This window comes from Heloderma suspectum, chromosome 4, assembly GCF_057233095.1.
Source record: "Heloderma suspectum isolate Gila_16-S chromosome 4, 16-S_ref, whole genome shotgun sequence".
Taxonomy (NCBI): Eukaryota; Metazoa; Chordata; class Lepidosauria; order Squamata; family Helodermatidae; genus Heloderma; species Heloderma suspectum.
In genome coordinates this window covers 203,605,869-203,677,957 of record NC_139461.1, presented here as the reverse complement: position 1 = coordinate 203,677,957, position 72,089 = coordinate 203,605,869, and the positions used below count along the sequence as shown (strand labels likewise).

Genomic DNA, 72,089 nt, shown 5'->3' with positions numbered 1-72,089 from the left:
TGTGCACACGCATATGCATGCATGTGAATAGGTTCATTTTGTTCATAGTAGAATGCAGAGTTACTTTTCTTCATTGTTTTCCAAAAGTTGACCTCTTCGCATTCATTGTTGGGTGGGGGTTATGCAGAGAAAAATATTCCAGTGGGAAATTGTAATGTGGTTGTGTGAGCAGATTTGGATTGCAGAAATGCTGTAAAGTAGACTGAAAGCAGGGATTTTAAAAAATACACACTCTGATTACCCAATGAAGAATGAGTAAGTGAGACAGCAGGTAAGGTATTTAATGGTGCTGCCAAGTTGTCCCAGTGAATGGATTCCTGCTGTGGCAGGTGAGCTCGATGACATCTTATTTTGGCCGCTGATCCCTATGGTACTAGCATGAGTATCCTGAGTTTTCCCTGTATGGTATGTAGTTAGTTAGCCTTGCAGAAGCACAAGGCCTTTTGGTTTTTAGGATCCAGAGGTCTGGAATGAATCATTTTTGTTTAACGTTTCTTGCACTGGAGCTGATTAATTATTCTTTGAACTAGATTGCTGCCATACCCATGCACTGCTTATAATTAATTTACACATAACTGATCAAAATGTATTTAATACAAGCCCGTGTGGTGCTCAACAAACCTTTTGGTGGGATACTACTCCAATAAACCATCTCTCTTCCGGAACTCTTCAAAGCCCAAATAATGGGGAAAATTGTATATAGAAATATTATATTACAGAGGATATATGTCATGGGAAGATAGATTTTTAATGGTGGGGGGGGGGGTTGCAAGGAAAGGGTTTTATTGAGGATATATTTGTGTATAGCAGTTCTTTGCTTCTTAGTAACTCTGGAGGAATTTATTTTTAGCTAATACAGTAGTTGTTTTGTGAATTTTGCAGCCACCACACACATACACACACACACACACACACACACACAGAGGCAAATATTTTATTATTGGGGTAACTGGTAGTGTTTACTACAATATGGTACACAATAGCTGTCTCCAACATGAAGCAGTGCTCTACTAATAAACTACTACAGCAGATTTCAAGCTGTTTTAGTACCTTGTGTGATTGGGCATTGGGATCCTAAATCTCAAAACTTTTGTCTCCTCTATATGTCAAGTCCTATCCTGTGGGCCACAAGCCAGGAACCCTGAAGAATTAGGCACCTATTTCCTACTCCCTACCACCTGTACCTGTATCCTGTTTCCTACTCCCTATACCACCTACCCCTTCATGGATCACTGCCTTGTTGTGGCGAAGGGGCTTGCGTAACTCAGTGAAGCCATAAGGTATGCCGTGCAGGGCCACCCAAGATGGACAGGTCATGGCAGAGAGTTCTGAGAAAATGTGGTCCACTGGAGAAGGAAATGGCAACCCACTCCAGTATTCTTGCTAAGAAAACCCCATGGAACATATCACAAGGCTAAAAGATATGACGCCGGAAGATGAGCCCCTCAGGTCGGAAGGTGTCCAATATACTACTGGGGAAGAGCAGAGGGTATTTCCAAGTAGTGCCAGTAAGAGTGAAGCGGCTGGGCCAAAGCCGAAAGGACACTCAGCTGTGGATGTGTCTGGTGGTGAAAAGAAAATCCGAAGCTGTAAAGAACAATATTGTTTAGGAACCTGGAATGTAAGGTCAATGAATCAAGGTAAGCTGGAGGTGGTCAAACATGAGATGGCAAGATTGAACATTGACATCTTGGGAATCGGCGAATTAAAATGGACAGGCATGGGTGAATTTAATTCAGGTGACCATTATATCAACTACTGTAGGCAAGAATCCCTTAGAAGAACTGGAGTAGCACTCATAGTCAACAAAAGGGTGGGAAAAGCAGTACTGGGGTACAATCTCAAAAACGATAGAATGATCTCAGTACAAATCCAAGGCAAACCATTCAACATCACAGGAATTCAAGTCTCAGCTCCAACCGCTGAGGCCAAAGAAGCTGAGGTTGATGGGTTCTATGAAGACCTACAACACCTTCTAGAACTAACACCAAAAAAAGATGTCCTCTTCATCATAGGGGATTGGAATGCTAAAGTAGGAAGTCAAGAAATCACCAGGATAACAGGCAAGCATGGCCTTGGTGCACACAATGAAGCAGGACAAAGGCTAATAGAGTTTTGCCAAGAGAACACGCTGATCATAGCAAACACTCTTTTCCAACAGCACAAGAGGCGACTCTACACATGGACATCACCAGATGGTCAATATCGAAATCAGATTAATTATGTCCTTTGCAGCCAAAGATGGAGAAGCTCTATACAGTCAGTAAAAACAAGATCTGGAGCTGACTGTGGCTCAGATCATGAGCTTCTTGTTGCAAAATTTTGGCTTAAATTGAAGAACGTAGGGAAAACCACTAAACCATTCAGGTATGACCTAAATCATATCCCTGATGAATATACAGTGGAGGTGAGGAATAGATTTCAGGGATTAGACCTGATAGACAGAGTGCCTGAGGAACTATGGACGGAGGTCCGTAACATTGTTCAGGAGGCAGCAACTCAAACCATCCCAAAGAGAAAGAAATGCAAGAAAGCAAAGTGGCTGTCTGATGAGGCTTTACAAATATCTGAGGAAAGAAGGGAAGCGAAAAGCAAGGGAGAAGGGGGAAGATATATCCAACTGAATGCAGAGTTGCAGAAAATAGCAAGGAGAGACAAGAAGGCCTTCTTAAATGAACAATGCAAAGAAATCGAGGTAAACAACAGAATGGGAAAGACTAGAGATCTCTTCAAGAAAATCGGAGATCTCAAGGGAACGTTTTGTGCAAAGACGGGCATGATAAAGGACAAAGAAGGCAGGGACCTAACAGAAGCAGATGAGATTAAGAAGAGGTGGAAAGAATACACAGAAGAACTATACAGGAAAGATCTTAATGTCCCTGATAGCCATGATAGTGCGGTCACTGAACTTGAGCCAGACATCCTCGAGAGTGAAGTCAAGTGGGCCTTAGGAAGCATTACTAACAACAAAGCTAGCGGAGATGACGGTATTCCAGCTGAGCTATTTAAAATCCTAAAAGATGATGCTGTTAAAGTGCTGCACTCAATATGCCAACAAATTTGGAACACTCAACAGTGGCCACAAGACTGGAAAAGGTCAGTTTACATTCCAATTCCAAAGAAGGGCAACGCCAAAGAGTGTTTGAACTACCGTACAATTGCGCTTATTTCACATGCCAGCAAGGTGATGCTCAAAATCCTACAAGCTAGGCTTCAGCAGTATGTGAACCGAGAACTACTGGAAGTACAAGCTGGGTTCTGAAGAGGCAGAGGAACTAGAGATCAAATCGCCAACATTTGCTGGATCATGGAGAAAGCAAGAGAATTCCAGAAAAACGTCTATTTCTGCTTCATTGACTATGCTAAAGCCTTTGATTGTGTGGATCACAACAAACTCTGGCAAATTCTGAAAGAGATGGGAGTACCAGACCACCTTACCTGTCTCCTGAGAAACCTGTACGAGGGCCAAGAAGCAACAGTAAGAACCAGACATGGAACAACTGATTGGTTCAAAATTGGGAAAGGAGTACGACAAGGCTGCATATTGTCACCCTGCTTATTTAACTTATATGCAGAGTACATCATGAGAAACACCAGGTTGGATGACTCACAGGTCGGAATTAAGATTGCTGGGAGAATTATCAACAACCTCAGATACGCAGACGATACCACCCTAATGGCAGAAAGCGAAGAGGATCTAAAGAGCCTCTTGTTGAGAGTGAAAGAGGAGAGTGCAAAAGCTGGTTTGAAACTCAACATTAAAAAAATGAAGATCATGGCATCTGGCCCCATCACTTCCTGGCATATAGAAGGGGAAGAAATGGAAGCAGTAACAGATTTTATTTTCTTGGGCTCCAAGATCACCGCAGACGGTGACTGTAGCCATGAAATTAAAAGATGCTTGATCCTTGGGAGGAAAGCTATGGCAAACCTAGACAGCATAGTAAGAAGCAGAGACATCACCTTGCCGACAAAGGTCCGTCTAATCAAAGCTATGGTTTCCCCAGTAGTAACGTATGGCTGTGAGAGCTGGACTATAAGGAAGGCTGAGCGCAGAAGAATCGATGCTTTCGAACTGTGGTGCTGGAGAAGACTCTTACGAGTCCCCTGGACTACAAGGAGGTCAAATCAGTCCATCCTAAAGGAAATCAACCCTGAGTGCTCATTGGAAGGACAGATACTGAAGCTGAAGCTCAAATATTTTTGCCACCTAATGCGAAGAGAAAAGTCACTGGAAAAGACCCTGATGCTGGGAAAGACTGAAGGCAAAAGGAGAAGGGGATGGCAGAGGATGAGATGGCTAGATAGCATCACCAATGCAATGAATATGAACTTGAGCACACTCCGGAAGAGAGCGGAGGACAGGAAGGCCTGGCGTGCTATGGTCCATGGGGTCATGAAGAGTCGGACACGACTTAACGACTGAACAACATACCACCTATGCTGTTGATTGGTAGAGGAACTACAGGCAGAGATACAATCAGCACATCCCAGAATCCTTGTGGTTCCAGGAACCAGCTGGTTCTGGAAAGCCAATATTCTGCCACTGCCTACTATATAGCTCCAAGGTCTGCTGTACTCCCTTAGGATAGCAAACTCGTTTTCGAGGGAATGTCACTAGTAGGCTGTTTCCCTGCCATAGAGCCAGTTGGCTCACCTGTTCACCACTCTAGCCAAGGTAACTGCTGCTTTCCCACCAGAGCCTAGGAAGTCTTTTTGTGTGTGTATGTTTGGCTTGTTATGTGGGGCTGCCACATTTCTGGATTTGCCTTCAAATAAATGAAAAGGAAATCAATTATTTTCCTCACAATTAATACGAACTTCTAGCCAGGCTCTCTTGTGTGTGTATTTTAGTGTCGATGAATTGTTAGCACCTCAGATTTATAAGCTGAATAAGAACCGTTATTTTTTATGTTCAGAAAATTAAACCTGCTTATGACAAACACCTTCTGTAACCATATGCAAATAATAACTTCCTTAAATTGTCCCATACCCCATACCCTGATATGCTCATGGTCTCACTAGAATAAAGATTTCCTTGTAACCTGCACAGTAGAGACACAATCCTATGCATGTTTAGACAGAAAAAAGAGCCTACAACTCCCTTTGTAGTTGTAGGCCTTTTTTTCTATCTAAACATGCATAGGATTGTGCCCTAAGCTGTTTTATATCGCCATTAGGCCCCAGCCCCACCCCTTCCTTTCTCAGCCCCTTCTGCCCTCTGTCTCTCAGCATGGGGCCCACCCTCCTAATTCCTTATAACAGTGAGTTTTCCCTTCAGATGCTTCTTAAATGCTTCCCTCTAGTAATGCCTCTTAAAAGAGATTCACTACACAGTGGGTGGAGTTTGAAGCTCTACTGCTTTGGAGACAATAGCCGCCACTGATATTTCTTAATAAGAAATATTCCCATTCTAAAAACAAGCTCGCATTCTTTATATGCCACACATTTTTAAAGCCCATTTTTAAAAACACTATTCTTTAGGTGGTGTGAATCAGTGCTTCCAGCATTTTAGCACTTAAACCCTTTCAAGTGCTGATAATATTCTGCTAACTTTAGGACAGGGGTGGGCAACTTGTGGCCCTCTAGAGGTATGGGCCTACAACTCTCATCAGCCGTCACCACTGGTTACGTTGCCTAAGGCTGATGATAGTTATAGGTTAAAACACCGATTTATGTATTTATTTACAATATTTGTATACCGCTCCATGTCTAGAACAGATTTCGGAGCGGTGAGCAGAAGAGATAAAACAGTAAAAGGATAAAAAGATTAAAACACCAGATTAAAATTATGCTATTTTTAAAAACAGAATACCAATAAAAACCATATAAATAAATAAATACCGATTTAAAAAAAGGTAAAAACCATTAGACCAGCTGGGGGACTTGTTGCCCTCCAGGTGTTGTTGAACTGCAGCTCTCACCATCCCTCACTATTGGCCAGGCTGGCTGAAGCTGATGGGGACTGGAGTCCAGCTATACCTGGAGGGCCACAGTTCCCAAGCTGGGCTTTAGAAGGTGCTGTGGCAAGGGGTGGGGGGTGGTTTGAAAGAAAATGTGGCTGGATGGGAAAAATTAACATCCCTACCCACACATTTTGTTGTTGTTGTTGTTCAGTCGTGTCCGACTCTTCGTGACCCCATGGACCATAGCACACCAGGCCTTCCTGTCCTGCGCTCTCTCCCGGAGCGTGCTCAAGTCCATATTAATTGCATCAGTGATGCTATCTAGCCATCTCATCCTCTGCCGTCCCCTTCTCCTTTTGCCCTCAGTCTTTCCCAGCATCAGGGTCTTTTCCAGAGAGTTTTCTCTTCGCATTAGGTGGCCAAAATATTTGAGCTTCAGCTTCAGTATCTGTCCTTCCAATGAGCAGTCAGGGTTGATTTCCTTTAGGATGGACTGATTTGACCTCCTCGAAAGAATCGATTATTCGGCGCTCAGCCTTCCTTATAGTCCAGCTCTCACAGCAGGTCAGGGCCCTGCACGCTTTCAAGAAATTAAAATTAAAAGTGATGATACACTACACATTTAACACAGTGCATATCTGAACCTTGAATTCTGATGGTGGGAGAGAAAAAAAGGGAAAGGGAGCAGGGGATGGGTTTGAGAGTTAGTGTAGTGTAGTGGTTACAGCAGCCTTCCCCAACCTGGTGCCCTCCAGATGTTTTGGACTTCCATTCCCATCAGCTCTGTTTAGCATGGTCAATGGTCAGGAAAGCTGAGAGTTGTTGTCCAAAACATCTGGAGGGCACCTAAAGCCTAAGGACTTGGAGAAAGCCAAGATCTTAGGCTTTATGTCCATCACAGATGTTAAGCAATGCTTGTCCCCCTAACAAAATGAATGTCATCGACATCTCTCGTCTAGAAGCCAGAGCCCTATTCAGACATTTTACAATGCATCTCGAGTGGTACATTTATCAGATAAAGCACATGGTAGCTATCTGGAAGACTTCTCCTCTCAGCGCTCTTACAATTCCACTCTAGTTCAAGATGATCAGATCCCTCAGTGAATGTACATAGATGGTGGCATACGCAAAACTATATTTGAACTGCACACCTGCCCTTGGGCAACTACCAAATATGACCATACTTTTGAAATTAGGAACAACTGCTTTACAGTGTTTGTGTGAACCCCTTTGAGAAGAACATATTGCTGACAGCTGTGTTATTCTCCAGGAACTGAAACATTAAAAGTTGCTATATTTGGATCTGTCTCTCTCTCTTTTTTAAAGTGTGTGCGTATGGTTGCTGTGTGTGTGTGTTTTTACAGGTCAATGAAATTTTAATCCGTATGAGGTAAATGAAAGTTTGCTATCTTCTCAACATCTGTAGCTGTGGTGTTGGACCTTTTTTGTTCTCCTAATGGATTCTCACACAAATAAGCGGTGCTTATTTTTCCCATGATGAGATCATATACTTGCGTGCATGACTGTGTGGAGAAACTCCAGCACTAGAGGCCAGTGTGAACTAGCCACTTATATATGGCCAGCGGCAGTCATTTTCATGGCTGTAGGTGCCTTTAAAAAAAAAAGCTGTGGTGACAACAGAAACAGCCATGACTGACCCCATGTAAGCGTCTGGTTCCCACTAAAGTTTCTTCATGCCGTCATGTACCCAGGCACGTGATCAAATGGAGAAAATAATCTGTTTGTATGAGTTGCCATTATGACTTTTAATTGCATGTGGGACCAGAGATGTTTTACTTCTGAGGAATTTCAAATGCAAGAAAACCTTAAACCACAGGTCAGGGGTGGCAGTAGAGATTTGAATGCACCCATATGGTTGAAGTGAAGCAGGGCTTCTAATCCATGATGCTATGAGTACATTGTGAGTTTGGGACAGAGAATGTAAGGATGTGATGTGTGTGTTTCTGTGTGTGTGCTTTTGTGTGTGTGTGTGTGTGTGAGAGAGAGAGAGAGAGAGAGGTACAAGAGTTTTCTACATGGGGAATTTCTGTGAGGAATTATTTTTCTTTGAGCACCGAACTCCCATCTTTCTGTTGCTCCTTCTAGCATATATATTTGACTCATGCAATAGTATTTACCATGGACAACTACCAATGATGCTGATAAGAAAAGCAGTAAAAGTAGGTTTACTTCAGACTGCAAAATGTTCGGCAGGAAAAGAATGGGAGGGGTAATATACACTTTCTGTAAAAAATATATATCCTGTGAACAGAATCTCAGGCTCACTTCATAATAACCATCACCACCACCACCATTTATATTCCATCATTCCTCCAAGGAGCTCAGGGCAAGGTACATAGTTAATTCTCTTCCTTTTATCTTCACAACAGCCTTGTGAAGTAGGTTAGGCTGAGACATAGTACTTGGCCAGGTTTCACCCAGTGAGGTTCATGGCTGAATGGGGATTTGAACTTTGGTCTTCCTAGTCATAGAGCCTCATGTGGTGCAGAGTGGTAGGTATTGCAACCGAAACTCTCCCCACAGCCTGAGTTCGATCCCAGTGGAAGCCGGGTCTTGGGTAGCAGGCTCAGGTCAACTCAGCCTTCCATCCTTCCGAGGTCAGTAAAATGAGTACCCAGCTTGCTGGGGGAAAGGTAGTCATGACTGGGGAAGGCAATGGCAAACCACCCCGCTATAGTCTGCCATGAAAATGCCAGCGCAAGCGGCATCCCTCTAGGGGTGCTTGCACAGGAGGAACCTTTCCTTCCTAGTCATTAATCTGACAATCTAACCACTATCCCACATTGGCTTTGTTTACATGGGCAGAGTGATGAAGTCCAATCAACATGGTAAGACGCTTTTGTAAAATGTCACTAATGAGATCCAGGCAGAATTTAACCAATGTCAGAGAAAGCTGATAAAAATGAGGGATTTCCCTGATGTTGCTAAAAGTGTCCACCTGTACTGTGTTGGTGGTGTTTCATACAAGCACATTTTTATTGTAATTTAATTGATTAAATTAAATTGATTTTGTTGTTGTTGTGATCTTCATCAAGGTATTGGTGGGATATAAATAAAGAAGTACATTGACATCACAAGAAAAAAGATTCATGCCACCACCCTGACCAAATGACAGTATCATCATTATTATTATTATTATTATTATTGCCATCTTGGGACCCTAGTGTGTGGGGTAGGGGAGCTTTAACCCTTCCCCTCACCCCCATTAAGGTCCCCATTAATTTGGATTGGAGGCCCTGTGCCTACCCTGGAGTGTGTAAACGTAGCTGCTAGCTACAGATTTAAAGTAATGTCTGTTTTGTCCCTTGCAGGGCCAGTAACCCAAAGGAGGGGTTTTACCAAGGTCAAAGAAGAGAAAGGTACCGTTGGTGCTAGTAGGACTATCTTTTTCCCTTCACACGACTTGGGTGGTCTGCAAAATGGTGGTTCCACATACACATTTTGGGCGGAGGTCTCTAATGTTAATTGGTGCTATAGTGTGTTTACTGCTAGTGGCAACACCCCCTGGTGAAGAGATTTCCCTCACCTGGGCTCTGGATTAGTCAATTCAGGATGTGGCATGGATAGCTTAATTAGATTAGGGACTGGGCAGGAGGGAGGATAGGAGGGAGGAATCTGCATGTATGTGGAGCACTCATGCTTCTATGCATACCTGGTGAGTCTTGCCTACTGATTCATGTTGTTAGAAAGTTCCGCAAGTTCAAGCTACATGTTTCTTGTCCTGGCTGTCTCCAAGAACTTTGGTATACAAGGCATTTATTGTGCACTCGTCATTCCCTACTCAAAGTTGTTTTGGTTTTTTTTTAAACAAAAAGTTGTGACCCTCCAGTTTCACTTCTGTTTGTAAACAGCATTTTCGGCAAAATTGTTTAGAGCAGGGAAAGTAGAGTATTATTTCTGATGGCAAAGGAAAAACTGTTTCCACTTGTGTATTTGGGCTATTCTGCTATACAACAGCCACCTAGAGGTTATGTAGAAGAAAAGCAGGAAACACTCCTTGTGTAGTGCTTGCTTGGATCTCAGTTCTGTGATGTAACCGAAAGTAGATGCACCAGATTAATAGCCTTGTGTAGAAAAGCCCTAAACTTCTGCTTAGTTAGGTCCCTGGACAAAATGGATATCTGGAGTCAAGATGCTAGGTGATACTTTGAAAGACAGCAAGGCTGAACTCCTCAGTAACAGCATGATCACTGGTGTAGAAGATAAGTGTCCCACCATGGTATTGACTGGGGTTGGTGTGAGGATCCACCATAAGGAATAGCTATCAATATGAGATGGAACTGTAAGAATCACTATCCCATTTTATTGAATACTTGGTATATAGCCCCATCTATGTGCCTGGGATTTTATAGAATACCATCTTGACGCTTATGTACCTCTCTTTTACTAGTATCTCTAACCCTATCCTACCACTGCAGAGGTGGAATTGCACGTGCATGAGAAGAACATTTAAGCTTTCCAAATACATGAAATTTCCAGAGAAGGAAAGTGAATGGATTTCTTTTTAATGCGCTCTCCACTCTGGCAACCAAATTGACACACAACACATTTCTATGGCATACTTTTTATAGCTGACCCTACCTGGCTGTGATTTGTATGGTCTTCATTGGTACCAGATGTTTTGAAAGAAATTCTTCATTTGATTCATATCAACACCAAATTCCGCCAGACTTCCTTCACCAATTGTCTGCAATTATAGAAATTGCTGTGTGTCTGTCCCTAAACTCATCTGTACACTTCCAAAAGTCAAACAAAAGTTACAGGGACTGCCAGAAGGTGAACTTGAAGTGATCCATACATCCTCATCAGTATAGAATAGAATTACCAACTCTCCCTATACATCTATTTTTGAGAATATGTGATCAAATACATGTTATTTTCTAAAGTCTAAAACAGGTTCATAATTTCATGTTACTTTTTTTGTAAGTACCTAATTGAAAACTACTTTACTAGATTTAGACCAGCTTTCTCCAACTGGGCACCCTCCCAGTGTGTTGGACTACAACTCCCATAGTCCCCAGCCCACATGCCCACTGCAGATGAATAAACTTCCACTTTCTCTATTGCCCAAGCAGAAGCCACCTACGCACATACCTAAAACAAATCAGACATTCCACACTCAAGCAAAGCTATCCCCCAGCATGAGGGTAGCTAGCCCCAGCCCCTCCCTATTATGTTGGGAGAGAGTTATAACCTCATTCTTGTTGTGTTCTAGACTAGAGGCCTGTTTTGTAGGAAGAAGCATGGGTTTACGGCTGAGAGTACACTTGGCAGGGATAGAGATGTTGGAGAAATCCTCAACAGAACCAAATGAGTTTGGATTTTCATGAATCTGACCTATGGATTCCGCAGTGGACTGACTGTCGGGTCGATTCCTCAAACTTCTGGACCATTTTTCTAACTTTCCTGAATTTTGTGAAAATATCCTTGTAGAAAAATATGCAAAATTTTAAAAAACGGCCCAAAATGCGCATTTCACACTAAAGCATGAAAATGTGTGAATTTATGCAAATGCGGAAGCAAAAAAAAAAAATCAGATTCTGCCAATGCATGGATGATAGAAAGGAGGCACCTGACAATCCATGAAACACAGACTGAATGGCTTTTACACATTCCGTACATCCCTAGGCAGGGAGCTGCAGCCAATCCTGGCACGTAAGTGGATCTGTGTGATAAGCTATGTCCAAAAATAACATTTGTCTAATTCACACATTTTGGTTTTGTTCATGTTCACTACTTCCATATCAACATGCCTGCACTCTAACATAATCTATTGATTCCCTTCTCCAAGCACCTCTTCCAGAACATCTTTGTTTGTGGAGCTCCAATTATGGAGTCTCTCTCCCCAAAGAGACTCACCTGGTGTCAACCTTGTTGCCTTTTAGGCACCAGACAAAACCTTTTTATTCACCCAGGCATTTAAGTACAACTCTTTTCTCTTTTTTTAACCGCAGTTTCTTATTGTTAGTTTATTTTAGTGTACTGTATTTTAACAGAAAATGTTCTATCTGCATTTCGTGGGTTGTCAGGCACCTTTCATTCCATCATCTGCTCATTGACAGAGTCAGATTTTTTCCCAGTTTCACAAATTTGCACAAACTCACATTTGTACAAATTGCACTGGCAAAAATGTGCAAATCCCCCCAATGCACATATCCCCTCAAAATGCATAAATCCCCCCAAATGTGCAATTTTCATGCTTTGGCCAATGGGGAAATGTGCATTTTCAGCTATGATTTTAAATTTTTTTATGTATTCTTCTACGACTACATTTGTGTAAACTTCCAGAAAGTAAAAAAATCCTGTCCACAGTCTGTGTGACTTGCGAAAAGCCGGTCTGCTGTGGAATCTGCAGGTTAGATTTATAGAAATCCAAACTCATTTGATGCCGTTGTGGATTTCTCCATCATTTGTAGCTGTAATGTGTAAAATTGTTCACATAGCTACTATGGGGGAAAGTGATTGTGTGAATCAACCCTTGGCTTACAAACTGGACACAGTTGCAGCCATGATCCAGAGCTTAGACAGAGGGTGTATGTACACCAATAAACTTCCATAGCCTTTTGAAATGACCAAAAGATTTCAAGGGAGGGGTCCTTTATTTCTGCCAAAAATGTGGGGACTGCTTCTGGGTACCAGCTCAGGCAACACTGTTAAACTCAATGGGGGAGGGGGACTGAAGGCGAGTGACCCTATTTCTGTTTATGAGAATTTGCAAGCAGGAAATGTTAAGGAAATGTATAATTTTCTTTAGTGCATTTGTAACACACATTTTTCCTCCTTCGTTCTAAGTGGCTTGCATATAATACTTTATAAGTGCTACTGGAAGAAAAAGAAAAGCTCAGACATGCCTTTCAGACACCAGAAAACTGTTTTCGGGCAAATAATCCCCAGTTTGCTTCTCTTTTGTGGGAAGCAAAAGTGCTAGAAGATTTGTATCCATGTCCCTTCAAGTTTGTCTTTGGCTTTTTATGCAAGAATAGTCAAGGCGTTGCAAAGTACAGGGAGAGAGTTCTCATCAAGACACGCACGTATTTGACAGATGTACAATTCCAACCAAGGAACTGGGTGCAAGACAATTCCTAATGTTAACATGGAGTTATTAGTGCAATAAATATGGTGGTGGTGTGGGGAGGAAGGCAGAAAGGAATGGAAGGAAATTATTGTTAAATGTTTATTCTCCAGGGCCTGACTGGATGCCAAAAAACACAAACTCGGTGCTTCATTGGGGTGGGGGTGGGACACCACACGAAAGAAGGCTGTGGTGCGCAAGTAATGCTGTCTTGGTTCCAGATGTTTGTCTGTTAACTGGAGCCTGAGGCAGAGGAGTGAACACAGACAGCTTCATTACTTTCCCCAGCACACGAAAGGAAGGAAGCAGCTGGGGTTACTCTTCTAGACCAACTTCAATGATCAGGGAGGGATCCATACCAGATACTGATATATGCAGGCAGCATTGCAGGTTCGACTACTTTTTCCTTCATGATAAGGAAAGAGTCATGTAAGGACAGGCGTGCAGTGGTTCCAGCAGAAAATTTGCTCCACGTTGGAATGTGCCTAGCCATCCTAATATTTGAAAGTGTTAGAGGAGCCCAACACATCCTGCACCCATCCACAAGATTTCCATTCATGAAAATCTCAACAAAAGTGAAGACAAAAAATTCATGGATGTCAACACTGAGCTGGCTGAGCCATGCTAGAAGTTGTAGGCCTTTTCTCTGTCTAAACATGCATAGGATTGCACCCTAAGCGAGCTAAATACTTACAGTCTTTATTGTGTTTATCTCCCAGTGTTCATAGGTTGGTAAATAGGTAAGTAGATAATTAATATTTGCATTTTAAAGATGATTTACCAAAGATCACCTATGGTATTACAGAGGGATACTTTAACCATTGACGGACACAGCTCTCATATTTGTAGGACAATGTTTCCTTCCCAATTACCACTGTAAATGTTTAAAAGATTGCTCTTTTATATTTAGGAAAAAGGTATTCCCCAACTAATGAAGTAGTTTCATTTTGGGGGTGGAGGGACCAAGATAATGCTAAGCATAGTAAAAAAACAAAACAAAAAGGACTTCAGTTATAATTTGAATTTACATAAGAAAGGCTTCACGAGTTTATTTAAACTGCATACACTGTGTATATTTTGGCATACCTAAAATTATGAAATGAACATTTGGGGAAGGAAGAGGAGGGGGGAACCTAGATTTATGTGGACTCCATACAGGTTGCAGAAAATACCCTACTGACTTTGGTCTCTCTCACTCCCTGTAAGCATTGTCAGCATAAAGGAATTAAAGATGGACTGGTCAGAACATTGTATAATAAATCACCTACTAAATGGGAGACCACTTGACCCTACTATAACCTCTAAGATCTCCATGAACAGCATGCCTATTCACAGTATCTGGGCAGACCACATGTAATTTCGTAACTAATTCTAAAGGGAAGTGATCACTTTCAATTCCATTAATGATGTCCATATGAAGTAACAATGCTAAAGAAAGCGGCAAGATTAAATAATGATCTATCACTGAGGTTCCTGACTGCCAAAAAAGTATAATTACCTTTGGATTTATCTAAGGAACTGCCATTCAAAGACAGCAAATTATGATAATGCAGAAACTTGGACCCTTTCAAGCCCCCTGTTATTTAAACAGGAATTTTAGAGTTAGAGTAATGACCCAGAGGAAAAAAAATATCCCCTTATTCAAACCCCAGTTTAAAGGAGTTTTTCCTGTTTTTCCCCCCCAACTCTAGCATTGAGATCAACAGCAATTAGTACTTTTTTAACAACTTGAAAGAATGGTCCTAACATTACTCAGTTCCTCCCCAAATTCCTGATCCTTGCCATATACATTCAGACACACAAACTCTACCTCTCTATAGCCAGCCTCCCCGCGCGCCCCCCTCTAATGCACACATGCAAATATATCTCTCTTCCTTGGTTGTCAGGACCATAGGAAGTCGCCTTGTCGGACTACTGGTCTACCTAGCTTGGTATTGTCTACACCAGGGGTCCCCAACTTTTTTTGGGGGGGGGTCGGTGGGCACATTTGTAATTTTGAGAGAAGGTCAAGCTAGTCTGGACCTGTGAGAATATGATGGATGGATACTATATTTCTTGTTGTCTTTTAACATTTTGATATTTTATACAATTTTAATACTATTGATGATTTAATTATATTTTAACTTTTATATACTTCTATTTATAGGTTTTAACTGTACAAATTTTAATGTTGTAAAGCCACCTTGAGTCCCAGTATTGGGGAAAAGGCGGGATATAAATAAATAGATCTAATAATAAGTGCTCTCACAAAATGGTTGCCAGAGAGGGCGTGGCCAGTCACAAAATACTAATTTCCCAGAAGGCATACTGGTGAGACTAAAAAAAAAAGTGGACCCCAGAACCTAAGTACAAAGCAGAGGTAAGGTCTGAGGTCCAAAACACAAAACCACTCTTTTGAACCAGATAGAGATGGTTCTGGAGGGCAGCACCACTTTGCAACATGCCAGTCTCCCCGTTAATAAAAAAAAACCAGCCACCTTAAGAAATAAAATAAAAATCAGGAGGCACAGGAGCCTGGTGGGTGCCAAGAGAGGTATCCATCAGCACATTGGAGCCCATGGGCACCATCTTGGAGACCCCAGGCCTACACTGACTGGCAGCAGCTGTTTTCCCTGGGACTGAACCTGGGACCTTTTGCATGCAAACAAAACACTCAGCCAGAGAGCTACAGCATGTCCCTGCACTTGTCCCTCGATGATTAAACCTCACGAACGCATTTATCTACTACAGTGAAGAAACCGTTCATGATTTGTCAGTGTATCCTATACTGATTTCTCTTATATACAGAATATCCTATAACAACATTTCACATTCTCAGAATAACATAAAAATGCCAACCTAGCGTTTTGCTTCTGTCAAAAACATATTTTTCTGCCCCCGTAAACCATGACTGTAAAATTAAGGCTACTAAAAATACATGTTTACTTTTTGTAGTTTATAATTCACAAAGGCATTTTTTTGGGGTGGGGTTGGTAAATTGGTACGTGGCTTGTCGCCGCAGATAAGCAAGCTGCATCTCTGCAAGGAAGTGCCTCGACCAAGAATAATCTTGTGGTCAGGCGGTGATAATTAAAAAGGCGATCTGGCAGGACTGATGCTTTGGTGGAGAAGGCTTGAACTTGTGCAGGTGGCTGCTGGGTGTCTAAAAACTACTCTAAAAATTAGATGGTATGGATGAGCCATGAAGCATTACAGAGACTGAAACACAAAACAAAATATATGCACTATATGTGCTTCTACAAGAATTTCAGTGTGGTTTGTTTTTTTAGTAGAGCTATTAAAATTACACACCGAATGGCAATTTGTGGCACAGAAGCCATACCTCTTGGGATGCTATAAATAATGGATTGGATCCAGACTTGGCCATAGTCTGAGTAGGCCCATTGAAATCAATTAAACTTAACTTAGTCATGTCTAACTTACATCCCATTGATTTCAATGAATCTACTCAAAGTTTGGCTGGATCCAACCCAATATACATATCAGTCTTTACAATTACATTTGTTCCTTGCCTGTTCTCCAAGGAGTTGATGGCAGTATAGGGAGGGTTTTCCTCATTGTATCTTTCCAAAGATCCTGTAGGACATCACTGGTCAAGCTGAAAGTGTGCAATTAGTATCACGGTGATTTTCATATCTGAGCTGGCATTCAAGCGGGAGGGTGTTGTTGCACTCATGTCCCACTTGTGGCTTTGCCATGTGCATCTGGTTAGCCACAAAGTGGACAGAATGCTAGACTAGATAGGTCTTTGGTCAGTGGTGTAGTAAATTTTGGCCAGTGATCAATTTTGAAGTGCAAGCATTCATTGTGACTGTTCCCATAGCCACACCCCCAATGAGAGTCTAAAATGCAGGCAGCTGTGTAGATCCATACCAACAAACGAGTTCTAGCCCTTTTCATCCTCACCAGGAGCAGGTCTTTTGTAAAGCTAACCTGCCTTAATTGCCCATTCAAGACCAAGCCACCACAAAATACTTTGCATTATAAAAGGGATGGCTCACAACAGTATATTACTGCTGGGATAATCCATACTCCACTCCCCAAGCTAAACTCAGAGGGAACAATCTGAGTGAGGTGGGGGTGGTAGATGAATAATCCCTGCTAATCAAATAATCTTGGCACATCAACTCTGTGAGCCCTGGTCCCACTGCACCACTGCCTTTTGTCTGATCCAACATGGCTCCTTTTCTTAAAGCCATATACTTAAATTAAGGAGATTGTAAACAGGTGGAGTTCACCTTAAGAAGACAGAATCACAGAATACCAATCAGAAGGTTCCTCAAGGCCAGTGCATAGAACCAGTCACTTTTACATACATGCTCCTGCCAGATATCTCTGCTTGTGCATGCTAAGGATATGTCTACATGGTATCTATTCACAGGATTCCAGTCATCACATTTAGCATACTTGATCTCCATAATCCAAGCAGCATCCATGTACAGCCCACAACATCCTTGGTCCACATGTCATTCTGGATCAAAAGGATCAGTGGCAGAGATTTATTTTATTTCTTACATCCAAGGAGCCCAAGGCAGCATATATGATCCTCCTCTCCATCTTATCTTCACAACAACCCTGTGAGGTAGGTTAGGCTGAGAATCAGTGACTGGCTCCAAGTCACTCAGTGAGCTTCATGGCCAAGTGGGGACTTGAACCCAGGTCATCCCAGTCCAGTGTTCCAACGACTACGCCACACTGGCTCTTGGCCAGGTGCTGCAATCACACAGACAGGTGCAAGCCAGCTGAATATTCTATCTTTTAACTTGAGTATTGCTTCCAGTTTGGGGCCCAGAAAATGTTCTGAAGGCACTTGATGCAATTCCATCTCTGAAGCCAAGCATGTTTGGGCCTAGTCGATACCTCAGTGGGAAGCCTCCTGAGAACGCCTGCCCCCCACTACATTACTCCAAACTCTACCATACTGTCATAACGAGAAACTCATATGCAGACTTCCCTCAGGGTGCAACATACAAAAGGCTATCGTCTGTAGGCAAGACTTAAGTTTAGTACAAACCTAGATTAACAGGCCTTGCTTACCTAGCCCAGAACAAATAACTTTCAGCTAATGATAAGTCAGTGTGGCTATGGCCATACTGAGCTGGTGGAAATCCACTGATCACAGACATAATTGTATTTTTAAAAAACTGGTACTGATAAGGTGTTGGAACCCAGTAGGAAAATATGGTTTTGGCTTATTTGCACTCTGGCTGCTTCCTCAGTGATTTTCTATCCCCATGAAGAAATATCTGGCTCTAGTGTCTGTCCACATGACACTTCCCTATAATCTAAACAGTTTCCTCACAACCTCCATGCAACCAAAAGGCTGAGGAAACTTTCTATACAATAGCTAGAGTCATGTGGTAACAACAGCTAGCGGTTACAATGTGGAAATGAAAGTCACCACAAGGAAGTTCACAGGACACAAAAATGGTAACAGGTGGCTAGGAGCTCTGGTTTTCAGCCAAAATTATGGAGAACATCAACTCTGCTATGCAATTGTTCCTTCTCCTTTTAGCATTGTTGTGTCTTGAAAACCAATTATCCAGTACCTCAAGAACCTTTGCTTTCAACGCAGGTTATGTATAGATGTATATTAAAAACCTGGAGTAATCTGATTTTTCTCCCACAGGATCTCGGCTTCCTCCTGCTTTCAAAATGTTAGTGACAGATGTTCATCCCAGTGTACTGTGCTTCAGGTGTTTTGTTTATATTTTTTAAAGCACATGTATGGATATTCATTTAAATCTTCAGTCATCACCTTATTAAAACACAGTTTAAAAAGAATCACAAAACTGTTCCAGGGAGGGAAGTGGCTGGTTTGTGAGGTTATGGACAGCAGCCAATCAGCACTGTGCAAAGCTAGCTTCTGATGAAAACATACAGAACTGTTTTTTTCTTGAGCTTGACCCAGGCGAGAAAATGGTTCCTTTGAACAGAATGTGGCAAGGATGCTTCCACAGTGGTCCCACCACTCAAACAACATTACAACTGCATGCAGCAGAAGTCAAAAACTATCAGGCTTGTTAAAAATGGGTACTGGTTAAGGTCTTGCAGTACATTACAGTTCAAGCTTTTACTTATTTTATTTATACAATTTACTGACCTCTCTATAACCAAAGTTCTCTGGGTGACTTACAGAGATGAAAATAAACAAAGTTACAATAAGACAACAAAATACAGCCAATACAACACCACTATAAAATCCACACACCACTTTGAAACCGAGAGCAGAGTAAAAAGAATGGTGCAGCAGCAAGTCAATTTTAAACTGAGGGCAAAGGGTTAATAGCCCATAGAGCTACAGTAGAAAATCATAACAATTTAAAAGGCCTGGGAATTAAAAAGGCCTGGTGCTGGAAAGATAATAAAGCTGGTTCCAGATGAACCTCTCGGGGCAGGGCATTCCACAACCAAAGGGAAACCACCAAAAAGGCCCTTTCTCTTGTAACACCTGGCATGTCTCAGCTGGCAGGTACAAATGGAGAAGGGCCTCAGATGACAATCTCAGGGTTTGGGTAGCATCAAGGTTTGAGACAGTATTCAGGATTTTACTGGAAAGCTGAAGAAAAAGTTGAATGCCTTCAGCTAATCATCTATGCAAGAGGATCTGAATGCAAGTAACTCAGTATGACATGTAAGAAATGCCTTGAAGCAGCACATTTACGGAGAGAAACCATTAAGTTTCTCTTATCTGGCTGGAATCATTCTTACCATAAGATTTATAGCAGCTTCATGCCATGGATAGGAAGCAGAGATAAAAGTTTCATATCAGTCCTGAAACACTAGTAATAGTCTATTTGGCAGACAGGATTAAAGAGGAGAGGGGCCCCAAGTTTGCCTTAAGAGACTTAGGCTTCTGCTTTAAATTCTGCTTTCCCAGACATTTAACAAATCAAAAGCATATGATCATAGGAGCATTCTTCAGCTTCAAGCTCTCTTCTTCCCAAGCAGAGGGAGAAGCCCTGTGGGATAGTGAACTAACCTTCCCTTCTCCCAGTCCAAAGGGTTCAAATCACTATCTTCCTTTTGGCTTGCTGGATTACAGACAACAGGCCAGAAATCCATAATCCTTCACAATAAACCAGTCAGAGGCAACTGTAATGCAAACCCTGCTGCTGTGTTGTAAAGCATCCCATTGACTGAGTTCACACAGCACACTAATCCACACTCAGTGGTTGAGTGTAGGTTGTTGCTGAACCGTGGTTGTTTGTTGAACTGTGGGTTAGCGTGTTGTTTGAACCCAGGACTTTTTCTGCAGAGAGGCTTGTTAACCATACGGTGTGGCTTATTTTTCTCAAACAAGCCACCTCAAGAACCCATGATGTGTTGTTGGCTTGTTCAGGGTGGTTAACAAGCCACCTTGCGGAAAATGTCCTGGATTCAGACAACACGCTGAGCCATGGTTCAACAAACAGCCCACACTCAACCACCGAGTGTGGGTTAGTGTGTTGTGTGAACAGACCCTTTATGTCAGAGTTGGGCAACCTCAGGGCCAGGGACCAAATCTGGCCCTCTGGGGTTCCCCAGAAGGCCATGCCCCCTTTTCCTGGCCAGAACCACTTTCTCCCAATCACCAATCACTTGGTAGTTTTCCAGGTTTCAGACGGTTTTTGCCCCATTCTAGATCATTGAAATGCCTCTCCCAAGGCTTATTTACAAGCAGTAAGAGCTTTAAGCTAAAAATATGCTGGCATTTTGGCCACACCCCTTTTGCATTTGGACCCACCCACCACTGGAAAGCGGCCTCTGAGAGCTTATCCAAAATTGAAATAGGCTTTCAGACTGAAAAGGTTCCCGACCCCTGCTTTATGTAAAGGGATGTGCCATCGATAGGTGGACTACGGATGTCTGTCACCACTCTGCAGAATGTTAGCAACCCCAATAAGCTGAGGGTTGTTTGTTTGAAATCAGGCTTCTAGCCATTAGGGTTGCTGATGCACACCTTAAAGTGTATAAAGCTAGAAATTTTGGGGAGGTACCCAGCTCAGTTGCAGCGCATGCTTTGTATGCAGAAGATCCCCAATATCATCAGTTTAAAGGACAGGTAGTTGGTTGATGGGAGAGGCCTCTTACGGAGATACTGGAGACTTATGGGGCCTGGGGCAGGTCAGATGGTGGGGGTTCTGTTGTTGCCTGTACAAGGAGCCATGTGTGGTAGAGATTTGGTGGAGCAATGTGGTAGGGTTGGGTCAGGGGTCAATGATATGCATAGGAGCTGAGGTAAGGAGGCTTAGTTTGTAGGGGGACACAAATTCCCCGTTTTCCCATGGGGACAAATACTGGTCTGGCGTAAGGCAGCCTTCTCCAACTTGGTTCCCTCCAGATGTTTTTGACTTCCATTCCCATCAGCCCTGGCCAGCATATCCAATGGTCAGGAATGTGGGGATTGTAGTACAAAACATCTCGAGGCCACCAGGTTGGGAAAAGGCTGCAATAGGGGTATTGAAAAAGTGTTCCAAATCGGTCCTGGGACCATGTTGTCCTTAACTCTTGCCAGAATGCTGCACTGTTCTAATATCTCATGAACATAGTAACTTTCCAGCCCTCTCTCTCTCTCTCTCTGTGTGTTCTTGAGAAGTTATATGATAATCACCATGCACTCTGACCCATGTAGATAACTTAAACACTGATTCAGAGATGAATATTTCAGTTTAAGAAGACAGGCACATTTTGTTGAGGTCAATACAAAACGTACAAAACTAACAATGGAAATGTATAAGTAATCTACCATGAGAGGATTCATTGTGTAGAAGAGGGATGCCAATAATTTGCATTCCAGTGATGTCAACAACAAAATTCCCATTGCTTAGAAAATGTCCCTCTGTTATTACTTTTTGTTTGCTGTATGCAAAATGCCCAGAAGATAAAAGAAACCGAGTCATTGCTTTTTTCTTCCAGTGTAAAATAGCTTTGTCACAAGCCCATCTCCTTGTACGAAAACTGTGCTTCCAAATTACATGCATTAGTACTTTATATGCACAAATGGAACAAAATATATCTGGAAGCAGGAAGGGAAACATTAGCTGTTTTGAATAAAGTGTTTCAGCTTAACTATATTACAATTTGGAAGAAATTGAATAATTCATACACAATTTTAATTTCAAGAATAAGGGTTTAAGATTCCATCTTTTGCAAAAGCAAGCACAGAATACAGTGCTGTATGTCAGAACTAAAGGATTCATCTGACCTGAGACAGAAGAGAGAGCAGGAGAGAGATATCACTGTACTCTTTGATTGGAAAACAGGTAATGAAAATTACTGAAGTTCTAAGGTTATAGCACCTTCCTCAGTTTTATTTTCCTTCTACTTTGCTCACAGTTGGAAAATCACAACATGATCCTGTATCAAGATTGCCATCCAGTGTTATAATACTATGGATGTTCCTAATTGACTTCTATTATCATATGAGTCAATAATTAAGGGTGCAATCCTATGCATGTTTAGACAGAAAAAAGTCTTACAAAACTCCCAGCATTCCCCAACCAGCCATTTTTTCTGGTTTCAACTGGTGTATTAGATTTTTTAAAAATAATCTTCCTCCTCTCAATGGTTATTATTTCAAAACTAAATATTCTAACGGGCTTGAGCTCGTTGAAGAACTAACCGCTGTCCCTTGTACTGCTACTTCCCGAACTAGCCACTTTTGAAATTGAAAGGACTTCCAAAAGCAGTTTGTTACACAATTTAGAGGTCTGATGTTAATAGCAAAATTCTACTGTTTTGTATTGTTGAAATCTCACCATATTTTTTTTTAAGTTGGATAGAGGACATAGCGTTTACTGGACTTCCTTATGGCTATTCTCCCAAGGAGCCTCTTCCTCTCCATTTGCCTCAAGTGGTGCCTATCAGACCTTGTCCCAGCCAAGAGGGAATGATAGCTTGTGACTCTGATTCTGAGTCAGAGGGGGATGCTGTGGAGTCAGGCCCAGTTGTGGGAAGCCAAACTCCTGAGAATTCAGGTCTACCAGGCCTCTGACCTGGTTTCCGAGCGGGGGGGGGGGGACTCACGACGGTGACATGGCCTATCTTCCACAGCTGGGAGACCTGACCTTGACAGAGGCCCCTTCTCGACCAGGGATGTCTCCCATGGGAATGGGGCAGCAGTGAGGACTCTGCAGGGCAGGGGGTTTCTGGGTGTATCCCAAGTGGCAATGTCAACTCAGGAGGGCAGAACAGAGGCGTCCAGTGAGGCATAGCATGCGTTTGCGAGCTAGGTTTCCTGGCCAGGATCGAATGTCTGATAGTGATTTTTAGCAGACACTCCCCTCTATTTAAACAAGAGGCAGTAGAGGTTGCTGGATGCAATGTCTGTCTAACCTGAAAAGCTTGTCTTGTTTCTTTGTTGGAACTATAAACTCATTTGGACTTATTCCATATTCTGATCCCAAGTCTGCTTGGGTCTGTTGTTGGGAAACCCAAAGACTGATCCTGGTTAAAGAACTATGTTGTAATCTGTTCTCTGCTGATTTATATTGGGAATATAAAGGCTCAAAACTAGTTATTGGAATTACTGCAATAAAAGCCCTAGTGAAACCTGAGTCTCAGTGTCAGGAAGTCAGGAATGGACAGTGCCTTCCCACCCATCCTTGTGGTTGCCCTCAGTCTTCAGGAAGTGGCTGCTGAAGCACCTTGGCTAGAGCTAACTGGCCACTGCCTCTTATTACTTCGCCTTTGTTGATGCAGCACAGGCTTCCACAACCTGGTACCCTCCAGATGTTTTGGATTCCAGCTCCCAGGTGGCTTAGCCAATGGTCATAGCCAACATTGGACACTGTAGTCCAATGTTTTGGACTACAATATCTGGGAATCCTGGAAGTTATAGTCCAAGACATCTGAAAGTTGGGGAAGGCTGTTGTAGCACTTCCCTCTCCATCCTGAGAGAAGAGCACAACCATTATTTAGAAGTAGAAGCTCCACCCCCTTCTTCTTTCAGGCCCTTCTTCTTCCTGGTGGGTCAGCTATGTTGAACTAAGTTGGTGTTGCCTCTCCAAAGCATTGGGGGAATCCCAACCTTTCTGTGGGGCAAGCTGATATCTGGGTGTGTGGCTAAGAGAAGGCTCAAGTGGGGATAGGATGGGGGAACATGGTGTGAGGCACTGCACCACAGAGATCATACAGTGATAATCGACTTGCGTGTCTGTTCGAGTTAGGGAAGGAGAAATGTGAGAAGCAGCCCTATGTCAGTGTAGGTACAACCAGGGGGCAGCGGAGAGAAGAGGTGTCCAAACGTAAAAAAGGTAGAAATGGATTTTATTCTTTTATTAAAAATTAAATGTAAAGGCAAAGGCAAAATTAGTGCTGACTCTTCATAGTCAGTAAACAAATAACACGCCTAATTGAAACCACCAATATCATCAAGTCTTTAAAAACAGCATTTCAGTAAAAAGTACCAAACAGCAAATAAAGTGCAACATACGAAAAGTGTAACAGGTTTTATATTTTTATCAGGTGCCTGTTTTCCTAGTTAGTTGGTCTGCAGTTAGCAAAGATGGTTATTTTTGAAACTATAACCGCTTCTTTAGAACTGCTCTTGAGATACTATTTATAGGGTCCTCCCCCCACACCCTAAAATCTGGACCAAACAAGTTAATTGTGATCAATCTCCCAATTATTCTGTAAGTTTGAAGCAAACACAGAGGGTGGGGTCCTGATCAAGGGAGTAGGATAATGCTTAACCTGCCCCCCACATGACATTTCCCCAGTCTAACCTTCCCCCCCCCCGTAACTTCTGTTTAGGCACCCCCACGGGGCAAATAGCAGCTTTGGAAGAGGGGCAATTAAGAGATTTACCAGCATCTTGTCTAGTATGACTCTCAGTCTTTTTTCATTATACTAGGCACAAGTTGGGCAATTACAGAACATGCCAATGCCAATGTTAATTTAAAAACAAGTACGCAATCACAACTTTAAAAGTCTCATTTGGCCATTCACAGTACAGTTTGGCCATTCATAGTAAAGAGTATGACATTTGATTTTAGTGATTATACATACATAAATGCAGAATTCTGTAACAATATATTAGCTTTCATTTCTTTTTCTTTAAATATAATCAGTGGGATTTTTATTAATCTGGGGCTGACTCTTACTACTCCATGCATTTCAAGAGGGTGATCCAAACAGAGTAGCTAGAGCACATGCGGAAGCCAGAAGGAGCATCTTCAGCATGACACAGTGAGCATCAGAATAAACCTTTCTTTGAGCTTGTGCAGCCTTCCTGCTTCATTCTTGGCCAAGTATACTGCGCCTACATCAAGGCCTCACTGCAAGCGCCTGATGCTCCTACAAGAGTCAGCCCCCTTGTTCACTTCAGTGGTGGAGCCGCTCACAGGGCGTGGGGAAGTTCCACAGGCACATATGAGTCCACAAAGAATCTCTGGATCAGGGCAACTATTTTCGTACATTATCACTATCATTCAAATCATCAGAATATGATTCATTAACAGAGGACAGGACACAAAGCCCAGTCCACAATGAGAACTATCCTTGGGGGTGGGATCCTAATAACACAGAGCACTTCTGGATTTCAGCACTGAGAGTAGCTTCCAGTAGGTTTATTACGCCAGCATCTATCATTTCACTTGCTTGGTCTTGTTTGTTTCTTTAAATCTGGTCCTCCCCCAATATACATGCAAGGGCAATGCTTCAAGGGTATATTGCTGGAAATTAACATAAAATGCACTTCAAAGAGCACAGTGGAGGAAATCCTAAACACAACAGGCTCTGATGTGATAAACACACACTCAAATTTGACCCAAAATGCACTCCTTATTTTTAAAGACAAAGAAACCCAATTCAGGTTGCAATCCTATGCAAGTTTAGACAGAAAAACGCCTGCAACTCCCAGCATGCCCCATGCTGGGAGTTGTAGGACTTTTTCCTGACTAAACATGCATAGAATTGTGCCTTCAGCCAAACATTGTTACATAGGAAGTTTTCAAAAACTTTACATAATTCTGGATACTCTGGTTCTGGTTTTCAGATCTTTGAAGGCTGTGTTCTATTTCCTTCAAAGACACTTCACAATGTTTCTCTCTCTGAAAAAAAGAGAAAGAACCATTATTATTAAATATGAAGCTTAACTAATTTTTAAAAAACAGATACTTTAAAAATGCTTTTGATCAGTCATCAAATGGAACATTTTTGGGTGCTATTACAAGCTGGCCCACAAGAAGAAACCATAGATCACTTAATAGCCTGTTTTGACCAATTTGTATGACACTGTGCAGACAAAAGAACTCATAGCCATGCCTACTTCAATACCATAGTCCAGTTGATGTAACTTTGGCTGTTCAGTTACAACGGATACTTTTCAATTCATACAGCCCAAGGATGTAGTCAAGATCCTTGGAGAAGTGAAACCTATCAGAAGTGTACCACGAACCCCACCATATTGGATAATTTGTGGCCAGTCTCCAATATTCCAGTCTAGCGGAAAATGTCCGAGCAGGTGGTGGCATCTCAGCTCCCGGTGTTTTTGGATGAGGTGGATTAGCTAGATCCATTTCAATCTGGCTTCAGGCCAGGTTATGGGACAGAGACTGCTTTGGTTGCATTGGTGGATGGAACCATTGGTTCTGCTGGATGTCTCTGCAGCTTTTGATACCACTGATGATGATATCCTTCTGGACGATCTGGCTGGGATGGGACTTGGAGGCACTGTGTTATGGTGGTTCTGGTCCTTCTTGGAGGGTTGATTTCAGAAGGTGGTGCTAGGGAAGTCCTGTTTGATACTGTGGCCACTGGCCTATAGTATCCCTCAGGGTTTCATCTTGATCTCCATGCTATTTAACATATACATGAAACTGCTGGGAAAGGTCATCCAGAGTTCTGGGGTTTGGTGCCACCAGTATGCTGATGACACCAACCTCTACTTCTTTCCATCTAAATCCAAGGAACCTGTTCAAGTTCTAAATCAGTGCCTGATGTCGGTAATGGACTGGATGAGTGTGAACAAACCGAAGCTTAATCCAGGCAAAACAAAGGTGCTCCTGGTTAGTCAAAAGACAGATCAAGGAATTAGGGATTCAAGTCTGTGCTGGATGGGGTTACACTCCCCTTGATGATTCAGGTTTGCAGTTTGGGTGTACTCCTCGATTCAGCCCTGAATCTGGATGCCCAGGTTTCAGTGGGGCCATAAATATGTTTGCACACCTGAGACTAGTGTGCCAAAAGCACCCGCTCCTAGAGATGTCTCATCCGTCCATGGTGACACATGCCTTAGTTACATCCTGTTTGGACTACTGTAACATGCTCTACATGGGGCTGCCTTTGAAAGTGTTCATATACTTCAGCTGGTCCAAAATACTGTGACCTTTCCACCTACGTGGAGAGAGTGACTCCCTTGTTACAACAGCTTCACCGGCTCCCAGTCCATTTCTGGGCATAATTCAAAGTGCTGGTGACAAAGACCTCTGCGACTTGGGACCATGCTATTTAAAAGACCACATTCTCACATATAAATCTGCCTGGGCTTTTAAAATCAGGAACGGTCCATCTCTCTGTCCCATGGCCATCTGAGTCATGGTTGGTGGGAATGCGAGAGGGGGCCTTCTTGGGGGCTGTTCCCAGGCTCTGCACCTCCCTGCTAAGGGAGGTCAGGCTAGCCCCATCTTTGATGTCCTTCTGCCTGCACACAAATACATTTTTGTTCAGACAGGCCTTTGGTTTTTAAACTGACTTGTTTGCTGGTGTATATTTTAATTGGTGGGTGCTGTTTATTTCTTAAAATTATTTATGTACTTTAAACTGTATTTTTAATTGATTTGTTTTTAGTTTTTCATAATGATTTTGTATTTGATCTTGTATTTTACTGTTAACCACTTGGAGCACGACTTAGTAGAAATGGAAGATATATATTTAATAAACAATACAAATAATTCAATGTTCTTTTTTTTTTGGTCTCAAGAAGTGGACCAAAAGTTTGCATCCAATTAACCTCTCCTGTAGATGGAGTGGCTTCCATCAGCAGAAGAGGGAGGGAACAATCCCCCTCCCTCCTGCACTCCAACAAGATCTACTCAAGGGGGAGGGACACTCTGGAGCAGATTTGGAGGGGCATCAGGTAAGCTAAATGATCTTGGTCTTTAATAACCTTTATGCCTGAAAACAGAGCTGTCGAATTCCATTGTGAGCCAGTCCTACAGGTACAACCCAAGTGTTCATTATGAAGTAACTGTGGCATCGTCATACCGCTGCAGCCTCAGAACTCCTGTGGGTTTTTTTATGGCTGCATCTGAAATCAATTAAAATTATATTTTTGGTACCAAAGGTACTTGTTAAAATCAAGTGATTGATAGTGCTTTTATTGGATCCATTCATAATTCCAGTCCCATGAAATATACACAGCATTCTTACGATTTACTTTCATGTTTATTAGAACATAGCCTTTAAAAATACATGTGGTTAAAATAAATGTCAGAATTATCCCAGAAATTTGTAAGTACTGGGTATATTTTTATGTGCACTAATCACTTCTGTTTAAAAGTGATCAAACAAATTACTTTCTTGGGGCTTAATTTTTTTTAATGGGATACCCTGTAACATCTATACATTTAGCAGTCCTGGGCCTTGTTTGAAAGTATTTCCAATTTGTCCCACTTCCAGCACAATAATTTCAACAGGAGTGGAACAATCTGTTTTGTGTTTTTCTTTCCATTATATATTCCTATATGTATTGTGTATTATGTATGTATGTATGTATGAAAGTGGAGAAGATCAACAATGATTATGTTCTGCATTAACTCAATGACACTCTACTCAGGCATGAATGAATACTGGTTTCATATTTATTTTTAACTGTCAGGCTAAGTAAAACTGAAGTTGAAAATGTTTAAAATGTAATATATTGGCCTTGACGCATGGAAGGAAAGGGAAAATTCTGCTGGAGAAAAAGTATGGAGACACATGCTATTTATATCTACTGAGCCTTCAGATAGGGTGCTTGGAAATGGTGTGTTAAACAAAAATAAATTAAGGGTCCATGGGTAGAGAAAGCTACTGTTCAACTTTGACAGCAGCAGATACAGAATTCCTAAAACACAGAATACACACACACACACACACACACACACGAACACATGTACATAAGATACCCCAATCACTGGGGTATCTTAAATTGGGAAGAGCCATAGCTCAATGACAGAACACATGCTTTGGTTCAATCCCTGGCATCTCTACATAGGGCTGGGAAAGACCCCAGTCTAACACCCCAGAGAACCACTTCCAGTCACGGTGGACAATGCTGAGCAGACTGGGTAGAAGGCAGCTTCCTATGTTCCTAAAGCCCAACAGATGTATCATGGCACAAGACTTTGTGTAGAAAACTTATGCCACGTTCCATCTGCTGGTTTTAAGGCCCTACAGGATTCTTGTTTGTGCTCCCCCCCCCTGGAATTTTATGAAGTTTCCAAAAAGGTAAGGAAACAAAGAGTTAGAAACACGGTAGCAGAAAAGGACTGCTAAGTGTATAGCTGCTGGAAGCAGTTTTCTTGTCACTGTACTAAGGGTGCAATCCTATGGACTGCGCCCTTGCTGTTCGGAAGCCCCTGAACCCAGACCTTCTGAGATTCTTATGCCCTACTGGGCTGGAGCCGGCAGGGCGGGAGGAACGGCAGAGGCAGTCTCTGCTTCCCTGTCCTCCAAGCTCCTATATTTTCTCTAGAGAAGCTATTCTGCCTGTCTAGCAGGGGTGCTTTGCAGCGGGAGGGAAGGAGGCTGGAGGAAGCTTAGGATAAATCATATTCTGGCCTCCTCCCCTCCCCACCAGAACACCCCTTTCCCTTCCTCTCCAAGATAGATTTTCCAAACTCGGAGAGGCAACCAGCGCGGTTCTCTCCACGACGGCTGTGAGGGGTCGGATCTCTGACTCCCCTTTCCAGGGTCAACGCACTGTCTCCGATCTTGAAAGGAATTTTCCAAGCCATCCTATGGTCCCTGGGATGCTCACCCGGGAACCATAGGATGGCTCTCTAAGATGCTTTATGGGCTCAGATATGTTCACACACATGCAGACTTTCTTCAGCAAAGATTTACAGTTGGTATTCAGCACACACTGCTACTGCATCATAAAACTGGCAAAGTCATATGATTTTTCATATCCAGGCTGAGTAGGAGCAGCTCCACCTCCCTTGGGACTGAAACTATAAAGGAATACTACCCTTGAGTGCCATTCTTTGGTTAAAAGGTGGGATATAAATCCAACACATAAATAATAAATAAATAAAAGCTGAATAAACCACTGTTTTGAATCCAAATAAAGATGGCGCTCAAGGGAGGCACTTTGCACTGCAGCCTCCCAGTTATTTTTTTTTAACTCTTAAGAAACAAAAATCCTTAGGAGGAGGGAGCTTAGTGGACATCGAGAGGTGTCTGCAGGCACCACATTGGGAAACCCCAGTGCTAAAACTTGGGTGTTTTGCGCCATCTTTGTATGTGGCTGAAGTATGAAGGAAAGAGAAAATTGAGGACATGTGGAACCTTCACTCTCAATTAACAAAGGCTGCTTACAATAACAATGAAATAATAAATGCAACAATATTAAAACCAACAACCCCTAGGCTAGATGACTTGCTATCATACAGGTCAAGAACCAACAAATTGGAAATTTACTCACCGAGTCCAGTCTTCTAGATAGCTGTTTCTGTTCATCTTTTTTCTGTCTTAATTTATTTTCTAGATCCAATATTTTCAACTGAAAGCATCGCTCTTTAGAAGTAATTTTTTCCACCTCTTCCGCTAACTGTAAGAATAAAATACTGTATGTCTAAACATTCTCTTGAAACTCTTAGTTTTTCCGTTTCAATGTGAAAAGTTAAGAGCTGATTATTTTAAGTTTCTGTGACTGACTTTTTCATTTAAGATGAAATACTTATGAGAAAGTTATGATAAATAATAATGGGGAAAATACCAAGTTTATCAGGAGGATAGAAAACTAATAGGTTAATAACCCAAATTAAGAGGAACCATGCTAATAAAGGTATAATGTGAACAATACCAAATTATCTTACTGTTAATATATCCCAAGTGTATTATATACCCTATTTGCATTACTGACTGTATGGTATTTTTCTATTCAGAGCTAAAACTTATCCATGCTCTTGTCACTTCCAAGCTGGATTATTTTATTGCACTCTATGTGGAGGAGCTGGCTTTGAAGAAAGTCCAAAAGCTGCCATTAGTTCCCAAGACAGCCACTAGAGTGCTAGAGGCGACTGGGTGGCAAGATCACATTATGCCTCTTTTTGGCCCCAGTCTATTTCTGGGCTCAACTCAAAGTGCTAGAGAGTTGACCTTTATAGCTCTTTACTGCTTGGGACCCAGGTATCTGTTGGACCTTCTGATCTCACACCAGTCCTCCCAGTCAGCGAGACCTTCAGCTGAGGCTCTTCTCTGGGTGCCCCTACCAACATAAGTGAGGTGAATTCTGACAAAGGAGAGAGCTTTCTTAGTGGTTGCATCCCACCTATGAAATACCCTCTTCGGGGAAGCTTGCTTGGTGCCTGCTTTGTTGGCATTCTGGTACAAGAGACAGATGGAGGGCGCAATCCAATGGGGATAGTTGGCCAACTCCGAACTCGGAGGCGACTGACTAGCCAATGCATGGCGGGTGGAGCGCAAAGGGGATCTTCTTCTCCGCGCTTTGGCCGCCCTGCATTAGCGGCTAGATGGCTGATTTCAGCTGGCTAGCCAGAGCAGGGGGGAGGCCAGACAGCGCATAGAAGCGTCGTAACGATGCTTCCGCCGTCGCCTCTCCCCACCCCCAGGAATGCCCCCCTTTCCCCTGCTGCTCTTATGAGCATGGAGCCAGGGACGAACCGCACCTCTTATGACACGGTGGGGGCAGGGAGGCGGTTCCCGAAAAATGAATAATCCCATGGCTGTCTAGCTGCTGTCTAGCAGCCATAGGATTGTGCCCTTATTTTCCCAGGCATTTAATTCCCTTTAAAGCACTTTCTGTGTTTTTATACTGGCTACTAGTATTTTTATCTTATGTTTTGTGGCTGTGATATACTGTGTTTTAAGCAGTGACTATATTTGTTTTATATGTTATAGCCTATTGCAAGCCTCCTTGGGAATGCTAATTGGCATTGAAAAGCAGGATATCATAGAATCATAGAATAGTAGGGTTGGAAGGGGCCTAACAAGGCCATCAAGTCCAACCCCCTGCTCAATGCAGGAATCCAAGTCAGAGCATCCCTGACAGAGGGCTGTCCAGCCTCGTCTTGAATGCCTCCGGTGTGGGAGAGAACACCACCTCCCTAGGGCATTGGTTCCATTGTCGTACTGCTCTAACAGTCAGGAAGTTTTTCCTGATGTTCAGCCGGAATCTGGCTTCCTGTCACTTGAGCCCATGATTCTGTGCCCTGCACTCTGGGATGATGGAGAAGAGATCCTGGCATTCCTCTCTGTGACAACCTTTCAAGTACTTGAAGAGCGTTGTCGTATCTCCCCTCAGTCGTCTCTTCTCAAGGCTAAACATGCCCAGTTCTTTCAGTCTCTCTTCATAGGGCTTTGTTTCCAGTCTCCTGAGATCTTATATATACTGATCTTATATATACTGAAGTCAGAACTTATATAGTATAAGTATATACTGTATATACTTATAGTATAGTATAGATCTTATAAATACTGTATATAAGATCTATAGTATAGATCTTATATATACTGAAGTCAGAACAATCCTTTCAAAGGGCTGGACCCTCTGACACTTATTTTTCTCCACTACCATTATTTTTGTGGATCAGGTTGACCCAATATTGACAATCATTCTCTATCCCTCATAACCATAACCTCATAATCCCTCAGAATAGTTAAATACATATTTAAACATGTGTTTCCTTATACAATATACATTTGTAAATGTATTCCATCTTAAAAGTATGCTTTTCTAAACATGTTCTGGTACGTTGTTTGAGCCAAGAACTGCATCACAAAATTACGGGAGTTGTTGTTCAACACATATGGAGGATAGCAGGTCAAGGAAGGCTCGTTTGTGTGATACAACCTATGTTTTCTTTTATACATTGTTTCTCATGCTCTAATACAACCTCGGACACACCGTGGCACTGCACTACGAGATGTTTTCCACCACCTCTTGCAGAGGAGTTTATGGAACAGCACTAATGCATTTTTCCTTCCACTCATTAATCTTTGGAATCAAGCCACTAATTACTCATTGCTGAAGGAGAGGTACTCTATACATGCCCAAAGGCATTCTTTTCCTATGACATTTTACTCATTCTAAGGTGAATGCTGACACTGAAAATTGGTTCCAGAGCTAAGGTCTGGCTTGAATTAAGCACCAGGATGGAACACCTTGAACTGAGCTATATCTTAGACAGGATTCATACATTGATTAATGGTGTTGCTGCCCACTGAAAAATGCAAATATGTGGGTGAAGCAGTTTCCCATAAGGTTCAGGCGGTTTTTATAGTGGTGCAGTTAAAATTACCCAAACCGTATGAGAAACTGTTTGAGACCAACAACTCCCCCAAGAACTGAAAGTTTTTTTCCCACCTTGTTTCAACCCCCGCCCCACCCCCGGAAGTGTTTGCATTCGCAAGCACTAGTGAACGTATGAATCCCACCTTCAGCTCCTTAATTCCAAAAACTTTTCCTGCAATATCAGAGAAAGATGTGTGAAAGCATGGCAAGAGGAAGAGTGAGATGCTCATGGCTTCTGCTTTGTGTTACATCTGAAATCACTGTAATTAATACCCGTCTGAGTCATATTCTGAAGAATGGACAGGAATAATTTGTTCTGAATTTTTTCATGAAAATCAATGCACATTATAGAGCACAAGTGCCATATCATTTTTGCCCTCAGGGCCACAAGAAGTATCAGTTGGGGGCTGCACATCTATGCACATACATGCACTCGCGTACACGTGTTGTAGTTCCAACACATCTGGAGTCACCAGGTGGGGGAAGGCAAGTATGAACTGTAGTAGGTCATAAAAAGCTCTTGAGAAATGAAGTAGTCTTACAACATGCAGTAGGAGGAAGGGCTATGGATTTGGGGCTCACTGCTCTCATGCAACAGTCTTCCAGAGAGCTGGAAAATGTTTTCCGTGAGCAAAAGAGACTTTCTGCTCATCTTGATCCAATCCAGTGATTCCACCCACCTGAGATTAGGGGAAGGTGCTTACAAAACTGTAACTTCTAGGGAAGTACCTCTTTGAACTAGGGCTGAATTCCTCTTTGAGTTTTTAGTCAATCTATCAAGTAATTGGTGAATTAATTTTGCATAAGGGCAAATGCAACAGTTGTGAAGCAAGAAGCATCCTTTTTGTTAGAAGATGCACATATATGTTGGAGCAGGCAGAAGGGGGATTTTTTCCAGCGTAAAGGAAGGCAGATATGCCACGCATAACAAGCACTACACACACACTCACAAGCTGCTGCCTGATTAATTGGGGGTATTATTTTAGACCATTAAAAATATTTTCATAGATTAATCTAATTAATCATGCAGCCAACACTTCTCACTTTATAAAGGTAACCTTTCCTCCTTCCCTGATAGTGTGCCACATGGACTTTTAGAGAACAGAGCTAACTGCCCCTTTCACAACAGCTTCTGCTTAAGACACATGAACTTATCCATCAACAGACTCATTTCTGAGTTCAAAAAGGAACTATCCAAATAATCAAGATAGTTCCTACCTTTTTTCTTCCATCTTCCAAAGCAGCTTCCAATTGTCGGGTTAAAGCATCACAGACTGCAAGTTTTTGTTTGAAGTGCAATTCAGTTTTCTGAAGACTCTCTTCTTGGTTTGCCACCTGATTTTCGAGTTCTTTGTTTTGCAATTCCATTTCTTCTATTTTTCTTATAAGTCAAGTAGATGTGCAGATGTAAGATTACCACAGTATGAAAAAAGTAAAAAGTAATTCTGAAGTGCAGCATAATGCCAATATGTCACATTTACCGTTTAACTTCTTCATACTTCATTCGAAGGTTGTAATTTTCCTCTTCCAAAGAAAGTTGTTTCAAGAATCCATCGTTGCCACCTACCTGTAAAAAGAGCGATTCTAACATATCCAACAGAGATGAACACAGGAACTGAATTGTTAGCAAGTGAGCTCAATGGAATCCTTCACAACAGGACTAATTCATGGTAAAGAGAAACTGGTTTTGGTTCTGTTTGACAACAGCAGCGTCTAACCCACATAGTAAAAGACCGGCCTCTGTGGTCCTGCTCTGGGACCCGCTGCCTTCTGACGGGAGGCTTGTGTTAACTGCAGACAGGGCCTTGTTCAGTCATGGCACCAGTCCCTGCAATTCCCTCTCCCGTGATGTTCTCCTGCTGCCATGTTTATTTTCTTTTCAGTGCTAGGAGAAAACCAAGGCCTTTTAAATGTAAGCCCAGTATTACGGTTTCATGCTGGCAATTTACTTTATTGCTCTGCTGTTTCTGGTGGGTTGTCATTTGATGGTTTTTAAATTATGCTAATTGTTTTCATTGCAATTTTCTCATTTTATTGTAAGCCATGGTTAGGGCATTTGCAGAAGAGGGACCTATATATATTCTAAACAAATAAAACAATTATTGTAAGTTTTAGTTCTGCTACGCAGCTTGCAACAGTGGCTGCGTCTACACAAAATGCTAAGACAGAATTCCTCAGAATCCTGGCTTGTTGTTCGTGAGGGGTGTGCTTGTACATACTGCCTGAATGCTCCCACTTGGCTCCTTCTGCAAACAGGAGTGGCTAAGCCAATCAGGAATGTGCCAGGCTGGGAAAGATTAGCATTACTTCTGAACCAGAACTCCTGGCTTGTCTCTTCTCTAACAAACCAGAGTCTGGAGCCAAGGTTTGAAGTTGGCTTCAACTTCAAGAACTAGGCTTGCTAGACAAGCAAGAAGCCAGGGTCTAGGTTTAGACAGTATGCTCAGCTTTTCCACCCTAGTGAGTTCCTGAATGGTGTAGCTGCTCCAGTTCTCAGGAGCAGCCAAGCAGGAGGGACCTGGCAGCACGGACCAGCACCTTTGGTCATGAACGATAATCCAGGAGTCTGAGGAATTCTGGCTTAGCGTTTTGTGTGAATGCAACCAGTGTCTTGTGCATTTAATATTTATCATAGTTCATATTTGTAACTCGGTTGCTCCTTCTCACATCAGGCTTATTGAGAGAGGAGATACACAATTTTTAAAAAAGAGGCTGGAGGGGGAGAGAGCGTGGGCACACTAGGGAGTTGTCGCCCTTCCTTTTTACACTTATATTTTATTGGAGGGGAGGTGCAGTTGGAGGAAAAAAGGAACTCAAAAGTGTACTTTCTGGAAATGCTGCATTTTGGGACAAGATGCCTGCATCCATCAAGACTGGTCATGCTTTAGGAACAGTGACCTTGACAACACTGCTGTAAGCCGCCCCAAGCTACACCAACCCTCTTTGAAAGCCAATTTGGCCCCACTTGCTAGTAATTGTCATAGGAGACTTAGGGGATGCACCAGACAAGAAGCTAGACAAGAACTTTATTGTCCCTCTCAAACAAGAACAGAACAGTAATAGGAAACTCTGACTCCATCCAGATATAACTAAGTCCAGTGTCACCCAGTGGCTAAATTAGGTGTATATGATCACCCTATCTACACAAGCCTTCCCCGACCTGGTGCCTTCCAGACGTTTTGGACTACAACTCCCATCAGTCCCAGTCCAACATGGGCAGTAATCAGGGATGATAGAGGAGTTTTAAACCACCACCTCCCTAGGTCACTGATCCATTGTCGTATTGCTCTAACAGTCAGGAAGTTTTTCCTGATGTTCAGCCAGAATCTGGCTTCCTGTAACTTTAGCCCATTATTCCATGTCCTGCACTCTGGGATGATCGAGAAGAAATCCTGGCCTTCCTCTCTGTGACAACCTTTCAAGAACTTGAAGAGCGCTATCATATCTCCCCTCAGTCTTCTCTTCTCAAGGCTAAACATGCCCAGTTCTTTCAGTCTCTCCTCATAGGGCTTTGTTTCCAGTCCCCTGATCATCTTTGTTGCCCTCCTCTGTACCCTCTCCAGTTTATCTGCATCCTTCTTAGACATGTTTAACTATGCATGTTTAACTGGAAGTAAGTCACACTAGGTTCAATGAGACTTACTCCCATCTGAAGTGTACACAGGAGTGCAGCCTTAAATAAAAGAACAGGTTTTCTCTGCAACATATCATTTGCTATAATTCCCCAAGCAATACTGCAATGCCCTGTTATAATCAGTTTCATTAAGTGAAAAAGAACTGGAGACTGAGCTTACTGTAATGCAACCTGACCCACTCAGTGGTATACGGAGTTCATTGTATCTGCCATTAACAAATCAGTCTTTTAAAGGGGAGATTTACAAATATGTTAAATCCTTTAAGCAGGGTGAAGGAGGTGGTTATTAGAGGTAAAATGTTTCAGATGTCTCATAGCTAATTGCTGAGATAACAAGCAGAAACCCACAGATAAATAAATAACATTGCTGCTGTGTGTATTCATTATACTCAAAGTGGCTTACAAATAAAAATGTAAAATCAGAAAATTTCAAAACAAACCTAACAATAAAAAACAGCAGCAGAAATGGCATAATAAAACCCATACAAACAGCGAAACTAAAATTGTATCAAAAGCTCAATTAAAAAACTCTTGTCAGAATAAAAGAGTTTTAAGGGCCCATTTAAAAGCAGGCAAAGAAGGGGCCTGATGAACCTCTCTTGGGAGACTATTTCATAGTTTAAGCATCACAACAGAAAAGGGCCTTTTTCTTGTCCTCACCAACTGTACTTCTGTTGGAGAAGGGGCAGTGAAAAGAATACCACAGCTGAAATATGCTGGACTCAGGCCGTTTAAGGTTTTAAAGGCCGAAGCCTGCAGCAGTGCTCCAAAAATAATGGAATAGATCAATTTCACTGTAACAGGGGTGCTGTCAGCCTGCGGGCAGGATCCCGTTTCTAAGGCGCTCTGGGGAGCCGCATTCCAGTGGCGGGCATGAGCGAAGGAAAAAGAGGTGGGGCCAAAAATACCAGGATATTTTAGCTTAAACCTCTTGCTGCCAGTAACTCAGCCTTGGGAGAGGCATTCCAACCTTTTAGAGTGGGGAAAAACTGCAGAAAAGCTGGGGAACCACCCAACGAGCGATGGTTGGGGGAAAGGAAAGGGGGCAGGACCATCTGGGGACCCCCTTAGGGCCAGATATGGAACCCAGACAGGCCAAATTTGGCCTGCAGGGCTGACGTTCTGAACCCCTGCACTAAGAACACCAACTTCTTTAAGAAAGAAACATTTGTGTTTGTTCTATTAGAGAGCTACAAAAGACAGAGGGATGATATGGGTGCCCTCAGCTGTCAAAAAAAGGTTCCCTCTTCCCCCCTGCCCCTTTAAATACTCAGAAAGAGTAGCAACACAAAAAGAAACAAAAGTCTGGTTTCCTCGAATTCCTTCCACATGGCTTTGAATGTTTTACAGAAAGTTATTATTCTCCAAGCACCTGAACTTGCAGCTCCCTAATGGTTATGGATTTATCTACACAGCTCTTTTGACAGGACAGCAGGCTTTCCTGACACCTCTGCAGTTCCCGTGCAGCTGCCTTCTGTAAATCACGGGCATGTTCTAACTCCTTCAGGCGAGCCTCCGTCTGGCCCCTCATCTGTGCAGCCACATTGGGGGCGAGGGAAAAGAAAGAAGAGGTCACATTTCAATCACTTCGCCCACCTTCCTATATCCAAATAACTATATATAAAGCATATTGCACAGAAGCAGAATGCACTGTGTTTTGCATGCACTTACCGTATCCATTTCTAAATCTTTGTCTTCTGTCGCCTTTTTACTTTCATGTATGACCTTTTCATACATGGTTTTCAGATCCTCAGCTTCTGTTTCTAATTCCCCCACCTAGAAGGCGTTATTATATAGAACATTTTAGGGTGTCCCAGAGGGACTTTTTGGGAGGGAGAAAACACTAATTGAAGCTTGACTGGTGTGTGTGTGTGTGTGTGTGTGTGTGTGTAGGGGGCAGCCCCCACCACCAAAGTTCTAACATGCGTAGGCCTGAACAGCATGATTTGAATTTTACAATCAATATGGAAATTCAGCACATGATTTGGAAATAGGCATACTGGATTTTCCATACACACACACAAACACACTAAAATGTTATGTCCACATGTGGACATCCAGGGGCCTCTGAAGCCATTATGCGATGGTCAGGGAGGGAAAGCACATTCTCACCCCCTACCATGCATAGGGTGAGAGTACCACCCAAGGTAGGCCCAAGACATCAGTATTTAGAACTTACTTCCATTTTATACTGCTCAACCAGTTTTTCTTGCTGCTGTGCCTCTTCATGTAAGTCTACAAGTTCAGCTTCTGCAGAAATAATACTCACTTCCAAAGCAGTAAGGGAGGCCTAGAATTACAAAACATCTTGAATAAATATGACCAGAAAGGTTCAGTGGCACTTTTCTTTTCCTTTTAAAGTAGGTTTTTGTGTATGTGGCATGTATAAAGTTAGCATATTTATTGCCAAGTTGTTTGTCATGAAGATAGCAAGACGAGGGCTGCAATCCTATGCAGATTTACTTGTAAGTCGCACTGAAATCAGTGGGAATTAATTTCGAGTAAACATACATAAGGTTGGGCAGAACATTTTGAGAAAGGAAGCTGAATATATGGCCCCTATGGAAAGAGTTATCTTTCAGTTTGACCATCTGTAAAGTTGCTGTAATGATATCCAAAGCAAGCCTAGAACTGTATGGCTAAAATAGGATTAGGATGTTCTCCAATAGTGGAATGGCTAACACAATTTGGAGTAATTACAGTTTAAACTGTAGTCAACCTTACCTTTAATTTTGCATTTTCAAGAGAAATCTTTTCATTTTCAGAGACGACAGAATTAAGCTTTCCAATAATTTCGCTCTTCGACTTTCTTCCAACATCTTGTATTCTTTTGAGTTCCATCACACAGTCAGCTATCTGCCTTTAACATTTCAAAACATAACTTCTGTAGCAATCAATATGCTTAATCCTATTTAATTTGTGGTCCTGTTTGCATTTTTTCCATTACATAATTAACCAATGATTTGCGTGTTTGCATAATCAACCTTCGACTGGCCCGATCAGAGATCGTTGTGTGACATGCAAACTTGAGACACTTTGGGTTATTTGTGGGTTAAACAACCCAAAATTAAGCTAAGAACTAATCGTAGGTTAACTTTGAGTTGTTTAACCCACATATAATCCATAGCGTCCAGATTCACATGTCATGCAACCTACGATTGGAACAACTGGAGGCTGATTATACAAAGCGGCAGTGGCTTACGCACAACAAATCTTGGGTTAATTAAACCACAATTTGTCGCTGTTACATGCTAACCAGGTCATTGAAATTTGTTACATTTATATCCCACCTTTCTTCCACTGTGGAACTCAAGGTGGCTACATGTGGTTCCTGGGTGGTCACCCTTCCAAGCATTACCCAGACCCAGACCTGCTCAGCTTCAGCAAAGTGGCTGCCTCATGTGCTTTCAGACCATTGTGCCTTTAACGACATCTTCCCTTTCAGCTTTCTAGAAACTATTTTACCCATGGATTTCCATATTTATTATATACCAAGAAAGCAGTATTTAGGAAAAGGAAGTCCAGATTTTCTGATGAATGGTGATGCTAAAGGAAGTCAAATGACTACAGACAGCACAATAGTAGATAGTAAATTCCCACAAATAGGGAATTTAGAGATTTATTCAACAATAAATCAAGGTAAGTAGCCTGATCTTATTGGTGTTTATTCACTCTATGTCCTGCTGTACTCAATGGGGCTTACTCCCAAGTATGCATGGGCATGACTGCAGTCTTAGATTACACCTATCTACATTACACTGCTGTACATGACTGAGCTGTATGATTTTCAGCTGGCTGTATCAATCTAGTAAATTCCAGCATTTGATTACTTACGACGCACAGAATATCAAAACAAGTTAACTTCTATACACAACACTCTACTGCTCACTGCAACCAGGAGCTGAGTGTGTTCTCTCTGCTTTGCCTCTAAAGTAGCACAAGCCAGACATAGGACTGCAGTGAAGTGATGAGGAGGGGTGAAATGATGAAGTGATAAGTAGAGGTGTCAGAGCAGAAACAGGAGTTATGTCAAAGGACTTCACAGGCCCCAGAGACAGCCTGGATAGCGCTGTGCTGTACTTTGGAAAGGGTGCTGTGCTACGGCAACTGCATGCATGCTTGCTCCTGGCTATAAACCAGGGGTGGGGAACATCTGGTCCTCCAGATGGTGTTGGACTACAATGCCCATCATCTGTGACCATTAGGCCTGCTGCCTGGGGCTGATGGGAGTTGGGAACTCAACAACATCTGGAAGGCTTTAAGTTTACCTTCTCTTCTTTAAATGGGCAGCAGGACTTTAAAGCCAGGGGCAAAGCTGGATGAGAATGAGTGCAGCCAACTAGTGCTACAGTGCTGTTTCCCCAACACTACAACCAGCACATCCATGCTGCCTCTGAAGGCTGGGGTAGTCAGGAGGTTCCTGATAGATCAACCAGGGTTAAGAGACAAGTATCAATCTTTAGGTTCACATGCTCCCTCTTAATTCTTCCTCCCCTTTTATGTGCAAGGATTCCCCTCTTTTAATCCTGATATTTTCCCATTACATCTGTGCTGGTGCTAACACTAGCCAGTTAGCTTTTAACCAGGATTTGAAGCAGCTGGCAAACCCTAATCAAGAGTTAACCATGGTTACCTTTTATCTTGGTGGTGAAAATCAGAAAACATGTCTGGTTTTCTAACAGTGTGTGTGTGTGTGTGTGTGTGTGTAATGCTACACCGTGGTTAACTATGACAAAGGAGAAGGGAGGGGGAAATTCAGGCAGGAAAGAGCATCTGCCTGCTCCCAGTCTCTTAATCAAGGTATAACAGCATGAACCAGGACATAAAAGAGAGTGACAGCAGCTTGTACGGACCCAGAAGAATCACACTATTGAGGAGTAGCAACATACTTCTTCAGCTCCTTACTGGAATGTTCAGTTCAAAAGTTTTTAATGAAGTTTGCACAAAATGCTAAGAACATAAGAGCCATGCTGAATCAGAGGGGTCCATCTAGTCCAGCAATCAATTCTGTTCACACAGTAGCCAACCAGCTGCCTGTGGGAAGCCCACAAGTAGGACGAGTGCAGTAGTACCATCCCACTCATGTTCCCCAGCAACTGCTATACAGAGGCATACTGCCTCTGATAAGGGAGGTAATATATAATCCTGATTAGTAGCTGTTGATAGCCTTGTCCTCTATGCATTTGTCTAATCCCTTTTTAAAGCCATCCAAATTGGTGGTCATTACTACATCTTGTGGCAGCAATATCCATAATTTCACTATGTGCTGTGTGAAGAAATGCGTCCTTTTATCTCTCCTGAATCTCCCACTGTAACACATTCATGGTAATGTAAATGCTTTGTGTTTGATCTGTAAAACGTAATCCAAGTTACCAAGTAAGTTAGAGTCAACGGAATGTTGGTGTGTGAAGGAAAGGTGGAAGGGCCTTTTGAGTGGAATTCTAAGGGGTTTAAAAAAGAGACTTGACAGTTTAACAGTCAGAGAAGGTTGAGGGATCCGGGTAATGTACATCTAGCGAGATTGGGTTGGGTGATGGGTTTAGAAGAGGTAGGTAGGTTAGGAATACATATAGGTAGGTTAGGAATACTTGAAGGATATAACTTGTTCAAAAAGAACAGGAGGAACAGAAAGGGAGGTGGGGTGCGCTGTATGTGAAAAATACATATCTCTGCACAGAAATACAGGAGGATAAGCTTGGTAGCCCTATCGAGAGTATCTGGATCAAAATCAATGGAGCAAAGAATAAAAGGAACCTGGTGGTCGGAGTCTACTACCAGCCACCCAATCAAGGAGAAGGCGAAGATGAAACTTTTGAAGCAAATAGCCAATGTTTCAAGGAAGCATGATGTAGTAGTAATGGGGGACTTCAATTTCCTCAGTATTTGTTGGGAGACAAATTCTGCAAAACATGGCCCCTCCAGGAAATTCCTGACTTGTGTGTTGGATAACTTCCTCCTACAGAAAGTAGAGGAAGGAACTAGAGGATTGGCTATCCTTGACTTGATCCTAACCAACAGAGATGACTTAGTGGATAAAGTAGCAGTTACAGGAACTCTGGAGGAAAGTGACCATGTTATACTTGAGTTCTTGGTTCTTAGGGAAGCAAAAGCCGAGTGTAGTCAAACTCGTACCCTGGATTTTAAGAAAACTGATTTTAATAAACTCAGAACAATGACCAGTAAGGTCCCATGGCAAGCGACTCTAACAAGAAAAGGAGTGCAAGATGGGTGGGAGCTTTTAAAAAAGGAAATTCTCAAGGCACAATTACAAACAATTCCAACAAGAAGAAAAGGTGGAAGACAACAGAAGAAGCCAATGCGGCTTCACAAAAAGCTTAGAGATGACCTGAAAACAAAAAAGGACACATATAGGAAGTGGAAAGAAGGCCAAGCAACAAAGGAAGAGTACAGGCGGGTAGCACAGAATTGCAGGGATGGCGTCAGGAAGGCTAAAGCTGAGAACGAGCTGAGGTTAGCGAGGGATGCTAAAAGCAACAAAAAGGCTTTCTTCAGATACATGCATGGTAAAAGACAGAGGAAAGAAATGGTGGTTCAGCTATTAAATAAGGATGGCAAAATGATAACAGATGACAAGGAAAAGGCAGAGGTGCTCAATTCCTACTCTGGCTCAGTCTTCTCCCAAAAGAGGGTCTATGACCCCCCTGGCAAAGGCGAACTACAGGCTGAAGGGGCAGGATTGCGGTTTGAGATTGACAGGCATATGGTCAAGGAACACCTAATTACTTTGAATGAGTTCAAATCTCCAGGTCCAGATGAGCTGCAGCCTAGAGTAATAAAGGAACTGGCAGAAGAACTCTCAGAACCGCTGTCTATTCTCTTTGAGAAATCATGAAGGACGGGGGAAGTGCCAGATGACTGGAGGAGGGCTAATGTTGTCCCTCTCTTCAAAAAGGGTAAAAAGGAGGAACCTGGGAACTACAGACCAGTCAGTCTGACATCAATCCCAGGGAAAATTCTGGAGTAGATGATAAAGCAATCCATCTGGAAGCACCTTGAAAACAATGCCGTGATTACTCGAAGCCAACGTGGATTTGTCAAGAACAAATCCTGCCAGATGAATCTGATCTCATTTTTTGATCAAGTAACCTCCCTTGTGGACTGTGGGAATGTTGTGGACATAATATACCTTGACTTCAGCAAAGCTTTCGACAAAGTGCCCCATGATCTCCTGATGAGCAAACTAGCTCAAAGTGGGCTAGATGAAACAACCATCTGGTGGATCCACAGTTGGCTACAGAATCGGACTCAAAGAGTGCTTATCAATGGGACCTTCTCAAATTGGGGAGAGGTTACGAGCGGGGTACCGCAGGGCTCAGTCCTGGGCCCAGTGCTCTTCAACATTTTTATTAATGATTTGGAAGAGGAGGTGCAGGGAATGCTGATCAAATTTGCAGATGACACAAAATTGGGCAGGATAGCTAATACTTTGGAAGACAGAAACAAAATTCAAAGTGATCTTGATAGACTGGAGCGCTGGGCAGAAAGCAACAGAATGAAATTTAATAGGGATAAATGCCACGTTCTGCACCTAGGAAAAAACCAAATGCACAGTTACAAGATGGGGGATACGTGGCTCAACAACACTACAAGCGAGAAGAATCTTGGAATTGTTGTAGATCACAAGCTGAATATGATCCAACAATGTAGTGTGGCTTCAAAAAAGGCAAATGCTATTTTGGGCTGCATTAATAGAAGCATAGCTTCCAAATCCTGGGAAGTACTAGTTCCCCTCTACTCAGCACTAGTTAGGCCTCATTCTGGGCACCACATTTTAAGAAGGATGCAGACAAACTGGAGAGGGTTCAGAGGAGGGCAACAAAGATGATTAGGGGACTGGAAACAAAGCCCTATGAGGAGAGACTGAAAGAACTGGGCATGTTTAGCCTTGAGAAGAGAAGACTGAGGGGAGATATGATAGCGCTCTTCAAGTTCTTGAAAGGTTGTCACAGAGAGGAAGGCCAGGATCTCTTCTCGATCATCCCAGAGTGCAGGACATGGAATAATGGGCTCAAGTTACAGGAAGCCAGATTCCGGCTGAACATCAGGAAAAACTTCCTGACTGTTAGAGCAATATGACAATGGAACCAATTACCTAGGGAGGTAGTGGGCTCTCCCATACTGGAGGGATTCAAGACGAGGCTGGACAGCCATCTGTCAGGGATTGTCAGAAGTGCCTTGGTGGCCTCTCTCAGTATATTCCAATAGCCAACTCAAGACACAGACGAAAGGAATTCTTTTCAAAGCTTTAATCCTTTTACAACTTAATGACTCTTTCAGATGCTAATCACCAGCGACTAAAGCAAGGAACAGCAGAGTGGCCTAAGCTTCAAGTAGGCAGTTGATCCCCGTTTGAAAGAGAGTCACTTGAAGACCCAGAACTTATGGGCTAGGGAGAGATCCTCCCTCTTTCCCTTGGGTCCATGGGAGGCAGCCGTTGCTTGCGCGCCAAACGGGCACTACGCCTCCTTTCCGCACCCTCCATCACTCGTCGCTCTTTGCATCTGCGTCGAGCATCTAAGAAGCCCCCCTCCCGCACTACCAGGGTCACTATCTATCTCTGGAATGCCGGCAGGAGGAATCTCTGCCAGGTGCTGAGCCTGTGAGGGATGAGCTGGCTCCTCTCCCACGGATTGCTGTTCCTCCTCAGAATCAGAACTGCTCTGGGGCTCTCTGGGCTCAGTTTCCACCCTGACAGGGATGCTCTGACTTGGATTCTTGCACTGAGCAGGGGGTTGGACTCGATGGCCTTGTAGGCCCCTTCCAGCCCTACTGTTCTATGATTTTATGATACGATGATTAAATAATAACCTTTATAAACTTTCTTGTAATACAATATTATTTTATTATTTATATAACTCCCAGTGTCAGCTTGATTTGTTAATGCTACCAAATTAGAAAAAACTATTTTCCTGCTACTACTCTTATATTGGTTAAAGGAAACCAGTTAGCCTAGTGGGTGTCTCCTTGACACAAGGTAAAAGGGCCGAAACGTTGGGATTCAGTGAGGACAACTGGCCAAAGCTGAGGCAGACATCCTGGGGTTATTTTTCAGTTTCGACCATGTGGAAATGGGAAGGAGAATAACACAGAGGTAGGAACGTCGCACTCACCATTCAGCCTCTTGAGATGGCCCCAGGTTCTCGCATTATGACAGAGGGAGAAAAATGTCTTGCTATCCACTTTCTTCTAAATAAGATGAAGTGTGTGTGTTCGTTCCAAAATAATGGACAACTTTAACATGGATCGTGGTCAGTCATTTTGCCATTACTTTCCAGAACACCTTCATATATGTCAAGTATCAAAATGCCAACTGAATATATTGTATATTTTATTTTCTAGGAAGCCTGATGGTTTTTAAAATAAAAGGAAACTTCTCAAATGAATCCTATTTCAACTCTGCAAGCATTCTTCCATGTGTTTTAAGATTATTCCCTTAACTGTACTTTCTATTTCCAACTGCAAAAAAACAAGCTGTTAATTCTTACATCTACTGTTGGGGGAGGGGGGGAAATCCCCGTTATGATTTTTTTTGTTCTGGATGCCATTTCAGGGCATATTTAAAGCAAGCACATATGCACCATTACTAATCTGACAGCAAAAGAGTTGATCTTTTGTGGCCTTGTAAATAAACCCACTAAAGTTACTAGCCTGCTGAGACTAAGGGTGTAATCCTATGCAAATTTAGAGAGAAAAAAAAAGTCTTACAACTCCTAGCATTCCTCAGCCAGCTTGTTGCCAAGGAGGGAGAGCCCCCTCCTCTGCTGCATGGAAATACAGGCTACTAAGCCTCAGCAGGCTAGTAAAAAAAGTGGCTTTCTACCAATCACGAAGAAAAGACTTCCTTTCCTCCACGGATGGCACAGAAATGCAGTTGGCTGATGGTTGAGAGACAAATTACTGGCAGAAGAGGCTGAAGCAATCCATCCCATCTCTGCTGGCCTGCTCACTCACCTGCCTGGAATTTATTGTCGCCTATGGTGACCAGGTGAGTTGTTAAATACAAGGCTGATTCATTACTAGTGAAGAACAGTAGAGCAATGCTACTATAGTGGAGGCAGAGCAGAACATGTCTGAAGCTAGTGCAAGGCACCGCTTTTGCGCTATCTTGTCTCTGTGTTCTGGGAAAAAGAGCTAATAGGGGCAGTGGCAAGTTGACTGTGGCATCGGCAAGTTGACTGTGGCATCAGCCATCGCCTGGCTAAAAAGACTAATGTAGACATTCTACAATTCACCAGTTCCCTGCTTAGAGGAACAAAAAGAACACAACATGCCCCATTCTAAGTCAGTTTTATTCCTAAAGTCCACTGGATGCTGTGCAAGAAAGAATGACTGAAGTTCACTATTGTATCTTGGGAGCCAACTTTTTTGTTTCCGTTCTATATTTTATGGATTGCTATCCTGCCTCCCCATAAAATGTTCAAGGTAGAATACAAAATAACATAGAATACATAATAAAACATACTACATTAAAAACAAGGGCATCACAGTAACATAAAACAAAACAGGATAACACTTCAATAAAACGGCAGCCTGGGTGAACAAAATCATATTTGCCTAGCACCAAAAGAATGTGAGGCATAAGTGCCAGATGTAGAATGTCCTCCCTACTTATGTACAACTGGGGAGCCACTATTAGGAAAGGCTTGCTCACTGGCCCCACTTGACAGATCTCTAGAGATGGGGAAATCCAGAGATGGCCTCAGCAGAAGATCGTAAAACACAGGTGGAAGCAAATGGGAACATATGGTCCCTGAGGTTGCCTGATTCTAAGCTGTCTAGGTGCTTTAAAAGGTTGGAAATATATAAGAAGAAGCCAGTGTGGCTGTTTCAACAGTAGTGAGATTTATCATCTATATCCAGCAGAACGTCCACATTCTCAATTCTGCACGAAGTTTCCAGATTATTGTAGAAGGAATCAGGCTGCACATTTTTTTAAATAAAGAGACTGATCATTTGCAAAGAGGTATAATGTATGAACTTACTTTTTCAGAGTTTCAACCTGAACTTCTAACCTGATTTTTTCGTCTACCACCGTCTCGTGATGACTTTTCCAGACATTAGAAGCCGAAACCACCTCAGGCAACTGGATTTCCTGGAGAGTGTATAAATACAGACCATGTAATATAAAGAATTCATTTTTAATTCTGCCCAGTTCCCTAAACACAGGAGGCATTTTCATTCAAAGCACCTTCCAAGTGTACTGCAGTAGGACAGAATAATATAAACTTAATCTCAGCATAAACACACCACTAAGAAAACTTGGAAAACACTAGAATCAAATGGGATCTAAGGTGTCTTACCAACCTCCTAGCACAGGAAAACATTTAAACCCACTAAGAGGGTATTTGTAAATGAGGTATTTTACAGTGTTGTTCAGACAATAATTTTTATGAAAGATGAAGACGTCCCTACAACCCATTGGTTAGAGGATACTCCAGATCACTTCTCTTTTGCTGTTTCCCTAGCACTTATAGACAGTGATTAGAGGCTGCTGCTGGGATACATTTCTCCCACTTCAACTGCTATGGGCTCCTGATTGGCTAGTGCCCATGTATCACAGACAACAAGCAACACAATGAGATCACAAGGGGGGTTTAAACCCAGTGTTTTCTAAACCAGGGCACTTGGAGCACACTGGCTGCTTGCCAATAGACTGGACTTGTAATTAAGCACTGATAGCTGTACACAATAAGGAATTCCATCTGAGTGAGCGGGCTGGCACAGGAGGGATGGAACATTCATACAAAGCAAGTGGTCTGCCAGAAGAGGGAAGCCCTCTCCTCTAAGCTCAGCATAGAAATGCAGTGGAGCAGGGCTCTTGGTCTTTCCTCTGCCAGTCCTCAACAACCTAGTAAAGGTAACTTTTCTAGTAACTTTTGTGGGCTTATTTACGAGGCTGCAACAGAGTGTTCTGAAACAAATAAGCACTACAATGACAGTCAATCTGATCTTTCTTAAACAACATAGGATACTTAGCAACACATCTTCCAAAAACCAAGAAAAATCAACCCACTTCAAGCCACACAGCAGAAACCCCCCCTCCATACCATAGCCAGTGTTTGCAGTGGTTAAAAAAAACAAGGGGGTGAGGGGTTGAACATTTGCCGCAAGTCAACTATGTAATTTACATATACAGTAGAAAAGCTAACTGCACGACCAAAAGAATGACTGGGTTTGGACATCATGGGTTTATTTAAATCACAAGCTGCAGCGCCTGCAGGCACCATATCGCATATCCAATCCCCATTTGGGGTTGTCGTGTCTTACAAGCCCTAAAACATATCATGGGTTTAACACAATGGGTTTAACCCTCACATAACCCACACTTGCAGGGTTCCCACAACATGACAACCCCCAAGCAGAAGTTGCATATTCAAAATGGTGGCCGCATGTGCTGCAGCCTCACCATGAGTTAACCCAAGGTGGGCTGTCACGTCATATGAACAGTTTCAGTCTGTAGTACAGCATCTACTATCTATCTATCTATCTATGCTTATTTAACAAAGTGAAGAGTTCGTATGAAAACTTATCCTCAATAGTTCAAGAGCACAGAGACAAAATTGCAGATGTAACTCTTAATTGGTCACTTTCTTCCATTTGAAGAGCTACTATCAGATTCTCCTTTTCTTGAAACCGTTATGTAGCTGGAAGGAAGAGGCTTTCAAAAAGGTCCCAAACACACAGATTTACAACAAGCAATTCCTAAGCATGCCTTAGGAATTCAAAAGATCAACTGGCTTCCAAACAAAATACTCAAATGATACTTTCTGCTATATTCACATCAAAATAACCAATCTTGGGAGTCAGATCTTCAAGGGCAGATTCTTGTGCTAGTTGCACACCATCTTTGAGTTCAATTGCTCTCCAAATCTGTGTGCTCTATTCTCTCAGATCAAACTGGAAGTTCAGGGTTTGAGTAGGCAAGTGAAGAAGCAACAATTATGGATGGAAAAATAACAGAAATATAAAAATGCATTAAAATATTAGAAGACCTTTGAGGAAAACTGACCAAGGTCTGATAGGAGCATGGAAGACTGGGCATTGGTCAAGCACTAGGCTTATGAGCTCAGGCTGTAGGGTTACTTATGAATACAGTCTTATGAACTGAATTCCGAGTCAGGGTGTCATTAGGTGACCCAAGCCCCCAGACCACCCTTCCTCAACCTGGTGCCCTCCAGATGCTTTGGACTTTAACTCCCACCAACCCCAGCCAGCCTAGCCAATGGTCAGGAATTCTAAGAGCTGCAGTAAAACATCTGGAGAGCTCCAGGTTGGGGAAGGCTGACCTAGGCCAAGGCATTATAAAAAAAACCCAGCCAGTAGTGGTTTATTGCAATTAAGAGATGGGGTACACATTCCAAGCAGGGGTGCCTGAAAATGCAAGCACCCCAGTTGGGTGACGTGAGCAGAATCAAGGTGAGCACAGCCCATCCTGAGCTGGTATCCCACCTTAATTTTGTTTTCACCTCAGATCCTGTCCTGCTCTAAACTGAGCTCTGCCTCTTTGCTAGACAATGCAGGGACATAAACAACAGAGTGGTCAATTAAGCAGGCAAATGGTCAAGCACAGTCAGATATGTAGGGTCAGGCTAAGGCAGCAGCATTCAAAAGAGCAGGCAGAGGTCAAAACACAGGCAGTCAGATACGTTACATGGTTCAGAAGCAGAGTCAAGGAGTCCAAGGGTCAGTATCACCGAGCAAGGTCCAGGCAACAACGCACCAGAGCTGCCGGAAAAGTGTTGTTTCCACCACTGGCTAGGCAGACACTGAAGCCTGCTGCCCCACCCAGGGCTCAGATGCAGTACATTAGAGCTCTTTGGTCAGAGCCCTACTCATGAGGAGCCCCTTTCCTCTGTCTGCTACAGCCTGGCCTTTAGTCAAGGTTCCCTGAGTTGGGCCTGCCTCTTCTGACACTGGTGCTCTCTGGAACTTGGGGAGTTCAGCCTCCTCCTCCGAGGCAAAGTCTCCCTCTTCCAGAGCAGCTGGGACTTCAGTAGGCTCCTCCACAGACTCAGGCCCCTGTGGCAGCGCTGGCACTGGCAGGAAGTAGGCATCACCCTCTGGTGGGGCCTCTAACTCCTCCTTGGAAGAAGAGGGCTCCAATACGGGCATGACAGTTCCTGTCTGAGCAGGCGGGTCTGTAGGGCATCCTCTTCTTTAGGAAATGAAGCTCTGCGCATTGATGGGAGTGCCCACTGCTGCCTCTGCCATCTCTCCCTTCCCTTGATCTGGGGTTCTGCTTCTGTCAGGCCCCAGCCAAAGTATATTCTTTTGATTACCAAGATGAAACAAAGCCACTTGCGCAAAAAAGATGAAAGTTTACTGATAACAAAAAGATTCAGAATATACATGCAAAGAAAGCTTGTACCGATTTCCTGCTAAAGAAGCTGTCACAGCTGGGTTATCTGGGCCCCCACAATAGACAGAAGCCGTCTCTTGAGCCATGAGAGTCCTCCAAGAGAGTAATGTGCGTATTGCTCCCTGAAGCGAGACCAGAGACCAAAACCAGCCTGCTTGATTTCATAGGTTTCTCTCTCTCTAAGCTTGAGAGCTGACAGGCAATGCCCCTTCCCCCTCTCAAAAGAAGCAGGGAGGCTCCCCCCGCCCAAAGGTGCTCAAAGCATCCCAGCTTGGGAAGCTGATTGTCTCTCCTAAGAAAAAGACCACAACATTCCAACTCCTGGGAGTGGGGAGTCTCCCAGCAATTCTTGGAGAACCAAGGCAGCACACCTATCTCTTTAACTGGGCAATTAAGGCCTAACACTGCCCAAATGTTGACAAATGGAGCTGTACTTGCTTGGAACCAATTAAGGCCTGGTATAAAAGACCTGCTTACTTAACCATGAAACTGCTGGTTAAGCCAAATCACACAGCTCTACTACCAGCATACAAGAACTCTGTGAAGCCCACTTTTTTGTAATCAACTCACTACACAATCAAACCCACAAAAAGCCCCCAGCACTTCTGGGATAAGCTGGATGGCAACCACCCACTCCTTATCGTGATGAGTCAAGAGCAAAACAAACAAACAAACAAACCCCTTCACAAAGCTAATTTTACTAGGATGTTTGAGAAGCCATGAGTTTGGAATTGTTCGGAAGGGGCTATTAGCCATTGTGGCTTCAGAACTGGGAAAAAGATTTAACAGAAACACTCAGAAAAAGGATTGGACAGCTACCTCAAAATGCATCAAGTGTATGATTAATGTCTTCATTATTTTGAAACAATGGCTTCCTACTCAACCACTCACCTTCTCCCTCATTTTGGAAAGTAAGCTTTCCACAGCCACTTCCAAGTATCTGGCTCTTTGTTTCTGAACACTAGCAGCTCTTTTCAGGGCATTCCTCCTCTCCTCCCTTCTTTTGTTTTGAGTCAAAATCTGCTGCTTATGTTCTCCGACTTGTAGCTTCCATTCAGTAATGTTCTTTTCTACAGTCTGCAATGGAATTAAGGAAACTTACTATATGCAAGATGGAAGCTAGCAGGTGAATGGGGGACTGTGTGTGTGTGTGTGTGTGTGTGTATGCGCACACAAATAAGATCAAACTGGGGTAAATGAGAGACAAAAAGCAATTTAAAACGCTGATCACGACAATTGGTTTAAAGTCAGGCATGTGGGCCAGTTCAATTACTCTGGCAAAGCTACTTAAAACATGCAACTAGGTTGTGCTGAAATATTTTGAAGAATTAGTCCAGACACTACCTAACTTTGAAAACCTGAACCCAAATACTTGGTGGCAACCTGACCCAGGCAGCCTACCAGCAATGCAAGTAGAGGTTGTCACCTCTTCAGCCAAAGCAGGACTGCATCCCCATAAAAGGGGGACAACGACACTTCTACTACCTTGCTTTCCATAAAGTTGTATCACCCTTATTTTCAGTTACGACTGATGCAGCTTTTGACTAGCCTAAACTGCTGGAATATTTAGGGCGCAGTCCTATCCAGATAGGCGGCTGCCTCTGAACTCAGAGGCAACCGCCTATCCAATGCAGGGCAGGAGAAGCACACAGGGATTGTTCCCTTCACGCTCCTCCTGCCCTGCATTTTCGGCTGGACTGCCAATTGCAGCTATCTAGCCGTGGGAGGGCTGAGCGGGGAAGGAGGCTGCCATACGACACATTGGATGCGTCATACAGGCATTTCTGCCCTCCCTGCCCTGGAATGCCCCCAGACATGACCCCTTTTGGCCGCTCCGCGCTCCTCTTGCGAGTGCGGAGGACGGGGCTGTTCCGCACTGCCTTGGAGGCAGCGCGGAAGTGGGGGGAGGTCAGTTCTCCAGGAACCAACCTCAGAGCGTGGGCTCCGAGGTCGGTTCCCAGAAAACGAGATATCCTATGGCCATCTAGCCACTGTCTAGCAGCCATAGGATTGCTCCTTAAGTCAATTAGATTAAAGCCCTTTTGATCAACTAAAAAGGTACCCCCAATCAAACAAGCAGAAGGTTTTAAATGTGAGTTGTTTTAGTATCAGGCTGTAGAAACACTGCATACAGGAGGTGCCATCCAAGCAGCATTTCCTTTCCCTGTCAAACAGGAGAAAATACCCATGCGTGCATCGTCCCAAAGGAAACATGCTTCCCCCGCCTTCAAAACTCTTTATGCAGACAGAAGAAAATGTGTGCACACTTAATGGAGCAATTAAAACTTGTGTAATCAATCGATTGGCAGTATAATCCTATGCATGTCTGCTCAGAATTACTGAGTTCAGTGGGGCTTACTCCCAAGTAAATGTGTATAGGATTGCAGCCTAAGATTATTTTAATCTAGTGACAGCCCTACAAATAGGGTTCCGGGTAAGTTGGGGGGGGGGGGGCTCATTCAACACAGGGGAAGAGCACCTGCTTGGCATGCGGAAAGTCCCAGATTCAATCCCCAGCATCTCCAGGTAGGGCTGGGGAAGGAACCTGCCTGAAACCTCAGAGAGTTGCTGCCAGTCAGCATTGACAATACTGGGCTAGATGGACCAATGGCCTGACTCAGGATAAGGCAGCTTCCTAGGTTCCAAAGGCTTGAGAGCAAGTTATCGCACCTGCGCTAGGGAACACCTTACACATCAGCGCTGCATGAACATTGCAATAGGTCTCCAAGGCTTTTAAGAACAGGCTTGCCCCAGCACAGCATCTTTCAGATAGATTTGCCAGCTTGCCAATACTTCTAAGATACAGTAGACTTGCAGGCTTGCTAATACTGCTATTTGTGTCCCCAAACAGACGCCAGTTAACAGGGTGTTTTTACATTCGGAGGACAGGGTGGTCTTCTAAGAAGCGATCCTGCTGATGCCGCTCTTGTGATGTAGCCAAATTGTGGATCCATCTATCTTTATGATGGGACATTTGCAAATACAATCACAGGGCGATAATAGTGTCAAAGCAAGCTTAGGGGAATAGAGGTGTTTGTTTTTTTACTGGATCAGCAAGTTTCAAGAAGTTGCCTGCAGGAATGTTTTTGAGCTACTAGTCCAATATAAACTTGCTGAGTCTACACTTCTACTTCTGTGGGCTCAAACTGGCCACTAATAACTCAGTCTAGAACAGGCCAGAATACTTTATGGCCTGCCAAGTCAAATGCTACCTGCCCACCAAAGGCTTGATAAAACCACCTGGTTTTGCTGCCTGCTTGAAACTGCACAAACAAGGAAGTTGTCAAGGCCTGGCAGGATACCATGACCTGGTTCACACGATCAAAACAGTGCCACGGTGGGCTACAGTGCATTTTGAATATTCCAGCCTCAGCTGCAGCTTCTCATCTTGTCTGAACCCAGGGACCATGGGTTAAACAACCCTCACATAACCAATGTTCTGTTGCTGGATTATGTAAGGGTTGTTTAACCCTCACATAACCCATGGTCCCCAGATGCAAGAAACATGACAAACCATGGCTGGGGCTTGAATATTCAAAATGGCCACCCGCCCACACCACAACCACCGTGGCTTATTTACGACACGGTGGGCTGTTTGATCATGCAAACTTGCCCAATATGTAGCTAGTGGGCAGTGTTCAAATTGGTAGGTCACAGGTTGTGCAGTCCTGCTCCAGTAAGTTGAGGTTTGTTGGCAAGGAGAAGTTAGCCATTGCTAGAGAATGCGTCTGTTATTTCCCCTTTCACCACAAGATGTCACCATTACAGCACTACAGCTTTTACAGATGAGATGAGATGACCAAAAAAACAAAAACAAATTACAGTTAACAGGTATAAAACAGCTTTTATAGCAAACAGTTATGCATTCTTCAAAAGACCTGTCCATTTTAAAGTCTGGTTACACTTAAGAATTCCTATCAGTACAATATGCATGTTATACCAACATGTCTGTAGAGGTAAAGTATGGCCTCTATAAATTATAACTTCTAAGAATAACCTCCGTCCAGGCCAAGAAAATACACTGGAAATACAGATACTGCTTTTTTTTTTTTTTAACTCTTTGATGGACTGTGCCCAATATATTGAGTACTATTTCTACAGACTGTGTGTTCAGAGTAGGCAAACTTGGCCATAGTTTTTTAAAAGTTGCCCATTTACATCTTAAAAAAAGCATCATTGTTTTTATTAGATTTGTGGTTTTCCTTGCAAAATGTAAAGAGCTTACCTAAGGAAATTTTGTATAACTACTACGTGACCAACAACTTCAAGCCATGGTCGTCTTGATGCCCCCCACACTAAAAAGAATTGCTCAATTTATCAAAGGAGTGAAACCAATCAAAATCGTAACCTGATATTTTGTTCTTAGTTGATTATTCTCAGCCTCTTTTTTCTCTATCTGATTCTGCAGGTGGGTTTGCACTGATTGTATTGACTCCAAGTGGCGTGATGCTTTTAGTACATTCACCTAAAATTTAAAAGACAACCTGAAATAAATTGCAGCTTCTACATAGCAGTATCTAGAAGGAGCATTCATAGGGACCCAAGGGCCAAATTCAGTTTTGGAGAAACTTGGGGTAGGGGCACATTCCAATGTTGGGCAGGGCCAAAGGCAAAAATGGTGGGGGCCACACCACCCCCAAAACTGGCATATTTTAGCTGGAAGCTCTTACTACTGGTAACTAAACTTTAGGAGAAGTATTTCAACCTTGTAGAGTGGAATAAACTGTGCAAAAGCTGGGAAATCACGAAACTATCGGATGATTGGGAGAAGGGGGGCTTGGCCATCTGGGGAACCTCAGAGGGCCAAATTCGTACCACTGGAAGGCCAGATTTGTCCCATGGGCCTGAAGTTCCCCACCCCTGCTGTATGGGAGGTCTCTTGCATTGCCCTTCCACAAACGGAAGGAGTCCAGAGGAGGCTCCCCCTGGAGTATGGAGAGAGGCAGTTTTCACCAATGACCCTTCCCCCAGCAGCTCCCTCGTGCCACTTCCCACAGCTCCAGAGGGTTCCCTGACCATCCAGAGCAGGTTTACAAGGGGATGCAGAAAGAGGAGGAGGGATTGGCAAAAATCCACCAGCAAGCCTCTGAAAACACAAGATGCTTGCAGTGCCTACTTGAACAGCAGTGAACTGAGAGATGGCCTCTTTCTAGTGAAAGGCAAGGTGTCCATTGGCAGTTACGGCAGGAGATACCCACTGGCCAGCTTGAGCCCTTCTTTCATAGATTTACAGTGCAATTTCAGATGTGTCTACTCAGAAGTAAGCACCACGGAGTTCAATTAGACTTGTGCCCTATTAAATGTGTATAGGATTGCAGTCTTAGGTCATTTAAGGCACAATCCTATGGACATGTAGACAGAAAAAAAAGCCCTACAAAGCCCAGCATCCCCCCAGGCAGCCATGCTGGCTGGGGCATGCTGGGAATTGTAGGACTTTCCCCCCCGTCTAAACGTGCATAGGATTGTGCCCTTAGTCATTTAGTCCAAGTGAAATCAAAGTTCTGCAACTTGTCTATGAATCACATTTTTATGTTTACACCCCACTTTCTCTTCCAAAAGAATGCCCAAAGCAGCCAACAATAATATATAAAAACAAATCCAATATAAAAAAAATCAAATTATGAAAGTTTAATAACAAATGCCACAACAGCCCATCAATAAAATTGCAATACTTAAGAAAAAGTGGGGTGGGGGTGATTCAGTTAATGAACATAATAGAAATGTAAACACTAAATCAGTAAATTCCTATTGTACAAATATTCCAATAAATGAGGGAATAACGCAACACAACACATATTTTAGTCAAAAATATATACCCTTGGGCTGCAATCCTGTACACACAGGGATGTATCTAATGTTAGTTCTACTTACAGTAGACCCACTGAAATGAATGGGACTTAGGTTAGACTAACATTAAATACAACCCATATCTGGAGATAAGCTCCATTACGAGACTTACTTCCGAGAAGACAAGTTTAGGATTGCTCTCTTATGCTCCCACTCCAGCAGCTAACACACAAAAATATTGGGATACAGTATTGTCAGCGCAATCCTATACATGTTCACAAAGAACCAAGAGCCATTGAATTCAGTGAGGGGCTGACTCCTAGGTAAGGGGGCCTAGGATTGCAGCCTAAAGCAGACAAATCCACCCTAGAACAAGAAGGTGCCAAGAGGGAAGGAGCAGCCCATCACTGAATCCTCCAACAATGCACACAATCGAGTTATAAAGATATGGCTGCCGAGACTGAAGACAAAATATCTTTTCAAAGGAAAATGTTAACTTACTTTCTCTTGCTGAAGCTGAGTCGAAAGCTCTAAAATAAACCTTTCTTTTTGAGTCACTTCATTTTTGAGACACTTCAAGTGGAAAAAAAACAACCACCACCGAATATGGTTTAAAAAGGAAATGTTAAAGGGAGAAGATGGAGCATGCATAGAAAAAATAGTACAGGAATAATAAGTATACTGGCTTTTTATCGACTGCCTAGGAGGGATGCTGGAGAAATTTGACACAGACTAAAATGAGCTCGGATTTCTAAGAATCTGACCTGCGGAATCCACTGCAGAGCAACCCCCTCAGGCTGCACAGGTTTGTGGACTTTCGGATGATTTTTTTTACTTTCCCGAAATGTATGCATATAAATTTGTAGGAAAATACATACGTTTCTGCTGAGGAAATGTTGAATGGAATGGGGGACAATACGCAAAATATTACGTACTAAGGTAAATTATGTAAATACTTACGTAAATACTTATGTAATTATTTGCGTATTTTTCCGCAAGACAAAAAAAAATTCACATCCGTCTGTGGGCGGACAACAGAACAAAAGGCACCTGACAATCCGTGAAACCCAGACAGAGTGGATTTTACACAGTCCGTACATCCCTGCTGCCTATGGCCTGTTCTCATGTCATGAAGCCCCCAAACAGCCAACACACACACACAGCATCATAAGACTTTGGCAGGGCAAGCAACCTGGCGCCCTCCAGATGTTTGGGACTACAACTCCCACAATATCATCCATGTTGGCTGGGGCTGATGCCAGTTGTAGTCCCAAACATCTGAAAGGCACCAGGTTGCCTATTCACCCAATCTGCATGATCTTTAGTCTTTCCTGTTTACTGAAAACAGCAATGAAGTTGTCACGGTATTTGTTATGGGCAGTGGCACATGTACTCCCCAAATTCAGTGCCACATGTAAGCAATTAACATCTGCGTTAGAGTAGGGACCTGGATTTTTCCCATATATTCATATTATGTTTGATATTAATGGCCTGGGATCCCCTGACTTGAGCTGGCCTGGGTCTGACAGAAACCCAGAGTTTTCTGCTCTTCCTTCCTGAGAGGTTTAAAGCAGCCTTCTGCAACTTGGTGTCCTCCAGATATGTTAATGATATTTCTGTACCACCGTGAAACCTTAGGCCAGGATGTTGAGGTTTTTTTCAGCCTGAGGACCAAATTCCATTTTGAAGCTCTTGGGGCCGCCTTCCGGGGTAGGCGGGGCCAAAGGCAAAAGGGGCGAGGTCGAAATACAAAAACGCCAGCATCTTCTAGCGTAAAGCTCTTCCTGCCAGTAACTAAGCCTTAGAGAGACCTTTCAACCTTTTAGAACGGGGAAACAACATTCTCCTTAATCCCTCCTGCCCACACACTTTGTTTGAGATTCTCTGTACTGTCAGAATATCCTTTTTTAGCCAAACTAGGTGTTTGTTTTTTTAAAATATAGCAAAAAGCAGGAATCACACAAAGACAGGCTGCTCAAGACATAGCTGTCCTCATTTTTCCTGTTTTCTGGAACTACCCAGGCCATCCTTCCTCACCCTGATGTCCCCTAGATGACTACAGCCGCCATCATCCCCAGTCTGCATGGGGATCTTGTAGCATCTCCATGTCTGGAGGGCACTAGTTTGGGGAGGTCTGCCCTAACATATCTGCAAGGGACAGGGATTTTGTCTTTCATGGCAACAGGACACGCCAGAAAACAGAACTTACAGCAGCTTCTGTTTCACTTTCAGTTAACTTCTGTATCAAATCTTCAATCTGTTTACTGATGAACTACAAATAGGAGAAACAGGACAAATGTGATTCAGTCTCACCTAATATTGCATGCAACACAGCAGGATAATATACTTCTTGTGACAACAAACTGCCCAGTATTTTAAAATATACTTTCTAGTAACAGTTAAGGGCAAAGAGAAAGTCTTCCTCATTGACAACCACCAAATGAAAATACCACAGTTAATGTCCCTGTTCACATGTCACAACAACCCCCATTCCTGGGTTGTTGAGCACTGTGTGTGAATTGGGTTGTTGGGGAGAAGCCAGGGTTGAGATGCCCATAGCCCAGGGTAGGCAATGTGGTACCGGGACACCTTTTTTGGTGCCCACCAATTTTTTAAAATTAACACATTTTCTACCAGCAGCTGGGCCTCCTGTGAAATTGGTATCTGTTGGTGCTGAAAACTGTGGCTTCAAAGGAGTTGTTTAGTGTGTTGGGGCTCAGACCCCACCTCTGCCTTGTACTCAGTCTTTTGGACAGGCACTTGCCCATGGCAAGCCATTTTGTGATAGTGCCCAGGACAGTTTATCAAATTGCCAAATGTGCCCATGGCCCAAAAACATTGGCTACTCTGGTTTTGCCCCTAGCTATTGCAATTTTGTCGGCATATCTGACACAGATCCTTGCATATTGACATTATTCATGAGTGTATTACTTCCAAAAAGGAGGGGCTACAGACTGCTGTGAAAAGAGGCAAGGTGACGTCTTTTCCCTCAGGAGCAGGTCAACTGGCGAGGACGAGCCCCAGTCTGATGCTTGATGCAGTGACAGCTTTTGTCTACAAATGGATCCATTTCAAGAAGGGAAACTCAGGGAATCTTTTGGCGAAGGTAGGAAGGCTTGCCATTGTACACAGCATAACTGGAACCTCTTGAGAGAAAAAAGGCTTTAAACTGATCTTCTTGACTCTCTGCAAAATCCATTTGGAAGGAAGAGCTACAACCTGCCATATAAATCAGGAATGGTAGAGTCCTTACTTGCTAATTGATTTGGTCATGAGCAATTGCTGTGTTTCTCTTTGCTCATGTGGACTAGTCACACGCAAAGAGCAATACAGAAACTTACCAGGGCAGAGGTGGGATGACAGAACTTGAGAACTAGCTACTTTGTTCCAGGAAGAAAGAACCAGGTACAGTCACAGTTTGATATTATCTTAGATTTTTTTTCTGTGGATGTTCACATTTCTTTGCAAATCCTAAAATTAATTTTAATTTTAAAACAATTAAAAATACTTAAATGTGTTGCTGGTCATTGCTATACTTGGTTCACGGTATCTGCACATCCTCTTACTTCTTTGTCCTTGCTTGATCTAAGTAGCTGTTGTAACAGTTCCTTCATAGTTTTGAGAGCCTCTAGCTCCTTTACCAGTAAATCCTCTTGCATAGAAATCTTTATCATATCTGATGCAGAAACATAACAAGCCTGACAAAATATTAAATTCCAGTTAAATTATTTTGCAAAAAAAAAAAAAGCAAAACCCAACAAGAGGTTTTTGTCAAAACAGTCACACTGTTAAGATGGTTGCTTTAAAAATGAAACCATTTTGAAAAACAGATGATTACATCACTTAAATACACATAACTGCCCCAAATACAGCAAAACTTTTGGCTATAAAGTATCCCACAGTTAGGGCACAATCGCATATAAAAGACCCTCAACTGGCTTTTCTTCAAACCAAAGCAGTATTGCTGGTCTAGAGCACTGTCCATCGTATTCAGTCTTTGTGTTGTCACCACTTTGCTTGCATCTGGCTAGCAAAATGGCCGTGAAGGAAAAGGTCAGAACAACTGCGCATTTTGATATGAGGAAATATTGGGTTCCTAGCGTGGAGAGTAGTGGGGGCTTTTAAGATGTGGATCAAGGTCCCTATGCTTACTCTAGAGTAAAAATGAAAAAAAAAAGACTGCTAGATACAGATTTAAAGGAATGTCTGTTTTGGCCCATAGGCTTGGATTATCAAAGCTCTAGCACAAACAGAAGGCACTTCTGTTCATGCAAAGGAAGGGTCCACAGTTTCTGCCAGCTTCCTGTCCAGCTGCAGCCCCCTGAGCTGAGCATTGTCCCAGAGGATTCCCTTAACCTCCAGAGCAGGGGTGTTGAACCTCTTTCAGCCCAAGGGCCTAATTCCATTTCAGAGAAGCTTTCAGGGGCCACACGGCAAAAGAAGTGAGGGCAAAAGGGGGCCAAAAATACCTGCTGATTTTAGCTTAAAGATCTTACTGCCAGTAACTAAGTTTTAGGAGAGGCATCTCAATCTTTTAGAAATGGGGAAAAAACAACACAGAACCCAGGGACCCACCAAACAGTTGGGGGAAAGGGGCATGGCGATCTGGGAAACCTTGAAGGGCTGGATCAGGACCCACAAAGAACCAGACTGGCCCCCAAGCCTGAGGTTCTGCACCCCTGCTCCAGAGTGACTCTTGGCACGGGGGGGGGCAGGTGGCTTCAGCCGGAAAAGGGTGGCAAAGCCCAGTTCCATGAACAGATCTCTGCTTGCAATTCTTTGGATCTAAGCCATAGGATATATTTCATTTAATTCAGTAACGTTATTGCTAGTAGTTCAACTTACTTTTGAAATTCTAACAAGTGTTTCTTTAAATGATGGCAAAAACATTTCTGCTGAAGCAATTGCCAACTCTGCTTCGTGAAGCTTTTTTTGAAAAGCAACTTTGTCATAAATGGCATCTTCCCACAACCTATTGATAAGAAGATACAAATCAAAGGGTAATGCATATTATCAAACAGAAAAAAATTACTAGCACAAAGTCTCAAATAGTGGTACATTAAAAGTACACTTGCTGTGAGGCAAGTTGTGAAACGGCTCTTTATGTTAAAGGCAGTGTTCTGCAGCCTGGTGCCCTCCAGATGTGGACTACAACTCCCATAATCCCCAGCCAATGGTCATGCTGGCTGGGAACTATGGGAGTTACAGTCCAGCACATCTGGAAGACACCAGGCTGGGGAAGGCTGAACTAAGAGATGTTTTGCCTAAGTAAATCCTAAGGATTTAGACCCTCATTTCACTTACATTTTCAACATAGAAAGTGAGTGAGCCAATCACCACTGTTTCTAAAGCATTTGCAATGGAATGCAGAAAGGAAAATCTTGCATGTAGTTGTGGTGGATTCACACAACCACACTGGTCATGCAGTGCAGTGCAGGATGTTCAAGCTCTTCTCCCACATTTCCTTGTGTATTGTGTCTTTTTAAACTGTAAGCCTACAGGCAGAGAATGTTTTCTGTTTTTTTACTGATAGTATATAAGACACTCCAGGAGCCTTTTTGGCAGAGGAGTGGAATAAAAATTCTCTTTCTTTAAATAAATAATCATTTAACCAATATGTCCATTAATATTTAACAAAGATATGTTAAAAATATGGTTTGTTTTCCCAAACTGAGTTTTGGGGGTTAGTCAATGTTTCAGTTTGTTTAAAAAACTCTGGATATTAAATATGGCTTTACTCCTTGTTTGTGTACTTTTCATTTACAAACAATTCGGGGGGGGGGGGGCTGTAGGAACAACTTAAAAAATTACACCCATCTCTTTAGATAGTCTGAGGCTTGGAGGTAATCACATGCCATTTTATGCCTCAGCTATGAATAGCTTTAACAAAGAACAAATAAATTCTAGAGGAAAATATCTGAGCTGTGGAATATGCATCCCAATTCCCCTCTGCCCACTTCAGCTTAAACCATACCATTTTGTTTCACCTTCGCTCAGGCTTTCTTCCAAAGAGCTATCCTGGGATTTCCCATTAAGGCTTGGCAACAGTTCTTTCATTCTGGTCCGGTGTTTATTCACAAGTCTGTTGTATGAATTCCAGCTCTCCTTCAAGGGTTCTACCTCTATGCTTTCTGGAAGCTTATAAAATATTGAATTTTGTTTCACTCCTTATTCTTCTTCTGCACCCCCCATCAAAGAATCCTTAAAAACAGACTGCATCAAAATCCAGAATAGCAATTTCCCGTTTCCATCTCTGCCTACTAGCCAAATGATACGTTTCTTTCAATGGATTGCTTTTGACAACATAAATTACATGCAAGGGGTCTGTGTTCCAGATTGGGGACAAAGGGGTGAATCCTGCCTGTCCCCTGTGCTAGAGTACTGATCTGGATCAGGTCTCGTGCACATACTTTTGAGTAAAAGATGTAGCTGCTAGCTCTGGCTTTCAAGCGATGACTGGGTTCACACAACATGAAAACTCACACTCAAGATTGAGTACGGGTGGTTGTTAAACTGTGAGTTGTCACTGAAGCATGGGTTGTTGTGTTGTCTGAACTCATCCATGTTAACCACAAACAACCCACAGTTCACAACTCAACAACAAACCATGAGCTCTCTTCATGGGTTCTTCGTGGTTAACAAACCATGGTGTGTTAGCATAGCGGGGTTCAGACAACACAACAAACCTTGTTTCAACAACCCAAAGTTCAATCACTCAACCCTAAGTGTGAGTTATCATGTTGTGTGAACCCAGTCATTGTGTAGCTTGAGCCACAGTCAACCATAATAACTCAACCATTTCTGTAGCATTCTCCTATGCTATAAGAACTAGCTGTATTTACTGTATGGTTCTTTTCAAATATCATATAATGAGACTGGGGCAGAGGGCAGTGGAAGATATCAAGGGTTACACACAAATGTGATCACATCTGGGAAATGTCAAAGTACCTCCATGTAGTCATTTTATTAGTAGTTTAATTTTAAACATCTAACTCACTGGTTTGCTTTAAAACAGGAGTGAGGAACCTCTTTCAGCCTGAGGGCCAAATTCCATTTCCTGTGGTGGGCGGGGCCAACAGCAAAGAGGGCATGGGGGCAAAGGGAGCAGGGCCAAAAATACCACCATACTGTAAGTTTTTACTGCCAGTAACTGAACCTTTGGAGAGGCATTTCAACCTTTTAGAACAAGGAAAAAACTGTATAAAAGCTGGGAAACCACCAACGAATTGGTGATTGGGGGAAGGGGGCATGACCATTTATGGATCCTGGGAGGGCTGGATTGGGATCCTACGTGGGCTGGATTTGGCCTGTCGGCCTGAGGTTCCCCACCCCTGCTTTAAAAAAAACACCCTTCCTAGTTCAGAACCCCTACTGGATTATCTGTCAGTGCAACATCATTTTCATGGTGCTGTGCCACAGCAAACTGTGATACACCCATTCTAAGAACATATTAATGGTGAAGCAACTCTTTGGACCACACCAGAGGTTTTCAAACTTTCTACCTTCAAGGAACCTCTCCAGCAATAATCCATCTAACCAGGAGGCCCTGAACGTATTGTCCTAAAAACCCAGTGCACTGCAAAGGATGCTAAGGAGCACGTCTTAGGGTGTATGCAGTTTATCTAGGGCAGCTGGTAAAAAGCTGGCTGGGGAATGCTGGGAGTTGTAGGACTCTTCTCTGTCTAAACACACACAGGATTGTGCCCTTAAGAAGCCAATGCCTTCATTAATACTATTTATGCTTCTAACATTTCTCACATGATTGTTTGAACTGTCCAATTCTTCATTTTGAGAGCTCAACTATTTTCCAGGTTGGCTAGATGTTTCTGTCCCAGGAAGATCTTTTTTAAAACCTGAATCACAGGACTGAATAACTGAGCAAAGTTTTTCTGCTTCCCCAGAATTAAGGTATGGCATACATCTTGTGTCCTAAACAATATAATTCACATAACATTATGTAAATACATGCTGCAGGGACCCCTGCCATCTTCATTTCAGTGGCAGTGCACAATTACTTACATGATCAAAACAAGATTTAAAACAGCTGGAAATTGTTTAAATAGGTTCCTTCAAAATCAGACATTATGGAAAACGTATCAAAAATACACAAAAAGCAAAAGGTGCTTTTTCGCCATAAGGCAAAGGAATCCAAAATCCGCATTATGGCAATATCTTTATTAGGCCAACCCAAAGGTAACAAAATAATGTGCAATTCTCCAGAACAAAGCGAAGTGTGTTGTGGGGGGAAGAAGGGGAGGAAAAAACTCTGTATTTAGTCTCACATCTTGAGACAGAATGTGGGAAGAGGTTCTAGACATTCAAATTAGGCTCTACTTTTACTTATTTATTAGTAATAATTATATACCGCATAATATAATAAAAATTAAGCGGTGCTTGGAGATGCTGTGATGGTTTCTGGTGGCACTTTGGACTGTTCCTAGGGCTAATTGCTGAAGGAACAAACGATGGTTGATCACGCTTTTGGAGATTTAAAATCTAGCTGCTACCCAGATATGTCTTCATCCTTAGACAAAACACACAGGTCCCTTGTTAGGTGGAAAACAGGACTAGAGAGAAACAATTCAGTTTTTATTTTAATGAAGCTGGAGATAATTTTAGATGATGTACACAGTAAAAAAAGACAGAGTAAGAATATAATTGCCCTTTGCACATTTTAAAGAAGACTAGACAGGATCCAAAAATGTGAATTTGTGAGCCTGATCAGAGCAAACTTCAAGTTTCAAAAGCCTTTCTTAATATGGCATGGAGATAAACTGATCAGAGGGGGGGAAATTACAGATACCATTAGGCTTGCTAAAGTCCCGTGTATGAACCAAAACAGCCCTTCAGATTACAGCCAATCTGTCCTTGGAGACTAGCGAATGATTTGTAGGCTTGTGGTAGCAGTCTTACCCTTTTATAGTTAAGATCTGATAGAAACCAGGTCATATTTATATGTGAACTGATTAGGGATTTTATTATATTAGGCGGTATATAAGGGGGCATTCCAAATTTATTTATTTATTTAATTCATTTACATCCTGCCTTTTTTCCTCTTGCAAGGAACCCAAGGCAACTTACATTATCCTCCTCCTCTCCCTTTTTATCCTCACAACCACCCTGTGAGGTAGGTTGGGCTGAGTCTGTGACTGGCCCAAAGTCACCCTGTGAGCTTCCATGGCTGAGTGAGTGCTAGAACCTAGATCTCTCGACTCTGAGTCCAACACTCGCACCACTACAGCACACTGGCTCTTGTGGTCCATATATATATATGGAATATCTATTTCAGTAACCAACTTTTTTATATCTTACCTCACAACTGCTAGAAGAAAATAACTCCCTCTGCACATGGTAACGGGACAGATCACTGTTCTGTCCATACAAGCTGGATAGAGACCCATCCTCTTCTTTCTGACAGATAAGCATACACAGTCTGAATTTTTATTAAAACAAAAAAACCCTAACAACTCATCAAATGCTAAACAGCTGCACTGACATTTGTAGTGAACAAGCTCAATTTTAATTCAGTGTTTTAGAGAGGAAAAAACCCTTGAATGTTTTTTCAATGTACCGTTGTTGAAGAGATATGTTGTCACTAAGCGCTGCAAGGTGATTTACTAATGTAGTGAAAAGCACTGTTTAATAAAGTTAGCATTTCTGTAATTCACTAAAAATAAATGAGAAGTAAATGTATTTTATAATTATTTATAACTGAATTCTTAAATATCTCAGTTTAATGATGCACAAGCCTGATTCTATATTACAAATATGACATTTTCAGAGTCTCTTAGACACAATTATGCCAAGCAGAGCTTCCATTACTATCAGCTCCATGCATGCAGTCATCCAGTCATCAGTAATGGGGCTCTTCCTACTTCACCAATGTCCCCCAGCCAAGTTATATTTGAAACTGAAGTCCATCTGCACCTTTTATTACCACCCTAAATCAGTAAAGACTTTATTTCTAAAAAGGTCATGAGAACAGAAGATTGTCAAATATTATAAACCTGAAAAGCAGGAAGATGGATACGGAGAGGCCTATAAGAATCCACCCTACTACTGAGGACTGTGAAAGGATCCTTTCTAAGGAAATGAGACATTCTTTATTTTGGAGCATCATGGGATACAGAATTGTAGGTAAAAGGCAGCACCAAGAAAAACATATATAGTAGGGAAGGCATAGAGGGGACAAAATGCATGGGGGGGGACCATGTAAGGTGTCATTCCTTCAGGTAACTATGGGGTAGAGCTATTTGTTGGAAGGGCACTCCCGCACCCACATACCTCATCTGACACTGCCTATGACAGGGCACAATGGGCACAATGGGTAGAATCCATAGAGCTGTAAGAGTGCTCACACACAATGATTTTCTCCAGTTCCTCTTTCCTGTTGCAGCTGCTTGTGCCCCCTGAACAAGCTCTCCTGATGACCTTCTAGACTGGAGTGGACTACTGCAGCTGGAAGGAGGAACTGGAAGTAATCCAAGACCTCCCCTTTTGTGAGCAGATGTGCATTCCACTTGTGCTGTCTGGATCCTGGACAATTATCAGGTCCCTCATATTAGAATTCCACAGAACATTTGCCACAGTTCCAGTTACTCTGTATCAGGCAAACTGTCCTAGTAAGACGAGGATCCAGATGAGGTAAGCACACACATACCCTGTTATTTCTAGCCAGATAGATGGGAGGGCTAAAGACTGCTTCTGTTGTTGTTGTTGTTTATTATGCAGCTTTTCCATATAAATGTGCCCAACGCAGCTCACAGTACAAGAACAGCAATATAAAAACTGGTATACATACCAACAAAGCATAATTACACTAAACAGTCTACTATCAAGTCATTTCAAAACATAAAGCTTTCAGTTTGGAAGTCATGTTCTATTCCAAAATTCCAGTGGAAGCTGCCATTTGCTTATTGGGGCGGGAAATGCACATGTTCAGAGGCACCCTTGCCTCATAACTGTACATGTTACTACAGGGCTGAACCTTTGTTCTGAAAATAAATTTGTTTATTGTCCAGATTAAATCCTGATAAAACCATGCAACACCTGTATTTTCCTCCCTCCCTCCCTTTCTCTCCCTCTCACACACACACTGGCTTGTTCCAAGACATACCTCATAGTACAAGAAAGTGACAATAACAGAGGACACAGGAATTGCTTCAGAGCAGTCATCTAATTCCCTGGATTTTTTTACTGGAGGCCAAAGACTGTCTTATTCCTATCCATAATTTAATCTGAGCTAGAAGACAAATCCCCTAAATTTAACCCTCTTGCAACAGAAAGTTCCAGCCTATCTCTGCATTTTACTGATTTCTGGTGTATTTTTAGACTGATTCTATTGCTATTTTTCCTGGATTTTACTATTATGTACGCTGCCTTGGGTGCCTCCCTTTCAGAGGTGGAAAGGTGGGGTACAAATATCCATATAAATAACTGAACTGCAAAGTAGCAATAAAAAGAATGCCTTGAATGCACGGGGCTTGATCGTAAGCCGAGAGGTGCTGGGGCTCACACATCTCTGGAAACCCTTTCCCCGGATCCCGGACCCGGGCGGGGGAGAAGAGTTACGGCTGCTCAGCGGCAAGGGAAAGGCGCTCTGCACATGCCTAGAGGCATATTGCTTTTCAGACGTCAACATCGTAGCTTGGCACTTTGACCAGACAGATTCTGGGGCTTTATCCTAGACGTGCCTTGGCAGGCTGCACGCGTTGACCTCATCCACGAGCAGCCATAGCCTGCGCACACAAAGCTTTGCAGATCAAAAACTGTGGCCGCAAGCAGGCGTGCGCGAGCCCCGGTACCTCTCTGAGCCCAGAAACCAAGCGCTGCCCTTCTTCTCCCACGCGCGCCACAGACCAGCCTCCCGCCGTTGCCTCCATCCAACCTCCAGTTCTCCTCCCCTCACAGAATGGCGCTTCCTGCCGTCCCTTCCGAGGGGACAGCTGGCCACATTACCCCGCTGCGCTCCATTGCCGCGCTCCTGCAGCTCGCCGCCGCGGCCTCCGGCGGGAAGGCGGCCAAGCGCCGCCCTGGCAACCCGCGAGCCGCGTCGGAAGGGCAGCGCCCAAACTCCCTCGACTGCGCGTGCTCGCCTCCCGCTTGGGCATGCTCAGCAGCAGCGGTTGAAGCTCCCCGCTGCCCTGGCTTTGCCCTCTCCTGCGCCCGGGGTCCCCTGTGACCCGTCCAAAACGAAGGGGGAGTCTGCACAGCTACGTTTTTTCCTCGTCTGTTTGGCGAGATGCCGCAGCTTGAGAAGGCTGCAGAGCAAACAGTATTTTAATTCCGAGAATTCAGGAACAAGTGATATGGAGAAAAGCAGCTGACCGGGCGTGAACGGAGCGTGCTCGGCGGCTCCTGCTGAGGCTGCTGCCCTCGCTTGAAGTCAACCCGAGCAAAAGCGAGATATTCCCATTCGCATATATGTAGAACAGCAGTCTTCCCCAACCTGGCACCCGCCAGATGTGTTGGACTGCAACTCCCATTATCCCCAGCCATGACGTGCTGGCTGTAATGGCTCAAGATCTTGCAAGGTAGACTCCAGCAATTCACGGAACGAGAATTGCCAGATGTACAAGCTGGGTTTAGAAAAGGCACTAGAGACCAAACTGCCAATATCCGCTGGATAATGGAGAAAGCCAGGGAGTTTCAGAAACACATCTATTTCTGTTTCATTGACTATTCTAAAGCCTTTGACTGTGTGGATCATAACAAATTGTGGCAAGGTCTTGGTGGTATGGGGATACCAAGCCATCTTGTCTGCCTCCTGAGGAATCTGTATAACGACCAAGTAGCAACGGTAAGAACAGACCAAGGAACAACGGACTGGTTTAAGATTGGGAAAGGAGTACGGCAGGGTTGTATACGCTCACCCTACCTATTCAACCTGTACGCAGAACACATCATGCAGCGTGCTGGGCTTGATGAAGCCAAGGCTGGAGTTAAAATCGCTGGAAGAAACATTAACAATCTCCGATATGCAGATGATACCACTTTGATGGCTGAAAGCAAGGAGGAGCTGAGGAACCTCATGACAAAGGTGAAAGAAGAAAGTGCAAAAGCTGGGTTGCAGTTATATCTCAAAAAACCAAGATTATGGCAACCAGCTTGATTGATAACTGGCAAACAGAGGGAGAAAACATGGAGGCAGTGACAGACTTTGTCTTTCTAGGCGCAAAGATTACTGCAGACGCTGACTGCAGCCAGGAAATTAGAAGACGTTTACTTCTTGGGAGGACAGCAATTACAAATCTTGATAAAATAGAGCAGAGATATCACACTGACAACAAAGGTCTGCATAGTTAAAGCAATGGTATTCCCCATAGTAACCTATGGCTGCGAGAGCTGGACCATAAGGAAGGCTGAGCGAAGGAAGATAGATGCTTTTGAACTGTGGTGCTGGAGGAAAATTCTGAGAGTGCCTTGGACTGCAAGAAGATCAAACCAGTCCATACTCCAGGAAATAAAAGCCAGACTGCTCACTTGAGGGAATGATATGAAAGGCAAAACTGAAGTACTTTGGCCACATAATGAGAAGACAGGCTACCCTGGAGAAGATGCTGATGCTAGGGAAAGTGGAAGGCAAAAGGAAGAGGGGCCGACCAAGGGCAGGGTGGATGGATGATATTCTGGAGGTGATGGTCTCGACCTTGGGGGAGCTGGGGGTGGCGACAGCCGACAGGAAGCTCTGGTGTGGGCTGGTCCATGAAGTCACGAAGAGTCGGAAGCGACTGACCGAATAAACAACAAGTCCAACATAGATGGAGGGCGCCAGGTTGGGAAAGGCTGCAGTAGAGGTGTTAGAAAAAAGGAGACTCCATAACCATTGGCGTCTCAAGTTACGTAAGAGCCCGAGTGGCGGGAAAATATAGGCGGAGCAAAAAGGGAATCATACTGACGCACTCATGACTAACGGCTTGGTAAGCTGATAGTGACTGTTTATTGGATATTAACTTAGTGAGCCGATGTACTAACTGTTTCATTGGTTACTGGTGAGAACAATAGAAGCGATATGATATAAAAGGCTTTTGCACACGTGTCTCGGGGTCCAGACTGCTCTGCACCCGTTTTGCAAAACGTTCAATAAAATAGTGTTGGATCCACTGCTGCCTGCCTGGCATTCTTTTCTTCTAAACCGAAAGCAAGGACTTTTTATCTAACAATTTGGTGCCGTGACTCGGATCCTGCTTCGGGGCGCGTCCCCTTCGCGCTGAGCCGAGGGGCCGCGGAGGAGAAGTGGCCACAGGTGGTTGTTTTATACTGCCTTCTCCTCACGACGGTGGCGGCAGAAGCGCCTGGGGACCAACGCCAGAGGAAGAGGGAGACGTGATCACTCCTTTTAGGCACCGGCAGTGGATCAATAAAGCAGCTGGATGCAGCTGCGGGCGGGACAGAAGAGGCTTTTGGGGTAAGTGAAACAGCTTACATCAGGGGATAAACGCGGGACGGTGGTGTGTTTGTGATTGTGTGAGACGCCTACGGGCGAAGCGAGTGAGGAGCCCCGATCTGCATTTCCTTACCCCGGAGACGGGCTAGGTCAGAGGAGGGCGAAGCGCAAGAATTGCTGACTGAAATTCCCACCGTCATGGGCGGGTCCCAATCTAAGTCTGCGAAGAAGTCCCATACGCCCTTGGAGTGTTGTTTGCGCAATTGGTCACATTTTAAGCAGGATTATGGAATTAAGATGACAAAGGATCGTCTTGTCTTTTTTTGCACCCGGGAATGGCCAATATTAGAACCCAAATGGCCACCCGAGGGGTCTTTTGACCCAACCTTGGTATCTGATGTGCGAACAATAGTAGCACAGAGGGGAAGTTGGGACCAGTTCCCTTATATTGATTCGTGGG

General features: G+C 43.1%; 1 protein-coding gene across 5 annotated transcripts; it reads right to left on the bottom strand.

Moving 5' to 3' along the window:
- Positions 1-24,235: 24,235 nt before the first annotated feature.
- On the bottom strand, positions 24,236-69,375 carry ODF2L (outer dense fiber of sperm tails 2 like). 5 transcript variants are annotated; one of them, XM_084852030.1, is made up of 18 exons: positions 69,202-69,297; positions 66,556-66,654; positions 63,218-63,381; positions 62,089-62,215; positions 60,810-60,941; positions 59,453-59,515; positions 57,745-57,816; positions 55,805-55,921; positions 52,348-52,533; positions 48,080-48,189; positions 39,801-39,936; positions 39,256-39,366; positions 38,748-38,852; positions 38,449-38,607; positions 34,924-35,009; positions 34,661-34,823; positions 30,611-30,736; positions 24,236-26,033 (listed from the first exon to the last, which is right to left on the bottom strand). In XM_084852030.1, the coding sequence occupies exons 1-18, from the start codon at positions 69,214-69,216 to the stop codon at positions 25,905-25,907; spliced, it is 2,100 nt and encodes a 699-aa protein (XP_084708156.1). In that variant the 5' UTR covers positions 69,217-69,297; the 3' UTR covers positions 24,236-25,904. The 5 variants fall into 5 exon arrangements, with proteins under 5 accessions (XP_084708156.1, XP_084708160.1, XP_084708157.1 ...); XM_084852034.1 differs by having other exon boundaries at positions 63,231-63,381; XM_084852032.1 differs by having other exon boundaries at positions 25,041-28,231.
- Between the last annotated feature and the right edge of the window lie 2,714 nt (positions 69,376-72,089).

Bases quoted from the DNA above. Each gene is read 5' to 3' on its own strand.
- ODF2L (XM_084852030.1), bottom strand. The intron at 63,382-66,555 runs GTAAGATATAAA...ATATTTTATAAG, and splicing joins TTTCTTCTAGCAGTTGTGAG to CTTCCAGAAAGCATAGAGGT. The intron at 59,516-60,809 runs GTAAGAGGATGT...TCCTATTTGTAG, and splicing joins GATCAAGCAAGGACAAAGAA to TTCATCAGTAAACAGATTGA.